This window comes from Primulina eburnea, chromosome 1 (genome assembly GCF_022965805.1).
Source record: "Primulina eburnea isolate SZY01 chromosome 1, ASM2296580v1, whole genome shotgun sequence".
Lineage (NCBI taxonomy): Eukaryota > Viridiplantae > Streptophyta > Magnoliopsida > Lamiales > Gesneriaceae > Primulina > Primulina eburnea.
The window spans coordinates 10,690,775-10,762,863 of NC_133101.1; the positions used below are offsets into that span (position 1 = coordinate 10,690,775).

The 72,089-nt window shown below is 36.1% G+C and overlaps 4 protein-coding genes across 8 annotated transcripts; 2 read left to right on the plus strand and 2 right to left on the minus strand.

Moving 5' to 3' along the window:
• Positions 1–5,057: 5,057 nt before the first annotated feature.
• LOC140827420 (cold-regulated protein 27-like) lies at positions 5,058–8,166 on the plus strand. Of its 2 annotated transcripts, XM_073190090.1 has the most exons (5): positions 5,058–5,258; positions 6,011–6,154; positions 6,260–6,521; positions 7,442–7,551; positions 7,634–8,166. In XM_073190090.1, the coding sequence occupies exons 1-4, from the start codon at positions 5,142–5,144 to the stop codon at positions 7,525–7,527; spliced, it is 609 nt and encodes a 202-aa protein (XP_073046191.1). In that variant the 5' UTR covers positions 5,058–5,141; the 3' UTR covers positions 7,528–7,551; positions 7,634–8,166. The 2 variants fall into 2 exon arrangements, with proteins under 2 accessions (XP_073046191.1, XP_073046194.1); XM_073190093.1 differs by lacking the exon at positions 7,634–8,166 and having other exon boundaries at positions 6,275–6,521.
• Positions 8,167–13,069: 4,903 nt separating this feature from the next.
• Positions 13,070–14,069, plus strand: LOC140811230 (ethylene-responsive transcription factor ERF109-like). Its single transcript, XM_073169099.1, has one exon. The coding sequence runs from the start codon at positions 13,144–13,146 to the stop codon at positions 13,882–13,884; it is 741 nt and encodes a 246-aa protein (XP_073025200.1). The 5' UTR covers positions 13,070–13,143; the 3' UTR covers positions 13,885–14,069.
• A 21,253-nt stretch (positions 14,070–35,322) lies between these two features.
• Positions 35,323–36,662, minus strand: LOC140811235 (uncharacterized). Of its 4 annotated transcripts, none has more exons than XM_073169110.1 (4): positions 36,257–36,662; positions 36,099–36,142; positions 35,789–35,965; positions 35,323–35,662 (listed from the first exon to the last, which is right to left on the minus strand). In XM_073169110.1, exons 1-4 carry the CDS (start codon positions 36,482–36,484, stop codon positions 35,596–35,598), a joined length of 516 nt encoding a protein of 171 aa, XP_073025211.1. In that variant the 5' UTR covers positions 36,485–36,662; the 3' UTR covers positions 35,323–35,595. The 4 variants fall into 4 exon arrangements, with proteins under 4 accessions (XP_073025211.1, XP_073025217.1, XP_073025204.1 ...); XM_073169116.1 differs by having other exon boundaries at positions 35,789–35,962; positions 36,257–36,661; XM_073169103.1 differs by having other exon boundaries at positions 36,099–36,160; positions 36,257–36,661.
• Positions 36,663–53,868: 17,206 nt separating this feature from the next.
• On the minus strand, positions 53,869–70,894 carry LOC140827427 (presequence protease 1, chloroplastic/mitochondrial-like). Its single transcript, XM_073190097.1, is given in 20 exon segments — positions 53,869–54,092; positions 54,301–54,372; positions 54,906–55,086; positions 55,167–55,329; positions 55,415–55,679; positions 55,988–56,085; positions 56,159–56,242; positions 57,371–57,560; positions 59,237–59,364; positions 59,455–59,673; positions 59,751–59,915; positions 60,032–60,552; positions 67,400–67,490; positions 68,379–68,462; positions 69,227–69,297; positions 69,442–69,574; positions 69,661–69,835; positions 70,331–70,367; positions 70,370–70,513; positions 70,601–70,894. Coding segments are annotated over 20 exon segments (3,231 nt in total). The 5' UTR covers positions 70,869–70,894; the 3' UTR covers positions 53,869–53,950.
• Positions 70,895–72,089: the final 1,195 nt, after the last annotated feature.

The following is a 72,089-nucleotide window of genomic DNA, read 5'->3' on the forward strand; positions in this document are numbered from 1 at the left end:
TAGAAGAAGGAAGCGTGGATATGCAGAAGATTCATACGAAAGAAAACATAGCTGATTTTCTGACCAAGCCAGTGAACAGTGATAAGTTTGAGTGGTGTAGATCCTCAAGTGGCCTAGCGGAAACGTAAGCAGCAGGGAATGGCAAGATTTAAAGGATGTGTGGAGATGTGATTGATTCTCAATCAAATCTCCAAGTGGGAGAAATGTTGGCAGAGAAATAATGGTCAAAGAGTGTGCATTTATTGCATGTCGGGCAAATGGCTGAAGAATTTCAAAATGGGTTGGCAGGGACAACGTGTTGAATTAGAATACACGTTTTTAACGCGTATTCACACGGTCAGGGGGCTCTATAAATAGAGCTCCCCCCTTCATTCTGAAATCATCCCTTCTTCGAGTTTTCTCTCATCTTATAAGCATTTAAGTGCTTAGTTCTATAATATTTGTGAGGTGTTTTGTTCTCCTGTATTAAGAGAGTGTGTGTTCTCTTTGGAAACACAGTGAGTGAGTTGTACACCACAAAATATTATAGTGGAAATCTTTTCATCTTGCCCGTGGTTTTTACCCTAATAATTTTTAGGGGTTTTCCACGTAAATCTCGGTGTCCAGTTTATTCTTTATTTTCGGGTTTTATTATCTCAAATTCCGCACGTGGGACCAACATACTCAACTATGCAGCATCTAAGGTTTAATATTTTATCTATTGATTAAGCAACATTCAAATGTCTAATATTATTTTATACACGTTATTATAATGAGATGTCATAGACTCCTTTTATATAATAATATAATATTATATATTAAATATATGTACACTAAAAATAATAAACAGTAAAATAAATATTCTTAATCTTGAATATTGTTACTTTTTTCTTGTGTTTTGGAGTTTGGAAAAATATAGAGATCCTTCGAATATCGTGCTAATAACGTGTTAAAAGTAAAAATCTACGGTAAAAAGTAAAAATTTCAAACTCACAAAATATATTAAACTACACACTTTATAAAACTTTCTCTGTACTCAATTACGATTTTATTCACAAATTGAGAGACCTATTTATAGAATTTCTTTGGAAATAATCCAAAAAAAAATATCATTACATACATCATCACAAACTAATTTTCAATATTTACAACTATTATTTTCAATATTAAATAATTTCAATTTTTTATTTTCAACTATATAAAAGCTTTTTTTAAAAGAAAAAACACACGTGTGAATCAATCGGGGTTGTCTAAGTCCAAAAAAACTTTCAAGAACTTGCTTGAACGTTCAACCCAAGACTCCGGATATTTATCGCTTTCATTGACCAATAGTGCACAATTACAACTTGTTCGAAATTATTAATATATTATCCAAAATATCATATTATATTATATTATCCAAAGTTGGTAAAATATCTAATACTTGGTGGGCTTGATACACACGTAATATGACGGTAGTTGTTAGGGACTCCACATTTAATTGAACTATCTTAGCCAGATTTTTAACTATGAGATTTATTTTATTTTATTTTTTTACATGCCATAACATACTGATGCCCTCAATATTTGACCGTGCTCGAGTCCTATGCCCGGCCGATCATCTCTCGTCTCCTTGAGAACCTTGGCCGAGCCCAGGGTAATGCTCGGCTAGCTGGGTAGTGCTCGGCTGTCTCGGCCGAGCCCCGGGGGCCGAGCCAAACCATTGGTATCATGTCCAGTTAATCCGGAGCGAGCTCTTGTCAAACACAGATGCTTATATTACGAATCTCAAGCCCATGTACTCTGCCTATATCTTAATAACTTTGTCAAAAATAAAAGGCGTAAATGAGCCTTGAATATGCCAGAATCTCGCCGTGTGATTAGAGGCGACAAGGGATCAGGCCGGAATTTCGCCATGTGATTAGAGATGGCGAGAGATCCGGCCCTAACTTGCAGTGATTGGAGAAGAGTTTAATTTTATAAGGAAATTTACCTAAAATAAACTTCGGCTCAATATGGTAAGAAGTCCCCTCAACCACTATTAATATAATGTACATTTTCATGGTGAAGGGCATTCAGGATATAAGACTTTCTTGAGAATTATTTCAGATTTTGCATTCTCCCATTCCTTTTTCCAAAACACAAAAATCCAATCGAAAAATCGGAGTGATCATGCCGGAAAAATTCTCAGCACCTCCCAATACCTACTAGTTTCATACAAGCCGGTAGTGTTCCATCCGCCCCGGTCCAAACAGTGTTGATCTAAAGTTCAAGCTCACCAGACCGAACCCAGGAAAGATTTGGTATCATCACATACATACTTCGCTTATTAGAAAAAAAAGTTAGTCATTTGTGACACGAGTTAACCTGATTCGTACATATTATAAAAAATTTTAATAATTTTTTTCTGAGTTGAGTCGAATTGGATATTTGTCTCACAAATTTACTCGTGAGACCGTCACACAATAATTTTTGTTATTAGAAATATTATATCAGATCGTGTTTAGACTTTAGATCAAGAGATTTAATTTGGGACGAACGACTTAGAGAGTGTTTGACAAATCTCATACGTTTTTAAAAAACAGTTTATAAGCATTTATAATATGTTTTGTAAAAGAAGTTGCAAACTAATAAGGGCTTAAAATAAGGAGTGTTAAAAAAATTGGGATAACTCACCTTTTTTTTAAAAAAAAAAATCTTATTTTAATATTTCATTTCTCCAAAATGGCAAAAACTTGTGTTGTCATATTTTGTGAGATGTATATTTTATTTGAGTCATTCATGAAAAAATATTACTTTTTATGCTAAGAGTATTACTTTTTATTGTGAATATCAGTAGAGTTGACCCGTCTCACATATAAAGATTCTTGAGACCGTCTCACAAGAAACTTGGTCATCCAAAATATCCTTATATATCTTCTTAAACATTTACTTTATCCTCACTTCTTAAATCTCAATTATTTAAATTTTTTTTATCGAATTTAAAATAATATTTTTATTATGATATAAAAAACAAAATTGTTAAATTTGTATTCAGTAATTTAGTAACTAATTTGTTTTAATCAACATTACAATTATAAAATATTGTCACACACACACACACACACACATATATATATATATAATATGCACTTAAAATAACTCATAGTATTATACTTTATTTTGGTAATTATGACTCTTTTTGTATGATGAAAATGTAAATCCGAATTACTTTGATACGGTACTTTTCTAGGAATACACCAAAGAAGAAGAAATACAAGGAAATTAGGGGCATGTGCCAAACTGCCAATAATGAAATTAAAAATTAATCAACTTTTAGGTGGGAACTTTAATGATTACCCTAATTAATAAATTAGTTGCTCTTAAAAATATCTAAAAATTAATATAATACCTCTTTAATGTCATCTTAATGCTCGAATTCAATTGGCGGATTTGACATAAGTTTTAAAATAAAATGGAAAAGAAAATATCATCGAGTCATCATCGCTTATCAAAATATATAATTAATAGTAAGTAAGAGTAGATAGAAATAGAACCAAACCAAATTTAAATATGTCACTATCGATTTTAAGTCATCTAGTCCTATTTTAAAATTAGTTAAAAAATTTAATTTGGATTAAAATTTAGATTAAAGAAGTCCAAAGCAAACCGGTTTTATACCTATATACGATTATATACAAAATAATAGACTTTGTAAGACCAAGTTTTGCAACAATTGATTTTATTTTATTTTTTGAAGTATATTTATTCCTCTTACCATTGGCAAGAAATGCTTGTTGATAAAAAATTACAAAGGATGATCGCGGATGTAAGATTTGAAGTAAATGAGTCGAAGATTAATGTTGTATTTGGTGCAGAAATAACATTATTTTGGTGTAAAATTTACACCAAAACGAATTTTGTGATTGAAGATGGCCTGCGAAATTCATTTTGAGGTTTTATATCTATACTATTATATAATATGATAGATGGTTATATTAACAAAATAATGTTATGACTTTTGGGTGGTTAGTTGTTTTTTCCGATTACACTTTATCTCTTACAAATTATATATTTAATATAATTGTATCATTGTTAAATAAGTAAATTATAATAAAATAATCATATTTGCAAACTCTTTCTTTTTTTTTACGAAAAATGTGTTAGATATATATTATTCGGAAAAATTATATTTTTTGTCCTATAATTTATATTTTATTTCAAGTGAATTTTGCATTTTACTCATGATAAGTTACAGTAAATTTGCACTTTTAGTTATGTAATTTGAAATATGCTTTTTTAGTTATGTAATTTGAAATATGCTTTTTTGATCTTGTAACGTATATGTTTTTTATTTTGTTTCCGTCATTCTTTTACTAGAAGACATTGGACTAAGATAAAAAATGACCAAAAAATAAAAAATTATAAGTCATATAACTACAAATAAAAATTCAATCAAAAATTTAAAAAATTACAAATTTAAAGATAAAAACATAATTTTCCCTATATATTATCTTAACTCTGCTTTGTAAATTAGGGGTGATATATTGTATGATATCTAAAAATAGATATTTGATATCGTACCGAAAATTACTATATTAAAAAATATTTATATCGATACCGTATCAAATATTCTGATGTATCATACCGGTTATATCAAAATATTTCAGTATATATATATACCATTTTGAATCGAAATATTAAATATTTTAATTTATATATAATATTTCGATATATATCAAAAATTTTAAATTTCATATAATTATAATATCAAATATTTTGATATCGATGTCATATCATATCCACAATTTAAGTTTTACGAGAATTTTGATAAATTCACTATATTTTTTATTACGATAACTTCAACATAAACAAAATTCGATATTTTTCCTAGCAAGATATTTTGGTCTGCCCGCACTTTTTAATTTCACAAAGTCAATTATTATGAAATACTCATGAGTCAATAGGGCGAGCGCGTGAGGGAAACGTGCGCGGGGCGGAAAATATCTGGCTGGAGATTAATAAAACCCTCCGCGGCGACCAATCGCTTTACTGACACGTGTAAAGCGCTCCCATGTGGAGCCCACACCACGCAAAACCGCCTCGCTCGCTCTCTTTATACGAAAGGGTTTTCTCCATTTTTAAATCCGATAAATCTAAGATATTTTCCTCCTCTTTCTCGTTGACAATTTCAATCCCCAAAAATGGAGAGGAATCTCCGGTCGGAGGAGTTGGTGCTGTGGAACAACGCCGAGGTTTCGTCTTTGACCGTTCAGAATGGCGGAGATGTTTTGCGTCTCCTCGCCAACGTTGCTGCTTCGGTAATCCGAGTTTTTTTATAAATGTTTTATGATTGATTTGTTGGGATTAGATTTTGTTAGATTGAATCTTTCAGTGTTTTTTCCAGCTGTTTTGACTGTGAGGTTGATGTAGTTAAGTTTGTGTTGAGATTTGAATGTGAAGTTCATGTAGTTAGGTTCACGTTTGCAGCAGTTTTTTTAGGCTTGATTCGTTGGTATTTAGGTTTTTTTGGTGCTTGCCTTCAAACCTGAAGGGGTGGATAGCTGTAGGATTAAGAGGAACAGGCCATTTGTTCCTGTTGCATTACTTGTTTTATTTTTGTCTTAGTGTTGTGTGGTTGAAATGCATTATCATTGTGCAAAGTAATTTGTTGATTGTTTTCTTCCGAGTTGGAAATGAAATCCAAAGAGGGTAAAAGGGGGATCTAAACTTTAGTGGCCACTTTTTGGCTTGTTTTTCTCTTTGAAAAAATTAATATATTCTATAATATGCGCGGGTACTTGCATTACCATGACAATGGGGAAGGGGATAATAAAGAATTGAAGGTTTAATGTCTGGTACTAACCATGTTTCTGAAAGTTTGTAGGTTTTATGATACGTGCTTTTGCTTGTTTTGTCAAATGTTGTCGTTGAACTCCTGTTTTAGATGTACCTTCCAATAGAATGTGCAGGGAGGAGATTCATCAATATGTATTTTCCTCTACAAATATTAACAGAAGGCCTTCCTTGAGTATTTGAATAGCATTTTCACATTCCTTTTTTTTTAATCCAGGACGATTGCTCAGCATGGACGAATGAGAAGCACAACTTATATCTTAATAATTTGGAAGTGTCATTTGTCACACAGCTTCACGAGTCTAGGGATTTGGTAAACAAGAATATGACTCAAAAGAAGCCAATAAATTCTCCCGAGCAGGTTGAAGAACTTTCTTGTTAGAAATTATAGTTTTAGTTTACTTTCCCAGCTGCATATTTCACTGAATGGGGAAACAGAAACATTATTTTTCTAAAGTTCTACCAGTTTACTGCTTCACAGCATGGCTGCTGGCGAAAAATTGATCATAGGAGAGATGAGCTTCTCTCATGTCCTACAGCTGATTCTCACAACTGTATGAAGAATTCATGGATATATTTTCACCATCCTTCCCTATCAGTTGACTTGCAGTCCGACCGTGAAAACCATTCTAGCAGAAAAGGGATTATGTCTCATGGATTGGCTACATGTTCACAACAAGTTTCTGCCATGAACCTGTACTATGCCAATTCTTTTGATTCGATGAAAGGTTACTCTAACTCGACCAGACTGTGTTTCCTTTTTTGCTGGCCATCCTTGTCTGCTTTTGATGTGTGCTTTTTTACTTAAGTATGTTATTCATCGTTCTAATCATGTTGGGTACTCGAAGATATTTTACTGCTTGGTTTAGAAAAAAGTATTCATGGGGCTAGAATATATATTCAACTGTGCTAAAATATATGATTGAGACTTCCAATTTACTAATCTTGCCGAGTCATGCAACGTTCATTTCTTCAATCACATGTGACTTTTTTTGGCATAGCAGCTGAATCAATTGTTGCAAGTTTCTTTTGTTCCTTTCCCTTTGAGTAAGGACGAGGAGTCAACAAATAGCATGATTGACACTTTCTTTCTTTTTTCTTATTATAACCGTTTTCAGAAATTTAAAGTTTATGAATGTCTTATTTCATTAACAATATGGTTTTAGACGAGTGCTAAGGTGTTAGGTGATCAAGGTGGTTGACTAAATGAAAGTTTTATTTTTCTACAGTTGACTTCACCAATGGTGAAGAAGTTGATAATCAAGTTTATTTGGAAATAGTCCATGCTCAAAGTGTATAGGCATTCCATACATCTGAGGCTCATAGTTACTGTCGTATATCAAGACCTTTTTGTCCGTAGTAAGTCAACCAAGTTAAAATTCTTTGGGTACAATGGGATTTTAAAATCGAAGTGCTAAAATTGCTTGTTTTGGAGTAGATTGCTCACGACGCAATCTAATGTTTATTTTGCATGCATCTTGTTTGAGGGTTCATTTTTATTTTTTATTTCTATGATATCTATTAGTCATCCTCCTTTTTTAAAAAAAATAATTTGTGCAACAATTTCATATAATAATTCAAAACGAATCAGATTGCATAATTTTGTTTATCATTGTATGGTAAAATTAGAAAATCTCGTTTCCTGCAGAGGGCACGGGTCAGAATTATGTGAATCATGAAGACAATGACCAACCAAATCTCAGGTCTGGGGTGGAAAAGATGAAATCAGCATAAGCCGATGGTCCAAGCCATGAATAAGTAATGTCTTGAATTATTCAGAACTTCTGTTTACGTTCAAGAACCTACTAGGTTTCTTCTTCACATGCATTTTTTCTTTCAGATGTGTGCCCAGGAAATTATAGTCGACAAAGAATTAAGCAGTTAACTCTTCGTTTCGTGGAGCCAAACCAGAACTTCTTGACTTTACTTTTGAACGATGACAATGGAAAAGATCGAAAGCTTTTAATTTTTGCTCTCGGACCATACATAGTGGAAAGAACAAAAGCAACTCCCATCCAGGTTACTTGGAATGACACCACCTGACTAAATTTCGCTTGCTATAATATTACCTGTCTATGCATATTTTTTTGTTCAGAATAGTAACAGAATTTTCCGTTGCGTATGTTCGACTGTATGATTTATTATTATTTACTAATGAGATATAGATCCAGATGATATACTTTATATATGTAAAGCCGCCCGGTACAAGTGGACGCTCCTCCCTCTCTCGAATTTTTGTTGTTGTGATGCTGCAGTTCAATATTGGATTTTCTGCGAGGCTTTCTGGCCAAATGTACATACTCTGTGTTGACAAACTATCGGCGTCTTCTGTACGTGGCTTTATCGTTAAATTCAATACCAAGTTGCTAAATATTTTCATTTGATGAAGATGGCTATTAAGATCTTGTTTATGTTGGAATTTTTACAAAATATTTTATATTTCAAATAAAGAAATTATTGATTTTAATTTCTAAATTAATGATATTAATTTTTCACGTCAATAACTAGTTATTACAATTGAATTTTGTAACCGTTTTCCATCATGATTCTGGATTATTGTTATTAATGGTGATCATTAAATATTTGTTAGTTTTTGTATATACACCCCCATACACGTTCTTGAAGAGATAGATACAGGGAAGAAGAACATTTTCTTCAAACACAAATAAGTATAATTTTCTCCCCATAATTTTGTTATGCAATCTATAACAATTGTGTTATCTAGTCACTTGAGTGCTTTGAGTTGATATCAATTTCCTTTGCTTCTTCTACCACTGACATAATATGAAGCTTGTTCTGAACCGTGCAACTCGCGAGCAAGACGATATCGTTGTATTCTGATGAGTATTTGGTTATAATCTTGTTGAATCGACGTGTTAACTACAGGGGCGGATTTAGTGTAGGGCGAACGGGGGCCACGGCCCCCCCAAAAAAATTTAAAAAAATTTTTTAGCGACGGTTGTGACGGAAACCGTCGCAAAATGCGTGACGGTTTTATCAACAACCGTCGCTATATGGCGGCCACGGTCCCCTCAAATATTTAAAAAAAATTTTTTAGCGACGGTTATATAGAAACTGTCGCGGTTTAGCGACGGTTTTACAAAAACCGTCGCAAATACCGCGACGGTTTATTGTAACCGTCGCCATATTGCGACGGTTTTAGAGAAAACCGTCGCAAAGGTGGCTCCCCCAATGTCAAAATCCTAGATCCGCCCCTGGTTAACTACGAGGAGATAAAAATGCTTTTTAGTCCAGTGTTTCAGCACGTCTCGATCTAAATATTTTCTCATCAAATTATTTTTCGCCCCAACCCATCTACCTAAATTTCCAATAATCTAAAGAGTATTTCTGTTGAAATTTTTGGTTCACACGACTCAATTAGTGATACGGTATGTCTGATAACTAAATGGAGATGGTCAGGTAAGGTTAAGCCCCTTCTCATTTATTATTATTTATCGGGGAATAAGGTACGATTCTATATGTCCCTTTATTTCTACGTGCTTGGTAATCTTGATAAATCAAATTGGTTCGAAGCTCACATCTATGTACTGTTGGACGTTGGTTAATGTATTTGCTTGAATCACCATGTTTACCCTTATTTTATTTTACTTTATTAGTGAGAACTAAGTATGCTCGAGAACACATTTTATTTTTGAGAGTCGATATTAATCTCGTGCTTATGAAAATTATTACTATATTTTTTTTTTCAAAAAAATAAAAACAAAGAAAGAAACCCGAAGGTATTGGCAAATTTTGAAAAAAATATTTATAGCTATTCATTAGTGTGACCATTTCATGTTATTAAAAATGATAATAAATGAAAGTTTGAGGATATTGAATCGGTGATAGCCAAATTGAACATTCTTTATAGAAGAATGCCCTCAAGTTATAAGTTCGAGAATATTACGACTGAAGTTGAAATTTTAGTTAATCTAAGTTTCATTATTTGATATTTAGAACATATTTGATGATATGCACAATTTGAAAATATGGTTCTATTTTTATTTTACAGATATTTTTATGCGGGCGTATGTTGATATATGGATTAACATGACATTTAATTTGTCTTGAGAGATGTTGCAAAATGTGAGGGGCCATAATTTGCTTGTAAAATTATTTATTTGGTCTTTTAAGTTATGGAATTTAAATTGTGATCTATATGTACAAATATTTATATGAAAATGATGATGAACAAAATGTGATTGATTAGTTGAGATCTCAATATATATTGGAAATAAAGCTATTTGGATAAAAAAAAAAAATTTAAACATATGAACTAATTATTTTTTTGAGTTTTGTGGGATATATTTTTTGAAGAGAATTAATTGTGCATTGAGTATGATTATATTTAAAAACAAGTTATTATATGTTATGCGAAGCCTTTACAAGATTTTTAAATTTTTGCTTGACTGAAATTACTATCTTGTAATTCAATCTTATTATACCTTCATTATTTTTGAAAGAAAAAGATTGAAAAACTAATCTTGTTTCTTACACAAAAAATGTTTTTTTTTTAGTTAATTTAATAATATTATGATATGTCAATTTTGATGAAGTATTTATTATTGAGGTGCAATAATTGTCTCAACTGGATAGAGCACCGAACCATGATGTTTGGGCTGTTATGCTATTTAATATATTTGAATTGCACAATTACCAACGGCTATAGCTTTATTAAAGAGACAATCACTTGATCCTATGATTGGCATCAGAGCCGAGCCAAAGTCATGAGTTCGATTTTCATCGATTGCAATGTATGCAATTATTATGAGGGAGATTATTGATGTGCAATAATTGTCCCTGCTGAGTAAACGACCGACCCATGTTGTTTGGACTGCTATGCGATTTAAAAGATTTGAGTTGCACCATTAACACAAATTATAATTTTTGGTAGAAAAAAACAAGCCATGAGTGCTACATTCGTGTACTGATAGAATTTTTGAGGTGTGAGAGCTGCTATACACATAAAATAATATTGAATTATGAAAATTATTTTGAGATATATTGATATTGTCGTATATGTGATAACAAATTGAGAGATGTGGCTATCAAAATGTGCTATTTTGAATTAAGTGTTTCTTAGTAGTTCATACACTATTGGTAAAGAAAAACATGAAAAATTATATATGGTTTCCAGTAAGTGTAAAGACTACTTACATACTACTTACTGGCCATAATGAGTTTAAAGTTGCTGCAACAACGGAAAACAAAACGACTCCGTGTAGATAAAATACTACGTGTCATGATGTATTGAATTATACAATAAAATAAGAAAATGGTTCTATACAATATACTTGTAACGGTCATGGGTCATGGCATAACATGGGTCTCGGCTCATACACGCACCATTACGCATATGACTTATCCAGCCCGACACTGGAGTTTTTACCTTCTAGGATTAGAACACAAGACCTCCTGGACTTATATATAGATTTTGGCAGCAATCCTGGGACCAATTGCGCTACAATACTGCTGGTCACAAATCGCGATTTTGAGTACTAATTAAGATTGTTGACCTTTATACATACAAATTATATATATTTCGGGAGAATAAATTTATGTTGCAATTATGTGTTACATACATGGTGATGATGGTGATTAAGGTGATTTCATCACCATGGATGATTAAAATATTGGGAGACAACAAATTTATTCATGAATTGATCATGAAACATGCAAATATTGATCATGAAACATGCAAATATATGGGAAACTGGTGTATTAGCGCATGAAAAACATCACTTGTGCATTTCTTTTCTCGATTTGTCACAGTAATTTTTATCATCTTTATCAAAATTTTCTTCGAAATATATGGGGAATTGTTGAAAATTTTACAAAATATTTTATATTTCAAAGAAAGAAATTATTGATTTTAATTTTTGAATTAATTATGTTAATTTTTCACATTAATATCTAATTATTACCATGGAATTTTGTATCCATTTTCCATCAATCATTATTATTAATAGTGATGATAATTAAATCTTTGTTAGTTTTTGTATATATACTATACGCATTCTTAAAGGTATAGTTTGGTACATGTGATAAGAGGTAGATTGATAAATATTTCTAATTATCTCACGTTTGGTATCTTTTTAGAAAGCCCATGATTATATCATGGACTCGTGATAAATAATTTTATATAGGGATAAAATATCTCTTTTATAAGATGTGATAATTTTAATCTAATGATAAAAACACCACAAATGAACCTCAATCTATAAAAATCATAAATTCTATTGTTCTCTCATTTCACTTGTAGGTAGAAATTAAAATCAAATAAATATTTTTATTTATTTTATATATTATATAATATAATAATTATATAAATGAACTCGAGATAATTATATAAATGATTTGTATAAATCTCAATAACATTATTAATATCACTCGATTAACGTTAAAAATTTATATTTGACTTGAATCACAAAATTAATAGCTCAATTGTCATATTATATAATATATAAAATTAGGTAAAACAAAAAATAATAAATCATGCAAGCATTGTGGGCGCATGAACAGATAAGAAATATGAACTCAAGCAACAAATTTGAAATTATAAAATTTATTATGATAATGTTCATTTTGTCATTACAATCTAATATATAAATTCAATCATTCTTATTAAAATCATACCAAACAATAAATATAATAGCCTACATCTTATTTTTCGTGAACTTATCCTTGTATTATATATCATATGTTTATCCTATCATGTGTTCTAAGAGAATAAAAAATCACATCTTCATCAAACACAAAGAAAGACAATTTTTCCCTGAAAGTGTTGTTATGCAATCTAGCATTTGTGTATTCCGACCACTTATGTGCTCTAAGTTGAGCTTAATATCTTTCTTTACTTTTTCTATCATTGTGACATAAAACGAGAGTTGTTTATTGAATTCTTACTGTACAACTCTAATATTATTGGGCCGAAGTTAACCATTTTGTGTTCATCCAGGCCCATTTATATTCCCAACCCAGGCCCATTTCTACCTCTGAATCAGCACCGGCTTTTGTGCTTTTGTAAGAGAATACGTCATAGTATTCGTGACCCGTTCAAATTGCAATGTAATGTGAACACGAAGCTGGATTGCCAGCTGTTTAAAAAAAAAAAAGAAGCTCGATTGCCAGCTCATCAGATATTTCCAAGTGACCTTTGACCCGACCCGATTGCCCAAATAATAATAATCCCCACGTGCCATCGCTAGCAGATATTCAATTCAATTCCATCCCGTGTTAAACTTGTGTGCACGAGTCGTATATATATCGCATCCCATTTACTTCCTTTTCAATCTTCTAATTTCAAGAAAGTCAATCGAACAGGAGAAATTTGTTGAAATCAGCAGTCAAATGAGCTACCACCGCCAAGTTCCGGAGTCGCTTCCACCTCCTCCGCCGCGGCTGACCGGTGAAGAGGAAGCTGCGGTCATGGTGGCAGCCTTGAAGAATGTGATTAACGGGGGTGATAGTTCCGCCGCTAGACCGGTTCAAGATTTCGAGATTCCGCCGTTTTTTCATCGAGATTCTGGATTTGTTGCTGTTTCCGATTATATGGAGACTTGCAGGTTCTGCAGGATAAAGGGTTGCTTGGGATGCCATTTCTTCGACGGAGAGAAGAAGGATGGTTTCAAAAGTGCGGCGGGGAAGAAGAAGAAGGTGGGCGCGAAGAAGAACTACAGGGGTGTCAGGCAGCGGCCTTGGGGGAAGTGGGCGGCGGAGATAAGGGACCCCCGTAAGGCGGCGCGGGTGTGGCTGGGGACGTTCCAGACGGCTGAGGAGGCGGCGCGTGCTTATGATAAGGCAGCGATCGAGTTCAGGGGACCCAGAGCAAAACTAAATTTCCCTTTCGCGGATTACACTTCTGGTTCGGCTTCGACTTCGACTTCGACTTCGACTTCCTCCCCCGCGCCACCGGCTGCGCTGCAAGGAAATATAAACTTCCAAGTGATTGAGAATAGGCCTGATCACAAGGATTTGTGGGAGTTGGGGACAATCGGAGAAGAGGAGATTCAACAATGGATAACGATGATGGATTCTGCTAATGGCGATTCCTCGGTTTCTGCTAATGGCGGGAATATTCAAAGCGTGTGATTATATATTAATTGCTAATTATCTTTTTTTTTTTAATATAGAAATTTGAGATGTCAAAAAATGTCATTGACGAAATTATTTTACACTAAATAGATTTTTGGTAGGGTAATTTTAATTAATGTTTGGTTTTAGTAAATGAATTTGTTTTAGATATTTAGTCTTATTTTTGTTGAAACATTAATTTTGCGTATAATATAATATATGATATATCAAGTTCAAGCGAAAATCGAATTAAATGTGAAAAATATATATATTAATAAAAATATATATATATATACAGAGGCGGCCCTGGGGTGGTCAATATGGGGCCACCGCACAGGGCCCCTAGCTGGATAGGGCCCAATGAAATTGGGGTTAGGGGTATATTAGGTTGAATATTTGGGCTTTGGATTTTATCTTCAAATTTTTTAAAATTTAATAGTGGGTAGTGGGTTTATCAATCGGACACTTCAAATTTTTATGTTGATCCTTACATCTAAAAAGAACCACCAAAATAGAGAATATAATGTTTTTTTATTATAGATATTAGTTTATGTAATCAAATAATGAAATTATCTTTATATCATTGATTTTAGTATTATTTTTATATAAATACAAAGGGCTTTTTTTTTTCTTTTGCACCGGGCCCTTCAAAGTCTAAGACCGGCCCTGTATATATATTAATATAAATTTAATATAAACAAACTTTAATATATTAAAGTTTGTTTAATTCGAAACTCCAAAATAATATATGAAAATTTAACCGACCAATTCAAAATATAGTTAATTACAAATGGGTGATACGAGTAAAGTGGGTAAGTTCGATCCTGGGTGTGGGGGCAGTGCCCACACCCAGGATCAATGGCTGGGATTCAATTTCATGGGGAAATTTTTTTTTAAAAAAAATAAAAATTGGACCAGAAAAAATTCTGGCCCTTGGATGTACCCCTGCAGGCACTGCCTGTAGGGGTAGGAAAGAATAAACCAGTAAAGTGGCGCGTGCTAAAATCCAATACTTAATTAAATGGGTGCATATTTAGCATGTGCCCTTATTCTATAATTTTCTTTTATTACTTATTATATTATAATCTGTGTGCTTTACTTGTAAAGGGATGCAACAGAGACACCACATAATTCCTCATCCTTAATATTTTATTTAGATTTTAATATAACGAACAAATATATATTAAAAAATCAAACTAATGGGAATCCAATATATTTTAAATAAGGCAAAAATTTGTGTGAGACGGTCTCACAGGTCGTATTTTGTGAGACATATATCTTATTTGGGTCATCATGAAAAAATATTATTTTTTATTCTAAGAGTATTGCCTTTTATTGTGAATAACAGTAGGATTGATCCTTCTCACAGATAAATATTCGTGATACCGTCTCACAAGATACGTACTTTTTAATTAAATTGGCTATATTTTTATTTCATCTCAATTCTTTGGTAAATAAGACTAGGGTGTTCATTTAAACCGAATTGAACAAATTCGGTTAATCGGTTCACCCGAAATCATGATCGAAAACTAAAATGGATTGAACGGTCACAGTTCAACTAAAAACAAAAATAGTTTCAGTTTTTTCAGTTGGGATTTCAGTCTAACCGAATTTTCCATTTTTAAGTTTTTTTTATTCATATTTAATATTAATAAAAATAATAACAAAATATGTAAAAAACTAAAAATGATTATAAAAATGTAAAACATAAAATAAAATGGTTTTTGGTACGGGTAATCGAGCGAAAAACTTAAACTGAACCAAAAACTCGAAAACCAAAATCTGAACCGTGTTCACTCTAAACGAGACTATACAGTGGGGTCAAAAACCCACACTTTTAAAAAGACAAACAAACACGATTTAGGCATAGTTTAGTACATGAGATAAGGGATAAATTGATAAAAAATCATCATTATCCTATGTTTGTTACCTTTTTAAAAAGCTCGTGATATTAAATAATAATAATTTAGAAGGATAAAATGTCCTTTCTATTATGTGTGATAATTTTAATTTAATGATAAAATACACTACAAATGACTTAATTGCCCTCAATTTATAAATGATTTTTATAAATATATGCTAGTAGGTAGAAATTAAAATCAAATAAATGTTTTTATTTATTTTTATATATTATATAATATGATAATTATATAAATGAATTCGAGATAATTATATAAATAATTTCTATAAATATCAATAAAATTATTAATATCAATCGATTAATCTTAAAAATTGATATTTGACTTGACTTACAAAATCAAGGGCTCAATTTTCATATTATATAATATATAAAATTAGGTAAAAATAAATAAATCAAGCAAGCACTATCGGCTCATGAACACATAAAAAATATGAACTCAAGCAACAACTTTGAAATTATAAAAGTTGTTATGATAAGGTTAATTTTGTCCTTACAATCTAATATATAAATTTAATCACTCTTATTAAAATCATACTAAATATTAAATATAATATCCCACATCTTATTCATCATTAACTTATCCTTATATTATATATCACATGTTTATCCTATCATGTGTACCAAACTATGCCTTATAATATATGTCCTGGTTAATGAGTTTAAGGTGTTTTAGTTTGAATTATGTGACATTTTGACTTAACAATGTTGAATAAGAGAGTACTTCAGGTATAGATATGTCGGCCGACCGTGTCCCTACTGTGCCATTTGAATCATGCACGGCTTAAAAGATTTTTTCTGTAACATGATTATCTAATGTAACTTCCGATAAGAAAATCAATCTATCAATTATGCATGCTGGTTTTTGTTCATCGAGGATTTTCGAAAATTCTTACATTTTCCTGTCATAGGTCGTACGTCTTGACTTTTTGAATATATATCTGGCTTATTTAATTTTTAAATATTGTCTAATATACAAAATAATGTATTTTTTGCGGATGAAAAAAAATAAAAAAATAATTTTGCATGTTACTTATATATACACATAATTTTTTTCCGTCAAATTAGGCTTTTCCGTTATCCGTTGTTAGTTAGAAATTGATTCAAACTCCTCGATCTAACCGACCGATAAAATAAGAATTATTGAGAGCCGAGATTTAGATGCTAGACGGAAAGCAATATCTTCTCACTGCAATATCCTAGTATTTGGATCCTCTACTAGGTTGAAAACACAACATTTGGTGTTGTACATTTTTTACACGAGATTTAGATGATCACGTGATCATCTTGTGGACATCACACCAGATAAATTTTAAAAGTTGTCAGATCAAAGAAGATGATCATGTGATCATCTCGTGTAAAAAGTGCACACACGTGGTGCTGTGTTTTCAACATAGTAGAAGATCCAAATACTAGGATAGCTCTTCCAGGTTTTTTTGTGTGATTCAAATCGAAATTCGCATAAATCTGTTGCGGCTAATAATAACACATTAGAATAGCTCTCTGTTACTGACTTTATGAATGGTGTTGTCTAAGTTTTACCTGCAGAATGAAGGTTTATACATGATCTATTTTATAAGGCTTACTCAACTGTAATTTTGTCTTGCCAGTGATTTAATGATTTTGAAAGCGAAGCTACATTAATAATTTGCATCATCAAATTGTCACCTACTATACTTTCCATATCAAACAATCATCTAATATTTTATTTTACCACTTGTTCCTTTGATCTTTTCCTCTAGAGATGTTCACACTCTGATTCACAACTTCCAAAGTGCTACAAGTGTAGTTCGTGCTCCTTGGAGATCGCCGCTTGTATCAGATCATGTTCTTTTGAATATCATCTATGCCGGAGTTGATGCTAGTGATGTAAAGTTTTTTCCATGAACCTTGTTTTTTTCAATCATTTGGTCCAAATATTTTAACATGTCTCCCATCAAATTTTGCCATAGATAGAGCTTGTGTAGAGATGAACTGCCATCATCAAAGAGGATTCTGGTGGCCAAGGGGTATTTATTCTATTGATGAATATGTCTCTCTCTCTCTCCAGCTTGAAATGCTTATTAATGAAAACTATCTCTGGACAGGTGAATTTTAGTTCTGGACGGTACTTTGGTGGGGGTGGTACTTGTTGGTCCCACGTGCGGAATTTGAGATAATAAAACCCGAAAATAAAGAATAAACTGGACACCGAGATTTACGTGGAAAACCCCTAAAAATTATTAGGGTAAAAACCACGGGCAAGATGAAAAGAATTCCACTATAATATTTTGTGGTGTACAACTCACTCACTGTGTTTCCAAAGAGAACACACACTCTCTTAATACAGGAGAACAAAACACCTCACAAATATTATAGAACACACTCAAATATGTGTATACTGAGAGAGGAACTCAGAACGGGATGCGATGAAATGTTCGAATGATGCATCTATTTATAGATGCATCATCCAGTGTGAACCAGGAAATTGCGCACAATTTCATTACGCAATTTCCATCCAACTTTGTTGACCCGCGAAATATGCCAACACGTTTTTTTTCTTTCTTTGATTGGCCCCTACCTCATTAACTTCTTTGTCTCTTGGTCGACATTTCTCCCACTTGGAGATTTGATTGAGAATCAAACACATCTCCACACATCCTTTCAATCTTGCCATTCCCTGCTGCTTACGTTTCCGCTAGACCACTTGAGAATCTGCACCACTCAAACTTTTCAATGTTCACTGGCTTGGTCATAAAATCAGCTATGTTGTCCTTCGTATGGATCTTCTGCATATCCACACTTCCTTCCTCTACTACTTCCCGCACAAAGTGAAATTGTACTCCAATGTGTTTCGTCCTGGAATGAAAGGCTGGATTCCTTGCGATGTGCAAGGCACTCTGACTGTCACAAAACAAAGGAACACTCTCTTGTTTGTGCCCGATCTCCTCGAATAACCTTTTAATCCATATTGCCTCCTTACAACCTTGAGTAGCTGCCATGTATTCTGTCTCTGTTGTAGATAACGCCACAACCGTCTGCAGTTTTGAAACCCAGCTTACTACTCCCCTCGCAAGTGTAAACACATAACCAGTAGTAGATTTCCTCTTATCAGGATCACCTGCATAATCTGAATCGACATAGCCCCTGAGTGTAAAATCCGATCCTCCATAACATAATGCAGCATTCGAGGTACCCTTAATGTATCTAAGAATCCTCTTCACAGTGCTCCAATGCTCTCGTCCAGGATTCGCCATATACCGACTAACTGCTCCCACTGCTTGAGCAATGTCCGGTCTTGTACATATCATGGCAAACATCAAACTTCCCACTGCTGATGCATACGGTACTCGAGACATCTTCATCCTCTCTGCTTCACTGCTAGGACACATCTCGGAGGATAACTTGAAGTTAACAGGAAGAGGGGTCAATATTGGCTTACTATCTTGCATGTTGAAGCGTTGCAAGACTTTCTTCAAATAATTTTTCTGGGAAAGCCAAATCTTTCTGTTACTTCTGTCTCGATGAACTTGCATCCCTAGAATCTTGTTTGCTGGTCCCAAGTCCTTCATATCAAATTCCCTAGCCAACTGTGCCTTCAATCCTTGGACCTGATCTTTGTTGGGGCCTGCTACCAACATGTCGTCCACATACAACAGCAAAATGATATAATCATCACCAGACTTCTTGAAATAAGTACAAGGGTCTGCACTCAGTCTGTTGTATCCAAGGCTCATGATATAGGAATCAAATCTCTTGTACCAACACCTCGGCGCCTGTTTGAGACCGTACAGAGATTTCTTCAACCTGCAAACCAAGTTCTCTTTGCCTTTTTCCGCAAAACCTTCTGGCTGGAGCATATAGATTTCTTCTTCAAGATCTCCATGAAGAAACGCCGTTTTTACATCTAGCTGTTCTAGATGTAGGTCAAACACCGCACACAATGCCAACACTACTCTGACTGTTGTAAGCCGAACCACAGGAGAAAATATCTCATTGAAGTCAATACCTTCTTTCTGAGCATACCCTTTTACTACCAATCTAGCACGATACCGTTCCACTTGATTATTGCCATCTCGCTTGATCTTATAGACCCATCTGTTACCGATGGCTTTCCTCCCTCGTGGTAGTGTAACAAGATCCCAAGTTTTATTCCTGTCTAATGCCTCCAATTCTTCTTGCATTGCTATCATCCACAAAGATACATCCGAGCTTTGAGTAGCCTCGTGGAAACTCGATGGCTCACCATCTTCTGATAATAGACAATATGCAATGTTGCTTTCAGTGACATAATCTGAAAGCCAACCTGGTGGTCTTCTGTCTCGAGTTGACTGCCTCACATTGGAAACCTCAGACTCAACTTGTACTTGTTCTTCGTGCTCTGGTACTGCTTCACAAGAAACTTGACCTTCGTCTGTCTTATTTTCTACCTGAAAAATAGTAGTTTCTGAATTCTGTGTGCCTTTGTCTCCCTTTACTTTATCTTCCTCGAAGATAACATCCCTGCTGATGACAAGCTTGTGAACAGTAGGATCCCACAAGCGAAACCCCTTTACTCCATCAGCATAACCCAAGAAGATACATTTTCTGGATTTCGAATCCAACTTCGATCTTTCTTGCTCATTGTACAGAACGTACACCGGACTTCCAAATGTATGCAAATGAGAATAATCTGTCGGCTTCCCAGTCCACATCTCCATCGGAGTCTTCAGATCAATCGCCACTGAAGGAGAACGATTGATAATATAACAAGCGGTTTTGACTGCTTCCGCCCAAAATGACTTTTCTAGACCTGCAGTCCTCAACATAGCTCTTGTTCTGTCCAACAAGGTTCTATTCATCCGCTCTGCCACTCCATTCTGTTGAGGTGTGTAAGCCGTCGTGAACTGTCTCTTGATGCCTTTATGTTGACAAAATTCATCAAACTCGTCACTGGTATATTCTCCTCCATTGTCAGTCCTCAGACACTTGATTTTCTTTTCAGAATCAAGTTCAACTCGCGCTTTGAAATCTTTGAAGATCTGGAAAACATCTGATTTCTTCTTGATCGGATACACCCAACATCTCCTAGAGAAATCATCAATGAACGAGACAAAGTATCTCGCTCCTCCTAGGGATACAACTGGTGCTTGCCAAACATCCGAATAAATCAGCTCTAATATGCTTTTGCTCCTGGCAGTAGAAGTGCCAAACTTTAATCTGTGTTGTTTACTGGTAACACAGTGCTCACAAAAGGGTAGTGACACTTTTGTAAGTCCCGGCAGCAGCTTCCGTTCTGAGAGAATTTTCAACCCTCGTTCTGACATATGCCCGAGCTTTCTATGCCATGACACTGTTAATTCTTCTCCTGAACCAATTGATGCAACAGCTAGTTCTGCCTCTTTGTGTGTTTCTCCCAAAAGTACATACAGATTTGCAGCAACCTTTTCCGCCTTCATAACCACAAGCGCGCCTTTCACAATTTTCATGATCCCGTTCTCGATCCGAGTTTTGCACCCGATGTCATCCAATTGCCCCAAGGACAAAAGATTTTTCGTCAGTCCTTTCACATGTCGTACCTCCTGTATGGTGCGAATGGTGCCATCAAACATTTTAATTTTGATAGTACCGACCCCAGCGATTTCCAAGGCATGATCATTTCCCATGAATACAGATCCTCCTGAGACTGGTTCATAATGATCAAACCATTCTCTCCGAGACGTCATGTGCCACGTCGCTCCTGAATCCATTATCCATGTGTCACAAAATTTGTGCCTGCCTTCCGCAACTGTTGCTGCTTCGCTGAATAATATTTCACCACTGCCTGAAGTACTGGCCACATTTCCTTGAGAACTTTTATCGATACTCGTACACTCTTTCTTGAAGTGCCCTTTACCGCCACATTTAAAGCAGTAAATATTTTTCTTCTTACTTCTCGACTTTGATCTACCTCGTCTTTGGCTCCCACTGGAGTCACGGTCCATGAATCTTCCTCTTATCATCGGCAAAGCCTCTGCCTGCTTCGAAGTTACCAACCTGTCTTCCTTATTCTTGCGCCGGCTTTCTTCTCCGAGAACCGCAGTTAAGACATCGTCGAATCTTAGAAAGCCCATAAGAATATTGTTGGTAATGTTGATGATAAGTTGATCGTATGAATCTGGTAGACTTTGAAGTAGAAGCTCCGCACGTTCATTTTCCCCTATTTTATGCCCCATGGAAGTGAGTTGGGCAAATAGAGTATTTAGTGTGTTGATATGGTCGGTCATCGATGAAGATTCCGCCATCCGAAGAGTATAAAGCCTTCTCTTTAGGAAAATCATATTGTGTAGGGACTTGACCTCGTACATCTTTGTCAGAGTATCCCAGATAACTTTGGCTGTTTTTATCTCAGAGATACTTGACAAAACTTCGTCTGCAATAGCCAAGTGTAAATTGGCAACATCATTATCATTCATCTCATTCCACTTTCCATCATCCGTAATCTCCACCGGTCTATCTCCAATAGCCGCCAAGCAATTCTCCTTTCTTAAAACTGCTTGTATCTTTATTTTCCACAACATAAAATTGCTTCCGTTGAACTTTGCTATCTCGTACCTTCCCGCCATTATGCCTACAACAATTTTAATAGACCGGACAAAATAATCCCGCCTTAAATAAAAAATCTCAAAAAATCTTTTCTGATGTGGAAGATCAGTCTAGGCTGCAACCACAGAGCATACTCAGAATTTTAAGAAATTTTAAACCAAGGCTCTGATACCACTTGTTGGTCCCACGTGCGGAATTTGAGATAATAAAACCCGAAAATAAAGAATAAACTGGACACCGAGATTTACGTGGAAAACCCCTAAAAATTATTAGGGTAAAAACCACGGGCAAGATGAAAAGAATTCCACTATAATATTTTGTGGTGTACAACTCACTCACTGTGTTTCCAAAGAGAACACACACTCTCTTAATACAGGAGAACAAAACACCTCACAAATATTATAGAACACACTCAAATATGTGTATACTGAGAGAGGAACTCAGAACGGGATGCGATGAAATGTTCGAATGATGCATCTATTTATAGATGCATCATCCAGTGTGAACCAGGAAATTGCGCACAATTTCATTACGCAATTTCCATCCAACTTTGTTGACCCGCGAAATATGCCAACACGTTTTTTTTCTTTCTTTGATTGGCCCCTACCTCATTAACTTCTTTGTCTCTTGGTCGACAGTACTGACCTTACTTCTCGCCTTCCCTTCGATGCTGGTGTAAACACTCGCTTCACGTGTTTGCTTGATGCTATCAGCAAAGATTTCAAGTTTAAGGAGACAAACTAAACTTTAGCCAAAACTGTGTATAGTTCTTCATACCACACAACAGTTTTCAACATTTAGTTTTGTGTGTTACTTTCCGTATGATTTGCATAATATTAAGTTCTGCATTTTCCTACTTCCTAGTTAGACTAGCCTGTTTTAGACTATAACAGTGATTTGTTTTCTTTCTCCCTTCGTATCCAACAGTTTCATCAGAAATAAAACACATCTTCATGTAGTAAAATACTCCATCTGGAAATACGTATCTGATTTAAATGCATGGTCAGAGAAGGAAAGTGTGACTTTATGATCCACGGGGTTCGACTATTTTTCTTTCCAAACATCCAGGCATTTCAACTCTGCATGATAAGATTGAAGTGCCAGAATTTTTTTAAATTTTTAGTAAGTCCATGTGTACATGCACATGCGTCCTCTGTATTCTTTTTACTCTTTATGAAAAAAAAATTTACAAATTGCTTTTCCTTGCTTTCTTCCTAGAATCATGAAACTCGAGTTTCTTTATCAGATGCACTTTTTAAGCGGTGAGCGACGTCGATGATGACTAGGAAATGCAAACCTTTGTTGTTTTTGTAACATTCTGGTGTCATATCTCCACAATATTTCAGCAGCGTAGGCAGTGATCATACTTTCTAAATATTAGTTTTAAATTGGTCAGTTTATTAAAAGTACTTGAGAGCCATCATCTGAACTTGTACATCTCGTTTCTGTTGATTATTTGATGGAGATATTGTTTCCATCTATTAAGAAACCTTTCGATCATGTTATGATATTGATGGTGTTGATCTTTGCACTATGAGCATTTCAGTTTATTTATCTCTTGAATCTTGAGTTGGTTCTGGTTTAGAGTTAACTTTGTATATGTTTAGTTTCACATCTTCTTGTTGTTGGATCTCGGTTTCTCGTGCCCAAATCGCAGCGAAAGTTTTAAAAAAAATTTAGATCTTGACATTCAAGATATTGTTTGAGCACTCGTATGGTTTTTAATATTTATAGGAGTTAGAAAATTTTATTTTTAGTGAAATTTTCACTTGGCTCCAACTACTCCGGTATTAGTGGACGTAGATCTTATTGTAAGTCCCTACGAACGTTCTTCGATATCCTAATCCGGTCCACGACTAATATATTTATTCCTCTTCTAACTTGCACTAGAAAGTATAGAAGATATTTTGCGGAGAGATGAAACACGAAGAAAAAATCAACTCAATCTATAAGCCGAATTTTTCTTGCAAGAATTGAGAGTTTTTGAGAGCAGCACACAAATACTCGGGGAGTGCCGAAAATTCCGAAATCTTGTTCTTAAACTTTCGGATGCCTCTTCAATAGGGATGGCAATTTTCCCCACGGGTTTGGGGCCCCGCGGGGAAAACCCGAAACGGGGATGGGGATCCCGATTTTTTCGGTTTTGGTTTCGGGTTCGGGGATTTTTTTAAATCCCCTATATAGTTCGGGGCGGGTATGTGATTATTATCCCCATCCCCGAAATCCCCGAACCCGCCCCGAAAATAATATCAATAATAAAATAATAGTATTATTAGTATTAATAATATAATAATATTGTTTTTTAAAATATTAATAATAATATTATTATTAATATTGATATTGTTATTAATATTAATATTATCTCTAATAATAATAGATAATAATAAATTTTGGTTTGAGAAAATCTTCGAATCCATCATCGTCTTGTCATATTAATATTTTTGAAACGGGGATGGGGACGGGGATGGGATGTTGATCCCCGAAGTTTCGGGTTCGGGGATTCCCCGAACCCGAAAAAGCGGGGATGGGGACGGGGATGGGGTGGGATGGAATTCGGGGATGGGGATGGGAATAGCAAACCCGCCCCCGCTCCGGCCCATTGCCATCCCTACTCTTCAACTTAATAAGAATAAAATCTCATTATTATTTCTAATCTCCAATTTACTTAATTAATCAGATAATTAAGTCAATTAAAGATTCTAAAATAATTTGCATGCCAAATCTCATTAAAAAATTTGCATGCCAAAAAAAATCCATGCATTATAATAAAAATCACTATTATATTTCTAATATGTTCTTTACTTAATTAATCCAATTAATTAAGTTAATAAAAGATTCTAAAATGCATTAATTTTCTTTGTGTGAAAATTTTTTAAATTATGATATCATGAATATTTTCATATTGCATAAATCAATATCATATTTTATAAAAACTTAATGGACTATATTTTAACTCAATTAAAATATAATTTAATTATTAATGCTCATTTGAACTTTAATAAATTTGCATGATGGGCTTATATTATTACAAGCCCATAATACATGCTCCTATTACATGAATATCATCATAATCCTGATTGACGATCCAACATCATCGATGTGACAATTTCAACTTATTTGTTATTATGATGCACGCTTTAATTCGAGATCACCAATGTCTAAATAAGGCAGGTATATTCCTTTGACTGTCTTAACAGTCGTGCTCTCAAAATTTCTATAAGATTTTATAATAAACTTTATTTATAAGCTTATCGATTGATCATATCAAACTTATTTCTTATAAAAATTCAACTCCTTGAATTTATTATCTCAACGGGAACAAATAAATCAGTACTTGTGTGACCTTCAATGGTTCAGAGATACAGCTAGCCGTGAGTTCACAAATATTTGTGATTCATGACATAATCCTTTATTCGGGCTTACCCTAATTTTTCTCATTCTATGTATCAACCATTGATCATGAGAATGTCAGAAACCATTTTTCGATTAAACCAATCGAATCATGGTAAGAGCATCTAGCAGCATCGCCCCATGATTCCCTAGGTATCACTGATAGTGCCTGCAAGAACCAGTCGATTATGATTAACGTACAGTACGGTCCCTTCATCTCATATATCCCGATCGAATCTGCAACCATTGGTTCATCGAGGGTTGCATAATAATTCGATAACTATGTGATACATATAAATAGTGGCATCGCATGTACCATTGGAGAACTCCTTCTCCAATGTACATCTCATACTCTGGCCAGAGATTCCACGCACTATTATTTCATCAGATCACATAGGTATCTACACTCGTAGGTGAGCGGTGAATTCTCGACTACAATGTACTAGCTCCTATACGTTTCGCAACTGTACCCAACCTCGCCACCTGATGACTCTCCTGGAGCCGGTAAACAAGTCAAAGTACAGCCCTAGCATATAGAGCCTCGGTGTTGTCCAGGGTCGTAAGGACTAATGGTGTACAATCATAACCACGGACTTATCCTCTCGATGAATGATAACCACTTGGAAAGTTTGAGGGAGGGGCATTCGGTATAATCATCATATGACTACTCATCTGCATGTTTGGACATCTCTATGCCCTTACCAAGAAACGCGATACAGAACATCACATATGCTAGTCTCGAGCTCAAGCGACCTTTATCCATGTTTTAGGCGCCTGAATCGACTATGAACGAATTTAGATTATACAGTGTTTACAAATGAGTTTCAACATCAAATTACGATTCATTTGTATTAAAGCATAATATTGGACTTTATCTATGCTGATTGCATGAGCATACAGATAAAATAAAACAAGACAATATAAAGTTAAATTATATTAAAATAAAGATTGTTTATTACACTTGTGTCAATAAATTCCCTAGCCAACCGTTAACTTGCAGGACATATACTCTAACAGTTGTGCCTAAACATTTAATAGTAATAATAATAATATTATTATTATTATAACTTTGATTTTTGAGTCGGGCATATCCATTTTAGACAATTACGATATTATATTGCAGGCCGTGGGAGTAGTTGCTGGTATAGGTGATTCAGTTAAGCACTTAAAAGTTGGAAGTGTTGCAGAAATCATGACATTTGGATTAGTTATTATTTATGTTCTTAATAAGCCTATCTCTATGGGTGTCCTATTCTTTAGAATTAGTTGTAACTTGCCATGAAATGTGCTTTTCTGTTTTTGCCTTTGTACATGGCTATAAATGCCTTATGTTCTTTTTCAGAAATAATACTTCTTCATTCTCTTCCATTTCACGTGTTATTTCGCTTTAGCACCAATATTTGGTCTCAGAGCCACGCAAGGGACCTGATTGTGAGTGTGAAGTGTGTGAGTCTACAAACAAAATGTCAGAAAATTTCGTGCAACCAGCTATTCCAAAATTTGACGGTCATTATGATTATTGGTCAACGACGATGGAAAACTTTCTGAGAAGCAAAGAGATGTGGAGTCTTGTAGACAAAGGAATACCAACGTTGGCAATTGGAACAACACCAACGAGTGAAGCACATAGAAAAAGCGTGGAGGAAGCCAAGCTCAAGGATTTGAAGGTTAAGGATTTTTTTTATTCCAGGCAATTGTTAGAGAAATTCTGGAGACAATTCTTGACAAAGGGACATCGAAGGCAATCTGGGTGTCAATGTGGCAGAAATACCAAGGTTCCACAAAGGTGAAGAGGGCACAACTTCAAGCTCTGAGAAACGAGTTTGAGCTGCTTGTTATGTACGAAGGAGAGAAGGTGGACAGCTTTCTTGGAAGAACCCTCAGTGTGGTGAACAATATGAAATCAAATGGTGAAAACATGGAGGAAATTACGGTGGTAAGTAAGATATTAGATCATTGACTTCTAAATTCAATTATATTGTATGTTCGACAGAGGAGTCAAATGATTTAAGCATCTTAACCATTGATGAACTTCATGGAAGTCTTCTTGTTCATGAACAAAGGATGCAGGGACATCAAGTGGAGGAACATGTGTTGAAAGTTGCCCATGATGACAGTTTTGGAAGAGGAAGAGGAGGAAGAGCCATCTCTAGATGAAACGTCTATCGTTTTAAAAGTGCGGAAATATTTTTTTAAAGCTCGCAATTACAAAATAACATATAAAATAATCGTATTATGTGCCAACAAGAATAACGCAGTTTAAAAATAACCAACGTCATCCAAAATAAACGTAAAACGTGTAAAAACGTAATATAATCAACATATAAAAATGTGCAACTCCTATCAAAACACGTGAATCAATATGCGGAAAAATAATGGTCCTCAGGTCGTGTCACCGCACATCACGCCTGCCTACTCAGTCTTCGGCACCTCCGGTCCCCTGAACAAAATGCTCACCTGCATCACACACGCCTAGTGAGTCTAAAGACTCAACACACCTGTACCAGTAATAACAAGTACATATACGTAGTACACATCAATGAAAAATAGCATAATCAACTTACATTTCATGAGCTTAAAACATAAACATAAGCGTGTCGTGTAAAATCGTAACATGTCAAAACATGTCTCATCATATTATTATATCGTATGCGTAACTATGAGCTGTCAAAACATGATAATAGCATGTATCATCGTATCAGCATATACGTGTTAAAATCTTAATTTGAATTTCGTTCATTAGATGTGACTTTCGTATCATCATGGCAGTCGATGGATCCATCTACGTTTAACAACGGTACGGGCGGCGGGGGACATCAGCGACACTCTCACCCGTCAACTGAGCCCGGGCCTATCATAGCAATATATTATGTCAATGGAAATACGATCGTAGGGCTCCCTCTAGGGCCTTCTCCAGTAAACGGGCTCCCTCTGGAGCCTTTTCTCTCACGATATCTCTAATCATATCATCGTGTCATCTTGTCATCGTGTTAGTCACAACAGTCACTTCCTTCAAAACGTGTCATCATTTTCATCACTTAATTAAAAACTTGCATATACGTATTTTTTTCTTTTAAACCAACCATGCAACATGTTTATCATAATTGCGTAAAAATCGTAAACATGATGCATAAACATTTCAAATATCGCTGCCATGACAAAAATATCACCCCGGGTGCAAAATGACTGTTTTGCCCCTGGAAACCCAAATATTATCGTTTCAACCCTTGACTTCTAAAATTGACTCGAAGCTTACCAAACTCCTTAAAATGTCTTAAAACATATTTAAAAGCATACCTAGACGTAAACTCGAGCCCATTTCATAACTTAACTGAATTATTTTAAAATTTGGACCAGGGTCCCGATCCGAATCGACTCGAAAATTAACCGAATTTTTCCTAAATTTTTACCACACCTTAAAAACACTCAAGAGGTCCTAAAACCATCAATACTCAGCCCCTAAACCTTTTTGAAAGGACCTAAAAGTTGTTGTACATTTTCAGCTATTCTCTTATCAAGCCTTCATTGTACCATCCGAACTCTACCCGCCCTAAGCTCACACCAGCTCGGACCTGCCACGAGCCCAGCCACTTAGGACCTAGACCAGACCCTAAGGACCTACCAGACCCACACCTCAAACCCATGCACAAGAGGAACCGCGTCCTACGCTAACACTCCAAGAATGCAAGCTCACGGCCTCTCCTCATAGCCATGGTCGATCTGTCCCAACGGCGGCACCAGCAGCGTCAGGCCTTCCTCAGCCACGATTCAGACCCCACCCGGTCTGGTCCAGGCCGTGGTTCAGTCCTTGTACGCTAAAACCAAAGAATCCGAGCCACCTTCTAAGAAACCCCTCACTCGGACCTCACCTTGCTGCATCCAGCAACAAACCCGAGCCCCAAGCCAGCATCTTGACACCACTAACAGATCCAATACATTCAAGACCGCAGCCCCTTGCACTCAAAATTTCAGAAAACGTGAGCAACAATCTTATGATGCATGAAAACACATGGAAACCGAAAATCTTTCATGTAAAGGCTTAGATCGAAAATTTTCAAACATGAACCCAATCAACAGCATATAAATGTGTATGATGCGAGAAAAGATGGTAAAAAGCGTGTCTGATTATGATACACGCGAGGAGATAGAAGAGAGGAGCGCCGGAAGAATTTATCTACGCAAGAACTGAAATGGCCGAAAGATCTTTGAGCTTTGCTGCTGGGAAAATCGAGAGGATGCTGAATGAGAGAAGGGGTGTCGGCTGGTAATGATGTAGGTTTAGGTTAAAGATTAGTTAGGTGGTAATTAAATAATTAAATAATAGGTAATGGGCCTTAAATTATCAATTAAAGGTTTAAAAAGTTAATTGAGTCCAATAAGTTTAAAAGTAGGCCCATTAAATTCACACGCACTCTCGAAAAATATTTCGTATGGAAAAAGTTTTGAAAATATTAGCCGAAACCTCAAAAAGTCCTCCGATTCGATAAAATTTACGTACTGTTAAAAATAAAGTCATGCGGATAAAAATACCCAATAAAAAAATCTCATTTTTGAAAAATACACTTAAAAAACACCTTAAATTAATTAATAAAAATTAATCATGTAATAAAAATAATTTTCCTGATAATTCTCCGTTCTCCGTTCCTCGTTCGGGCGCGGAATGCAAATTTAATTCTAATGCAGGAAACTTTAAAAATATCATGAAATAATTACTACCATGCATGAATTATACATAAAATACATAAAAATAATTAAACACATAATTAATAAAATAAACATGCATTTAATGCTTTAAAACAATTTAATAAAAATAAAAAAAAAGAAAAATAATAAATTGCATGCATGTGGTACATATGGACCTTCAAATTTTCGGGACGTTACACTAGAGGTGAAAGAGGAAGAGGACGTGGAAGACAGTCCCTGAACAAAGCAATTATTGAATGCTACAAGTGTCATAAGCTTGGACATTTTCAATATGAATGTCCAGAATGAGAGAAAAAGGCAAACTATGCAGAGATAGAAGAAGAGGAATTTTTGTTGATGTCACACATGGATATGCACCAAACTGGACAAGAGGAGGTCTGGTTTTTGGATTCAGGATGTAGCAACCACATGACTGGAAACAAAGGTTGGTTCTCTAATTTAGAAGAAGGTCTTTGCCAAACTATGAAATTAGGGAATGACATGACAATGAATGTGGTCGCAAAAGGAAGTGTAAGAATGCAAGTTAATGGTGTCACTCAAGTAATTTTAGATGTCTACTTTGTTCCTGAGTTTAAGAATAATATGCTTAGCTTAGGACAGCTTCAAGAAAAAGGATTGAAAATTTTGATTCTTAATGGAATATGTAAAATATTTCACTCTAGGAAGGGTTTAATCGTGAAAACTAATATGAGTGGAAATAGAATGTTTTATGTGTTAGCCAAGGCAGCACCAAAGGAGATCACGTGCCTGCAAACGGAGCTATAGAGACAAAAAAAGAAGTTCACCTGTATTGTCGGTTTGGGCATCTTAATCACAAAGGACTCAATACATTGTCACAAAAACATTTGGTAGCTGGCTTACCAAATCTGAAATTCCCAAAGAGGACTTGCATTGTTTGCTTAATTGGAAAACAACACAGAAGATCAATCCCAAAGAAAAACATGTGGACAGCCTCAAAGAAACTACAACTCGTACATGCTGACATATGTGGTCCTCTCAAGCCTCCCTCAAACAGCAACAAGAGGTATATCTTAAGCTTTATAGATGATTTCTCACGTAAAGCTTGGATTTATTTCTTACATGAGAAATCTGAAGCATTTCAAAACTTCAAGAACTACAAAATTAGTGTTGAAAAAGAAGTTGGTGGGAACATTGCTTGCTTAAGAACAGATAGAGGTGGTGAATTCACTTCACATGAGTTTGAAGGATTCTGCAAAACTCGAGGCATTAGAAGGCAATTAACAACGGCTTATACTCTTCAACAAAACGGAGTCGCTGAGAGAAAAAATAGAACGATCATGAATGGTATGAGAGCTATATTGAACGAAAGGCAAGTTCCGAAGGTATTTTGGCCAGAAGTTGTGAAATGGTGTGTGCATGTGCAGAATCGAAGTCCAACTTCAGCAATAGAAAACACAACTCCCGAAGAAGCATGTAGCAATGTGAAGCCTACAGTGGAATATTTCCAAGTATTCGGGTGTGTGGCTCATGTTCATATACCAGATCAAAGAAAAACCAAGCTTGAGGATAAGAGTAAGATGTGTGTTTTCTTAGGTATCAGTGATGAATCAAAAGCATACAAATTATTTGATCCTATTTCCAAGAATGTCATTATAAGTAGAGATGTGGTGTTCGAAGAAGAGAGAAGCTGGGATTGGAGCAGAACCGATGAAGAAAAGAAAGTCGATGTATTAATGTGTGAAGATGAAGAAGACAATCTTACAGAAGAAGAAGCTGAGCAAGAAGAAAATGAAGATGCTGATGGCAGCTCAAGTGGAATCAGATCTCCTGAAAGTGAGGAAAGCATCACAGAAAGTTCTTCAAAAGAGGGCCACAAGAACTAGACGAGGACCAATATGGATGACAAATTATGTGACAAGGGCTGATTTGTCTGAAGAATAAAAAAATGTCATGATACTGATGGGTGAAAGCGAAAATGATACATTCTCGAAGAAGCACACAAAAGCATAAAGTGGCAAGAGGCAATGAAAGATGAGATGAAGGCTATAGAGAAGAACAACACATGGGAGCTAACAGATCTACCGAAAGGAGTCAAGCCAATTGGAGTTAAGTGGGTTTTCAAAACCAAACTCAACGAAAGTAGAGAATTAGAAAAACACAAAGCAAGATTGGTGGCAAAAGGGTATGCACAACGATATGGAATAGACTACACATAAGTTTTTGCACGAGTGGCTAGACTTGATACGATACGTCTAGTTCTTGCACTTGCAGCTCAATATGAATGGGAAATATTTCAACTTGATGTGAAGAGTGCATTTCTTCATTAAGAACTTAAAGAAGAAGTTTTCATTGAACAACCAGAAGGGTTTATCAAAAAGGAAAAAGAAGACAAGGTTTACAGATTGAAGAAGACATTGTATGGCCTTAAACAGGCGTCAAGGGCCTGGTATAGCAATATAGAAGCATATTTTACACGTGAAGGGTTTGAAAAATGTTCCAGCGAGCACACCTTATTTAACAAGAAAGAAGGAGGTAACATACTTATTGTTAATCTGTATGTAGATGATCTCATCTTTACTGGAGACAATAAAAGTATGTGTGATAAATTCAAAAGTTCAATGATGAAAGAATTTGATATGTCTGATTTGGGAAAGATGAAATACTTTATGGGAATTGAAGTTATACAAAATGAACCTGGAATATTTATCTGCCAAAGAAGATATGCTCGAGAAGTCCTTGAAAGATTCAGCATGGGGAGCAGCAACTCCGTGAAGAATCCTATTATTCCCGGAACATGATTGTCAAAAGATGAAACAGGAGATGAAGTAGATGTCACTAAGTTTAAACAAGTAGTTGGAAGTCTCATGTACCTCACAGCCACTCGACCAGATCTGATGTATGGAGTATGCTTGATTAGTAGGTTCATGGCAAATCCAAAATCATCTCATTGGCTTGCAGCAAAAAAGATTTAAAGTATCTAAAAGGAAGCACTGATTTTGGCATACTCTACAAAAGAGGCAGTAGAAATGCATGTCTCTTATCTTATATGGATAGCAACTATGTTGGAGATTTGGATGATCGGAAGAGCACTTCAGGTTTTGCTTTCATTATGGGATCTGGAGCAATTTCACGGGCTTCGAAAAAGCAGCAAGTAGTGAGTCTATCAACTACAGAAACTGAATACATTGCTGCTGCACTTTGTGCTTGTCAATGTATTTGGCTTAGGAGAATCTTGAAGCAACTTGGAGCTGAAGAAAGAGGAAGCACACAAATTCACTGTGACAACAACTCTACAATTCAGTTGTCCAAAAATTCTGTTTTCCATGGACGAAGCAAGCACATTGAAGTGAGATTTCATTTTTTCTCAGGGACTTGGTAAATGATGGAGCTTTGAAACTGAGTTTTTGTAGCTCTGAAGAGCAGATTGCTGACATAATGACAAAGCCTCTCAGTTTGGAGAAATTTGTGAAGCTTCGTGGGATGCTTGGAGTAATTAATATAATGCAGCTGAAGTTTAAGCTCAATGCAGATGCCTTAGCTTAAGAGAGGTAATGATGATCAAAATTAGTTATTATTCATGTTCTTAATAAGTCTATTCCTATGGGTGTCCTATTCTTTAGAATTAGTTGCTAGTTGCAACTTGCCATGAAATGTGGCTTTTCTGTTTTGCATCTGTACATAGCTATAAATACCTTATGTTCTTTTTCAGAAATAATACATCTTCATTCTCCTCCATTTCACGTGTTATTTCGCTTTAGCATCAATACTTCTATCATAATTTATAAACGATCAAAAAGCTTATTTTGACATTCAGAATAAGAAGCCTTTCACGGGGCAAAATGGAGAAAAAAGGTTTTTAAAAAAAGAAGAAGCTTATTTTGACATTCAATATTCGACAATTTTTTTAAACAAAAAAAAAACACTCTGATATAATATATTAATGGAACAACACTTGTTTAACAATCGACACATGATATTATATATTTTGTCATATATATATATATATATGTATGTATGTATATCAGTATATGTATTGTTTTATATATATATACCCACGTTGAACAGTTATAAGAAGATATTGAAAATATTCCCAAACGCTCTTTTAAACCATAAAAACCTTACCCCAACAAATATCATCAATTCCAACTCTCTGACAATACCCTTGTATTCACTTGTATTCATTTTCGATTTACCAAAGAGTTGAAAAAACGTGTATTATTTCAGGCGTATGCCCAACATTATATGGAAAAAGTTATGTATTTGTTCCTCTCAAATATTGAAGATAAACGATTTTTACATTTAAGACGTACCATGTACAATTATGATGGGTTGTAGCTAGTTTTTTTTTTTTAATGCGCCAAAATATTGTGAACCAAAAAATAAAAATTTTCCAGTAGAAGCGAGCCAAGGAGTAAAACATACCGTTATGTTATGTCTTGTAATATCTTTTGGGCAAATTCCATTATTTCGACATTGAAAGTTAACTTTTTTTTTTATCATTGTTGTTTTGACAATAAAATATTTAAAAATCGAAATTGATTCCAGCTGCGTTTACCTTTTTTTTTTCCTTAAGTCTACTTTTATTAGTAAATCATGCACTTTTTATTTTTGAAAATATTTTCCTAATTTCATTTTTTTAAATATTTTGGTCTCATGAATGTAAATTCGTACTTTGTTTTTTTTTAAAAAAAAAACTCATAAGTAAGTCGCATGTTAGACGACTCTATCTTCAAGAGACACGTCGGTTTGATCCATACCTACAGTGAAAAATATTATTTTTGGGAAAATAAATAAAAGTTTCATGAGTCCAGTCGAGTTGGATCCGATATATATCTCATAAAATTAACCCGTGAAACGATATTTTTTAATATTAATATTACTTTTACATCAAATCAGGTCGTAGATCATAAATTATCAAGTTGTGGTTAAGGAAAGTCGTGTCTCTAATGAGCTCATACGAGTTTTGGATCAATCAACACCTCTAGCAATATACACACACCAATATTATGTTTTCCAAACTACAAATTCCTATAATTTCTCTAACAACATTGTGGAAAAGAACAACATAATAGAAGATATATATGCTTCTATACACAAGACAGCAGCTAGAAGACTAACAAAGAAAATAAAATATGAAGGGAATTTTTTTTGAAAAGAGAGGAATCCATTCTTTTTTTAGTAACCAAATTTGATTTCATTTGATTTCAAGGGTACTACCATAAAGGAACCCACTCGTACTTGCCTTCCAATGGGACGTCCTTCGCTATATCATAGTTATACCTGAAAACGATACACAATCATTCAATCAAGTCATTGCTCATCTATAATGAGCCGGGGTGATAGGTCTTAACATGCGCACTGTAGTGATTGATGATTGTGCGTCTGTGGGAGAGGGGTTTGGCTTACTTTTCGGCGAAACGTTTCTGCTCGTACTTCTCCGCCGCCGCGAAGAACTCTTCTATCTCCGCCGTCGACGAGGCGCTGGTACGGTGAGGACACGCTGCATGCGGCGTTGATTCCAGCGACGATTGCTCGGAATCTCCACGAGTCTCGCTCGTTGGAGTCGACTCATGATCAATTCTACTGATCAGAATCAAAATGACAGAAAAGAAATAAGAAAACAGCGGAACTGAAGTGAATGAATAACTGAGGAATTCATTTGGAACGGACTTTGTTTGAACTTTGAACTAAGCAAAATTTCGTTAACAAACCAAACCTGCAATTGATCTCCATGGAAATTTCTCCATCCGAGCTTTCGCACAGAAAATCAACTATATCCTAGAAGCTCAGCTCAAAAAATCAGCTACCATACACATAATCTCAACTCGATAGGCGAAAAGAACCTCAAAATCCTCGGAATTCCAGGTTTCTCACCTCTAGATCCGGCGACACGACGACGCTCCCCGTCACTCCACCGCTCGAATCATCATCGTCATCCGCGCAGCAGCCGCAGGCTACAGAAGCCGCAGAAGACACGGAATTCTCAAGCAATTCACGCTCGGAGCACAGCTTCCTCTTCTTGATGAAATTCAGCAGCATATCTTCCTCCTCCGCCGTTTCGGTGCTCTCCTCGCTTCTCTTCTGCAGGTAGTGTTCCGCCATCTCTCCCTAGCTACCTATACATACACGTATCTGTACATATATGTGCGTGTGAGGATATATACATGTGTGTGTGTGCGCGTGTGATCTTAAAAGGTTAAAAGCTGGCTTTCTTTTTTGCTCTAGTTTTCAGTACCAGAAATGAAGGGGGGAGGGAGGGAGGTAGGGGTAAGATGGGAGATTCGGGAAAGATGCTGATTCGATCCAGATTAAATGGACGGTTTAACGTAGCATGTGGTCCCGAACCCGTTAACGGTGACAGGCACATGTCCTCACCGTTACCAGACAGATTCGACCCCATACACACACAAAATAAATGTGCAATTTTTACGGGAAATTGGTCTTTAGTCTCCGGTCGTTGATTTTTTTGTGTTCAATTCATGAGTATTTTTTTAGTACCATATTTCGACATGATGTGTACCACATTTTATATGACATAGTACCACAATTTTGTAGATAGGAAGTGAACCCAAAGAAATGTTTTGATTGGAGATTTTTCATCAACTTCCCCTAATTTTTACTCAAAATAATTGCATAATTTAGATGTTAATTGTTATGTTTTATTATATACGAACGACTTTATACACACAACTAACTATAAAATTTTATAAGTCGTCGTTGATATATGAAACCCTAGATCAAGAGACGTGGAGAAAGTTCACATAAATTCTTTAAATTTTTTTATATATTAAATTTTGTACCATTACGAAAATAAGCATACTATTATGAAAATGTATTTTGAAAAAAAAAATTGGTGTATTTATCGACAAAACTAATTAGTACATGAGTCTCTTATTTAATGATATGTAGTTAAATCATATAGGTGATGTGCATATGTGTACAATATGTATATTTATAATTTGATTTAACATTCTACATTGTTTAAGTGCATGTGTCAATTCATGATTTGGATATTTCATATTTACATATACAAGTTCTATGTGTATAACCGTTATACACATATGTTACATGTACTTTATATATACTAGTAAAATATGTACACGTATTATATGTGGTATTATTATTTTTCATTTGATCAAATAGTACTAAACAATTAACATGAAATTATTTTCAATTTAAAAGATTTGTTTGATTTTAAAAAGAAGTTTGGTTTAGATTTTTTCTATCTAAATATGGACTGACTTGAGGATATTTTAGTGGGGTAAGAAAGGTAATTATGAAATTAAATATTTTAGTGTACCCTAAAGTAGTTAATATGATGACCACATTTCTAATATAATAGAAAATATATATATATATATATATATATATATATATATATATATATATATATATATATATATATAATGGAAAAACTTTAAAAAATTCTTTACGTGAAAAGTTAATATTGAAATTCAACTTTTATTTACATGAAATTTTGAAAACAAAATGATATGCAAAAAAATGAAAACTTATATATATATATATATATATATATATATATATATAGGAGAAAAGACATGAAGATATTGTTGGAGTATCATTTTCTTGCATTCAATGCACAGTGGGACGTTCAAAACAATATTTGAGCGTTGTATGATTTAAAACATTCATAGGGTGTTTAGATCTGTTTAGCTTTGTGTATTTAATAAAAATTCTCATGTTATATATATCATGCAAACTCAACTATATATATCAATACATCTATATATACATATACACATGTCCATGTATATAAATATATGTAAAATTAAATAATTATTATTTAATTTTTTAATTAATTGTTTATTAATCAATTAATCAGTCAATTCTAAACTCCTTTGAATATTTCATGTGAATCATATACATATAGTAGTCATCACTACTAATTTTATTATTTAATTACTATATTCCAAATTCACTAAATAAATAATTGTGAACTAATTAAAATCCAGATCGACGACCAGATGGCGCAGATGTGCCGAGGGTACAAATCTTGTTTATATAATGAAAATTGAAAATTTCGACGATCGAAATTTCCACTGATCTACTTTTGGCAGCTGCCATTTTGTGAAGTCCTTCACCAAAACAGACAGTTCTACTCTCCTCACATAATTACCTGTTAAGCTAACTTTCACATCTTTCATCATATAGAAGTACCTTATAAACTCTTTTATAGGCAACATGTACGCAAAATTTAACTATTTGAATTTGATTATCTCAACGGAAACATAGAATTCAATACTTGTGTGACATCTAGCTGTGTGTTCACAACCTTATATGAATAAGAATAACAGTTATTCTTATTCGGGCTTACCCTAATTAACATCATTCTTTTCATCAACCTCTTGATCAAGAATGTCATAAATCAAGTTTTATTGCATCCATCGGATCATGGTAAGAGCTTCTAGTGACACCATCTCATAATCTCTTATGTATCACTGATAGTATCTGCAAGAACCTTAAGTTATGGTTAGCGTACAGTACGGTCCCTTCACCTAATATATCTCGATTGAATATTCAATCATTGGTAAATCGATAGTTTTCAAATGAATTCGACAATGATGTTATATATTTTTGAGTAATAATAGTGAAATGGTATCTGCAGCAGAGAAAACATTTTTTCAAAATACACATGTCTTAATCTGACCAACTGATGACCTCCAATGGAGTCGGTAAATTGATCTAAGTGCATGCTAAGATTTTACTGTATTTCATGCTAGTGATTTTGTGCGACATAATTTGACATATCACCACAGATTTTTTTAGTTTTCACAAATTATTGAATTCAATAAATAATAATAATAAATGAATGATTTTTCATCCATAATAATACATTTCTAGGATCATGCATGTAATAGTTAGAGAAAGGATCACGTTTTGAGCTAATCCTTATCTATTATATTGTTTAGTTGTTTTCAATAAATTTTGGCGCCTTAATTAAATAAATGCACCCTCTCAATTAATTAATCAACTCATATAAGAAATGTTAAGTTTTTTTACAGTTTTTTGGACCGTAGCATAAGGACAATATTCTTATGTAAGATCTAAATACCTCAATTCATTTGGGTCAACATATTCAGACATAAACCTCCAAATACATTGGAGTTATGTTAGATGGGAATTTTCTGTTTTTTACATAACCTATAATCAATTTACAGAAGAGAAGATAAATGAGCATTACATTTAGGAAAACATGGGGAAATACTTTTCCTTTATTTATCAAGTGTTGCCAAATTAAATGGCTTGAATGCCAATTTATGGGCCTTATTTAATTTGGCAAGGCACACATTTTATAATGTGCTAGGAATGCCATTAAATTAGTCATTAATGAAATTGGAGTCCTATGATATTGGAGTTTTAAAATATGTTCATTAGAGTGAGTCAAGGTTAATTTTAAAGTCCCACTCGACATAAAATTAGGCAAATATAATAAGCTCATTAATAATATAATCGAATATTATTATCTATTTTTTTCCAAAAAAATAGAGATGTTACCCCGTTTATAGTTGAAATCGGGTCATGCACCATGCTTTTTTTTTTAAAATCAGAAATTAAATATTTTACTAATACTATTATGGTTCCGATTTTTTTTTGTTTTTGTTTTTAGAAGCCTTAATCAAGTGATTCAAGTCCTAAAGCAAGGTACCAATGTTTTAAATTATTTTGTTTCAAGTCATGAGGAAAGGTACCAATTTCATTCACGGTTCCATGGTTAGTTCTATTTGAAACGAACACATTTTTATATTACATGGCACTAACAACTATATGAAACAACATAAACATAACCTCCCCAACCAATACTAGAACTTATCGATAAAAAAATAAGTGATCTTAATTCTGATGCTATTGGAATGTTTGAGTTTAATGAATATAAAATAAGCAAAATAAATAAATAAATAAACTCGACCGAATAAAAACGTTCAAACGTACGTCTTAGAAATTGTGAGAAAGTTTTCCAAGTAGTAAAGGAGACGCTGATCCGCCTAAACGGGAGACCTCAATACCATTTGTGCCCTGGAAATATTCAGGACAGCAGGTGAGGGGCTAGGCACCTCTTAGAGGTGCCTAAGCGCCTCTCTTGTGCCCTAGAATTTTCATGGCAGCACAAGAGAGGCGCAAGTTAAGCGGCGCCTAGGTGCTCGTACTTGTCGACGCTGTTTATCAAGACTTGTGATTTTTCATTTATTTTTTTCTCTTCAAAAGGTTTCTATTAGTCATATTTTCGAGATTTGTGACTTAAATATCAATATATCTGAACATATTAAAAATAACGAAAGACAATATAACATCAACTTTGACATGATCAAACAAAAGAAGAGCATTTGCATTCTTTTTGAACTTCTACTTCTTTATTCTCGAAAAAGAATTTGTTTCATTTTATGGTTATGAAACTTGTGATTTGTAGTGCTACTATCACAAATTGAAAGTCATTGTATCTTAGGAGACAATTTATATATCGTGAGCACCATGTCGGGGCAAATTTTTCTTAAGGACAAAGAGTTTTCTCTTGTATCGACTTTAAATTTGCTAACATATCTTCATGAGTTCAGTTATCTTCATATTACAGTTCAAATGAAGGTGTTAAGGAGAATCTCCATAAATAATCTTAAGACACATTTTTTTCTATTCTTTGGATTCTTTTTTTTTTTTTTTTTGGTTTGCAACTTTAAAGATGTGTGATAATGAATATGGATGTGGGGACCCGGACGCTAATTCATTTCTTAATCGTCTTTAGGAATTATTTAATCATTTATAACAAACAGGGTCTAAATTTTTTTAAAAAAAATACAAAGCGGAAACGTAATGTAATTAACATCAAATCACATATTAGACATAAACATACAACTACGATGTTATCTAAAATAATTCAACTATGTTCAACTACATATCAGTACTGAATCTTAAGTTGCTTCTGAAGCCCGGATCTCCACGCTATCTAGTCCAGCCTCGTTCTCTTCCTGACCCTTATCCTGTCCCACCTGTTGTCATGCACACATACAAACAAGACAACAGCCGGATAACTCCGGTGAGATATAAATATCCCAGTATAAATCATGTATACATGCCATCATATAAACAATATAAAAGCATAAGACAACAAATCATATCCTATATCAAAGTCATGACATGAATCAATAACAAGAATAAGTCATATTCTAAACATGTACCCTAATCCGGAACATAATTCAATATCAAGAATAAATCCTATTCTAAGCATGTACCAATATCAGGAACATAATTCAACATCCATCAATACCAATCGATATAACTGTCACTCAAACTCGTGACTCTACGTTTTAGACTAGATTCAATCCTAGCCTAGGGATCCCGGTTTCCAGATGTGGTGATCCTATACCGAATTCCGTAATAGAAGGAACTCTGATCCTATTACTCGATATAACCAAATAAGGTGTTCCTATATCGATTTACGATATAACCAAGTATGGTGTTCCTATATCGAATTACGATATAACCAAATATGGTGTTCCTATATCGAATTCCGTAATAGAAGAAATTCCAATTCTATTTACTCGATATAACCAAACATCCGGTGTCCTGACCTAACCGTCATGGAGTGTAGCTCCATCGCTAACCTCCTATCTTGAGACATCGTGCAATGTGCCCGTGGCGATACCACCACTATCAGGCACTTCTGTCACAAGATTACTCGTCTAACACCCGTCATCTATAATTCAAGAGAACAAGTATATCAATCAACTCAATGCAAATATCAATGCAATAAGTAAAGTATGTGATTTAGGGAAACTCGAGTCAAACCTCACTCGAGTTGTGCAATCCCAACTCAACATTAATTTATACGTTTATCTTCTCGCTCAGAAGAAGTCCCGACTCTATCTCGGTTCATTCTCAATCTGATAATGACAATTGAATAGGTATAATATCAATACACAACTCAATTCAATACCTGTTCTGATTAATATTCAAATCGAAATATACTCTGATCAATATCGAATCAAGATGCAATCTAAATCAATACCGAATCTGATCGATATCAATCAACTGATGTTTCGACGGCATAACAATACAGTCTCGATAACCCCGTTAATTCAAACATCACAGATATAATACCAGAATTCGTAATCAGTATCAGTACGAATCATAGTCTCAATGATGACATAAATCTGATATCAATTCTCAATCAAATCGACTCCGAAAATCATAACAATTACATAATCAATCTGTTTCTCAATCTGACTTCGATTCTATGATGTCTAACATGACAAGAATATCATATATGAATCCTATTCAATTCTGACAATAGTCTATTTCAAAACATGTCAAAACGTAGCAAAACTTACGTCAAGTTGTAGCCTACGTCGATAGGAACACAGTACTGAAGTCGGATTCAAAATCAGACGGGCGGATTGAAGTAAAAAGGCGTAAGGATTTCCCGAAGTTTCCTCGGCTCTCTCTTCAACTCTGAGAATGAATTGCAATTCAGATATACATATATATCTGGTGCATGCTCAAGGGGCAAGTGGCATATTCTCGTTTTGCATGGCTGGCGCATATGCGCGCTCCAAGTTCACGCATATGCGCCGGAAGCTGTACCCGGCTATTGGACTACTCGCGCATATGCGCTAATCGTCGCGCATATGCGCGAGACCTACTGCCTCGTGCCATCGATCACTCGCGCATATGCGCGTTCATCTCGGCGCATATGCGCCCAAGGTTCTGGACCTCCCGCGCATGTGCGCGCTTACACTCGCGCATGTGCGCGAACTTCTCTGGACTCGCTGTTGGGCATTCGTATGGCTCGCTCATATGCGCGCACACTTTCCGCGCATATGCGCGAGACCTTCGGGTCACGCACACCCAGCCCTTCCATTTCGATTTTCTTTCGTCTTTCCCGGTCCGGTCCGATCCGATCCGTCTATAATTACCTTGATTAAGCAATAAATCATTTCAGATAAATCTCAGATTACAGTAATTATACTCAAATCATTTCAGATTACGGTAATCACTTTCTCGGGCCTTACAATGGATGAGTTCAAATTAAACAATCTCACGAAAATACGACAACTTGTGGATCGTTGAATTTCAAATATCACGTTTTGGAATTTCAGTTTCTTCTTTTTATAATAGTTCTTAAATTTGATGTTCTTTCGAATCATTTGATTGAAGAACTATGAATCTGTTTATTTTCCTGTGCAAAATAAAAGGATTGTAAATTGTGAATGATGAAGATTATGATAAACGCTGAAATAAGTAAGTTCATTCAAGTAGTTTATTGGCTCAAGAAATCAATACTTTTGTATTTATTTTAAGGAAATTCTTGAATCTAAAGAAACAAAAAATGGGAATGAGATTTTAAGTTTAGACTATGGGTTGAAAAAAATAATCAATCATATGTTTAAAATTTTACATCATAAAAAAGCGATTTGCATTGAATAATAAATTGTCTCAATCCATTTATTGAAAAGTTAAATGGATCATTTGATTGGAGAAAATAATATTTCATCATATCCATTAATGACAGTACATGATATGTGTTATATATCTTATGAAATGAACGATGAAACTTTCGTGATTTATGGTGGACATAAGAATGATGTATCATATATATATATATATATATATATATATATATATATATATATATATATATATATATATATATATATATATATATATAACATGTTGTATATGTGGTATTAATTTTGTTTGATTTTGTTAAATTTTTAAATTGTGTACGCTTCAAACTTTGGATTTGTAAAATATTAAATCTTGAATTAAGTTTTATAAGCTTTTATGCTTAAAATTCAAATTGTGGTTGGAAGTCGAGATTACTATTTTTTTGAAGGTAAATACTCGTAAATATATTGATTAAAAATCATTCATTACAAGTCGAACCAACCAAGAAAGAAATTCATCATTCACCCAAACAAAAGGTGAATGAGAAGAAAAAAAAAAACGAGCAAGATTATGAGCAACTTTATTCGCCGAGCTACGAACATGTATGATCTCTGATATCACAGGGGTCTTCAATCACTCTCTAATATCTGCTGCACAAATTCCATTATATCCAAGATCATCCTGATTAGTAGTGACTGCCAGCACTGCCAATTGGGAATCGGTAGCTACTTGAACATCCGAAAATCCTCTGTCATATAAGAGAATAATGCCTTCCCGGATCGCCAGAAGTTCACCATGTACTACTGATATGGGCTGATTAATCTGTTTACCAAACGCTAGCAACAAACGGCCTTGGTTATCTCGAACTGCTCCACCAATGCCAAATTGATGTCTATCCTCGTTCACAGCCGCATCCACATTAAGTTTTAAAGTACATGATACCGGTGGTTTCCATACCGTTTCTGATTTATTCCTCGGTGTAGCTTCCTCTATCTTCTCCTTGGCCCGAGCTTTTTGGAAGTTAGGAAGTATCACTGAACTCCAGGAGACATTCTCTGCTAACGGTTTCTTCATATCGCTATGAAGGTAATTTTGCTTTTCTCTCCAAACTGCCCACGTGTGTATTGCAAATCCCTCAAATTCTATCGTAGATAGTTGTGTTTTCAGCCATAAACAAAACTCCAATGTGCACGATTGTGATGCTCCCCGTAGAACGAAAGAGAACGGTGTATTCTTCCATAAATGTTTTATTGCCGCACAAGAGAATAATGCATGGTAAGTTGAATCCATGGGGAAGTTGCACAGGCTGCAAGATTCAGTAACCGGAACATGATGCCGAAATAGGTTCTGGTTAGTTGGAATACAATCATGGATAATATGCCACCAGAATAGGCGTATCTTTGGGGGAACAGAAAGACTCCAAATAAAGGACCACCATTCTTCATTAGGATGTTCCGATTGGTGTTCCGATGGTGAGAAAAGCCCTCTTTGAAGTCGACATCCATCTCTCACAGTATACTTTCCTTTGGTATCATATTTCCAGAATAAAGAATCACACACATTAGCTGCAGGAATTGGGATCTTAATGATTTCACCAGCAACATATGGGTTAAAACTATTAAATTGTAAACAAACATGCTTAAATCTAAATCTGCAAGATATTTAAATTCTTGAATTTAGATTTCTAAGTTATAATACTTAAAATTTGAAAACTTAAAAGTTTCAATACCAATCCAACGATTAAAAAAAATAATAGACTTAGACTACAATGTTATCAAATTTGATAATAACATATAAGGTTAGATTTCTTTAAGTAAAGAATGACTAAGTCCAAATTTAGCAAGATATAAAATCTTAAATTTGGATTTATAAGTTCACTGCTTAGAATTTGATAAAGTTATGCTTACCCAAATTTGTGGGGGAAGTCTTCGGCAACTGTAATCGAACTACATCATTCTCCTTTCTATTTTATTTTGAATTTAATTTTGCATAATTTTTTAAGATTTTGCGCTTAAAAATCCAAAATTTACAAGATATATAAACTCTTAAGTTTGGATTTTCTAAGTTGTGCGCTTAAATTTCGAACATTAGAATTATATTAGAGAGTTGTTTCGAATTCTTTAAGTAATTGTACTAAAATCCAGACTTGCAAGAAATAAACTCTTGAGTTTGGATTTATAAGTTTTAAAGCTTAGAATTTAGATTAATAGCAAATTAAACATTTCAAATTTTGTGAGACTTCAAATATCACAAAGTCCTGTAAGTAACTTGAAGTGTGGGGATGCCTCATTTAAGGTAGAATTACCATGTTAAAATATGACACAAAATTAAGTGAATGATGGTATGTCTGGACGTATACGTAAAATACAGAATATCGTGCTAAGCCTAATCTCTAATATTGTAATCAATTTTGATTGAGTGGAATCATAAGATAACTTGATAGGTTCGTTGTAAAAAGCCTCGAATGGAAATCAAATATATATTGTCAAGAGAAATGAGCTTAAAATCTAAAAAATAAAGTTTCACAGTAGTAACGCGACCTTGTTGATTGGAGATCCCAAGATCATGGTTCAATGGGACAGTAATATTATGAGAAACTGACCAACACTCGGGAATTATTCTCTTCTCATTCCTAGGACGATGAGAGTTGTAATCTACTAATGTAGTGAGGTTAAGTATTGTAATTTTAATTATTCTTTTACCTATAAAAGGTGAAGTATGATAGGATGTTCTTAAAGAGAAGTCACTTATGTGAGTGTGAGAACGGGGCCGTCTCAAATAAATACTTATGAAACCAAGATGTGTTACATAGTCAAAACGAACCCAACATAAAAACAAAAAAAAATTATAAGGAAGTTATCGTGTAATTGTTGTTGTTTGATTTTACACAAACTGCCAAAAAGTTCAAGATATCATGTTCACTTTGTGACATAGTAAATGATGTGTTGTCGTTGTGCCACCAAACTTACATTCATACCCTTTATATAAAACTAGTGTAATGGTGAGCAGGGTCGAATCCACATGGAACGGGAGATAATTCTTTTCGAGTAGAATGCAAATAAAGGGGGGATTTTGGAATATGAATTAATAAAATACTAAACTAAATTTATCCAAGAAAATAAAATATAAATAAAATGATAATTAATCAACTAGAATAAAATGAAGAATTTAATATGAGAAAAATCTGATTCAAGGGAGTTCTACTATTTAATTATATCACTGTTCATCGGCAAATAAACAATTTATTCAAGTTGTTCCAAGCAATTAACCTTAGAATTATAGGGATAGCCGCTAAAATTCTTGTGTTTTCCTAAATTAATTGACCGAACCCAGCATCCTGTCAAAACTTATCAATAACCAACTGAGCACGATAGAGCTCCATATTAATTAAAAATAGCATTTTCGTTTTGTGAAAACAGTTAATCCTAAAATATAACAACCGAGATAGCTGCAATTGATAGATCGAGTTTCGTTGATTTATTTAGAATAAATATATTGTGATAGCACAATACATCTAATCTATGCTAATCGTGTACCAATCATTCATGACAATTACGAATCATTGAATTTATGGTGAGCAGTAGAAAATCATATATCAAATTAAATTGTCAGATTAATCGATATTCGATATTCATATAATTAAATCATAAATCGACAAATACTTGGAATAACAAGAATATTAAATCTAAGAACGAATACCTCACAGTAATAAATTAAACAGTAAAAACAACCCTTAAATCAGAATAAAACTTAGCCTAAAGTGTGGCGAGAATCGGAGGGAAATCCTTGAGCCCTTTTTTCCTTGTTCTTCACGTGAGTTGTGGTGATTGGTTGGAGAGAGAATTCTTGCTGCGTCTCCTTGATTCTTGTACGTGAATAGTAGCCTTTTTCTTTTTCTTTTTGTTCCCTATTTTTGAGAAAAGCCCATTAAACTAAAAAATAAAAACCTAATACCTAAAAATTAAAAGATACTAGAAATTATCCTCCAATATATAGAGTTTTTTTTATGGAAAAAACTCTATCTTGTATTTATTCCTTGATATAAAAATCCCTTATCCCACTAGGCAGCCAAGGAATCGTCAAAAGGCATGATCACGCCTTATGCAAAAACATCTTCTGAATTTTTCTGCTCCACGTCTTCCACTAAGATCATATCGGCAAGTTTAATTGTGATATAAAATCACCCTTTTTAGTCCAATTTTATCGCAAGAACGAAAACTTCATCCTACAATAAAATAACACAAAAATGTGTCAATTAAGCACGTTGAAAGTGGTAACAATGAGAGATATGACAACAAAAAATACCAACTATTATGATCCTATCAGTAAATCTTATATTATTCTACTAAGGAAGGTTCAAAGCAAAAAGTCACATCTCCTGATGCTATGATTTTCTGAGTAAACTCTCTTTTTGGCATCACGTGAATGCATGCATTAAATTCATTCATGTGGGAGATTGTTGGAATGTTTGAGCTTGATGAATATAAATAAAGCAAAATAAAATACAAAAAAAATCGATCATACAAGAACATTCAAATGTGCGCCTTAGAAGCTACAATAAAGTTTCTCAAGCAGCAAGGGAGTCACCTAGGTGTCTCCTCTCTGCCTTAGTACCTCCCTTGCTGCCATGGAACCGCTCCAGGGCAATGAGAGAGACACCTAGACGTCTGGTAGCGCTGTTTACCAAGAGTCATGAGTTTTCATGTCCCTTTGTCACCAAAAGGTGTCTGTTGGTCGCATTTTCGATATTTGTGACTTAAATATCGATCCATATGAATGAATTAATAATAAAGAGAGACATCATAACATCAACTTTGACATGATTAAACAAAGAAAGATAATTTACATTCATTTTGAGCTTCTTCTTCTTTCTTCTCAAAAAGAAGTTTGCTTCATTTTATGATTATGAAACTTGTGATTTATAGTATTATTATCACAAGTTAGAAGTCGTTGTATCTTGAGAAACGATTGTCATATAACGTGAGCACCATATGCGGGGAAAATTCATCTTAAAGGCAAATATTTTTCTCTCGCATCGACTTCATATTTTGTAACATGTCTTGATGAGTTTAGTTATTTCCAGGTTGCAACTCAAATGAAGGTATTAAGAATAATCCCCACCAACAGATACCAATTATAATTAAGGGAAAAATAAATAAATTATGTATTTTTTTTTGTAATTTTGGTCGTCTATGGTATCAAATTTCAGTTTGAGTTTCGCATCTTTTCATTTTTGACAATTTGAGTCATTTTTAATAAGACATGCTAATATGACACTACATATATCAGCGCTACATAAACACTATATTTGTGTTACATTTGTGACATGTTTGAAAAAATATTAAAATTGAAAAAAAAGTAATAGAATAAATCATAAAATTTAACAACATATATAATCAAAATCGTACGTGATTTTCCATGGTAACATAAACATAATTTAAATATTCCAAAAAAAATGAGTGAACAATTTTACCGAGAAAGTACAAGTTGCAAACAGGGTACAAGCATTGCATTCCATTGAAGGTAGGGTGGGTCCCCAAGAAATTTTCAAAATTTGTTCCTATATAACCCCCGAGATATAAGGTCTCCCTTTGCTGGAGCTAGACGCAAAATTTTAGTCCTTATTGTGACACGTCCTTGTAGTTTGGTCATATGTCCAAAAATATAAGCACATCATGCATGAGATTTGATGTGATCCTAGTGAAATGGGTGAGCTGAGTCGGATGCTCCACCGGATCGAATCAATAATTTATAATGTTGTTCAGGAAAATGAGCAAAGTAGATGAACTTGTGAGCTATAACTTCCACTATGACCTGCAGACAAGGAGAGGAACTCGTGAATGGGCGCCGCAGGGGTGTCCGGCGTGACCACTCCGATGCTTAAGTCAGCAGAGTACTCAAAAAATAAAACCAATGTAGCCAAGTGATGGCTGTGATATTGGTGTGAATGAATGAATGAATGTAAATGTAAAGAGAGAACCTGATATTTATAGTAGAAAAAGTAATGATGACCTCGTTCTCCGTGCTACCTACTAATTATAGTAGGGCGGCTGACTGTACCCTATATCCTGATACGTCAATTCATATACTAGTCACATCTCATCTATCTGATTTTGTCAACCCATCGGCCTGGTGTCAGAGATAGGGCAGTCACCCACACCCTATTCTGCTAGTATACTCGAGTGTGGTGCTCATATCGAGGTGGCCCGGGTAGAAAGTTCCCGGGAGATTACAAGAGCCCGGGCCTATGACTGTCCGGAGAGTAGAGCATGGGCCTTCACCTGCCCGGCTCCAGAAGAATCCATCTGCAGACTCACTCGGATTTGAGAATCCATTTGATATTCCGGGTCATCCATGACCCGGGCTCTTACAGGGGTATCATCACACATCCCTTAAATAGTCGGGTTAGAGTCATACTCGTTGTCCCGATCAGTCATGCTTGGATTCCCAAAGAGATAATCAATCTTGTTCTATAAAAGCATCGGGGGCTTCATGTCTCCTAGAAATGAGATGAAATGCCGGTCTCGTATCTCATGGACTTGAGATAAGATGCCAGAGTCTCGTGTCTCATGGACTTTAAAATAGATTGTCGGAGCCTCATATCTCCCGGACTTAGGAATGGTCGAGGTGCGGAGCCCCGAGACAGGTTTGAGAACCCTGGGCTTCTAAATAACCAAGATGCGGAGCCTTGGGCCGAGGAGCCTGTCCCAGGACTTGAGAGTGGTCGAGGTGCGGAGCCCCGAGCCAGGTTTGAGAACCCTGGGCTTATAAATAACCAAGGTGCGGAGCCTTGGCCTTCATAAATGGTCGAGGTACGGAGCCCCGAGCCAGGGTACGGATCCCTGGGCTTATAAATAACCAAGATGCGGAGCTTTGGGCCGGGGAGCATGTCCCGGGACTTGTGAATGATCGAGGTGCAGAGCCCCGAGCCAGGGTACGGATCCCTGGACTTAATAGATAACCAGGGTGCGGAGCCCTGGCCTTCATAAATGGTCGAGGTACGGAGCCCCGAGCCAGGGTACGGATCCCTGGACTTAATAGATAACAAGGGTGCGGAGCCCTGGCCTTCATAAATGGTCGAGGTACGGAGCCCCGAGCCAGGTTTGAGAATCCTGGGCTTATAAATAACCAAGGTGCGGAGCCTTGGCCTTCATAAATGGTCGAGGTACGGAGCCCCGAGCCAGGGTACGGATCCCTGGGCTTATAAATAACCAAGATGCGGAGCCTTGGGCCGGGGAGCATGTCCCAGGACTTGTGAATGATCGAGGTGCAGAGCCCCGAGCCAGGGTACGGATCCCTGAACTTAATAGATAACCAGGGTGCGGAGCCCTGGCCTTCATAAATGGTCGAGGTACGGAGCCCCGAGCCAGGGTACGGATCCCTGGACTTAATAGATAACCAGGGTGCGGAGCCCTGGCCTTCATAAATGGTCGAGGTACGGAGCCCCGAGCCAGGGTACGGATCCCTGGGCTTATAAATAACCAAGATGCGGAGCTTTGGGCCGGGGAGCATGTCCCGGGACTTGTGAATGATCGAGGTGCAGAGCCACGAGCCAGGGTACGGATCCCTGGACTTAATAGATAACCAGGGTGCGGAGCCCTGGCCTTCATAAATGGTCGAGGTACGGAGCCCTGAGCCAGGGTACGGATCCCTGGACTTAATAGATAACTAGGGTGCGGAGCCCTGGCCTTCATAAATGGTCGAGGTACGGAGCCCCGAGCCAGGGTACGGATCCCTGGACTTAATAGATAACCAGGGTGCGGAGCCCTGGCCTTCATAAATGGTCGAGGTACGGAGCCTCGAGCCAGGGTACGGATCCCTGGACTTAATAGATAACCAGGGTGCGGAGCCCTGGCCTTCATAAATGGTCGAGGTACGGAGCCCCGAGCCAGGGTACGGATCCCTGGACTTAATAGATAACCAGGGTGCGGAGCCCTGGCCTTCATAAATGGTCGAGGTACGAAGCCAGGGTGCGGAGCCCTGGCCTTCATAAATGGTCGAGGTACGGAGCCCCGAGCCAGGGTATGGATCCCTGGACTTAAAATAGGATGTCGGGGCCTCATACCTCCCGGACTTAAGATATAGTGTCGGGGCCTCGTGTCTCCCGGATTTTCAAGATTTTGCTTCTTCTGCTATATTAGTTTAAAAACCAAATTACTAACCTGGAAATATTGAATCCAAATTCATTTTCGGTAGAGTGGAACTTCTCTGGTTGAGCTAAATTAGGTGACTAATATAGCTGTATGCTAATGAGTGTATAGAAAATGTTCTTCCATGCCAATCCGGGATAGCTGCTGAGCTTTGAGCCCATATAAAACCCATATAAAATCTGAGTGCCGAGCTGGTCGGACTTGTATGTTTGCCAAGCAGAGTTGGGCTTACTGAGTGCCGAGCGTGAGGTTGGACTTAAGTTCTGAATGGAAACCATATCTACGTCTTGAACTCACTTTCCCACAGACGGGGCCAATGATGCGATCCTAGTGAAATGGGTGAGCTGGGTCGGGTGCTCCACCGGATCGAATCAATAATTTATAATGTTGTTCAGGAAAATGAGCAAAGTAGATGAACTTGTGAGCTATAGCTTCCATTATGACCTGCAGACAAGGAGAGGAACTCGTGAATGGGCGCCGGAGGGGTGTCCGGTGTGACCACTCCGATGCTTAAGTCAGCAGAGTACTCAAGCAATAAAACCAATGTAGCCAAGTGATGGCTGTGATATTGGTGTGAATGAATGAATGAATGTAAATGTAAAGAGAGAACCTGATATTTATAGTAGAAAAAGTAATGATGACCTCGTTCTCCGTGCTACCTACTAATTATAGTAGGTCGGCTGACTGTACCCTATATCCTGATACGTCAATTCATATACTAGTCACATCTCGTCTATCTGATTTTGTCAACCCATCGGCCTGGTGTCAGAGATAGGGCCGTCACCCACACCCTATTCTGCTAGTATACTCGAGTGTGGTGCTCATATCGAGGTGGCCCGGGTAGAAAGTTCCCGGGAGATTACAAGAGGCCGGGCCTATGACTGCCCGGAGAGTAGAGCATGGGCCTTCACCTGCCCGGCTCCAGAAGAATCCATCTGCAGACTCACTCGGATTTGGGAATCCATTTGATATTCCGGGTCATCCATGACCCGGGCTCTTACAGGGGTATCATCAAGATTCAATCTGCCATTCTTCAGAAATTGCAAGTGTGATGGAAAACTAAATTAATAAAAAACCAAATCTTGCCCACGCCAATTCAACACTTCTTATTTTTTAAAAATTTGAATAAAAATTCAATCAAATCTGCAAAATTGAAAGCCAAAACAAAGTAAACCAAACTAAAATATCCTGAAAAACGAGTTTGCAAATCATCGAATGTTGACGTCATAAAATATGTGAGGCTATAATGATTGGAGCCGTATATGTTAGAAGCACGGTAAGGCACATGAATATCGCGGAGTCGCGAGAGCATGGCACAAGACAAGACGAAGATCACACTCTTGATTAAAGTGACATGTCCTAAGACATGATATGATGGAATTAAAATTTTGGAAAAAAAAGTCACCATTTATAGCCAAAAATAAACTTCACAAGCTATCGAACACGACAACAAACCTTATATGAACATCTTCGATTTACAAACCATACATTTAAAGTTCGTTTAAGAGGAGCCTAAAACACATCGAAGTTGAGGCTCAACGGTTGAGGGTAAAGAGACGAACCTTGGCTCAGGTCAAGCCACAACAGCAGAGGCTAGAACCTATGCACACGCCCCGCGTGCTTTTAATAATTATGATTAAATTATACTTACAATAGATTGTTTAATCCAAGTGTATATCGGATCCCTATTAGTTAGCATCATCAGATTGTGGTTTTAGCCCATGGGGGCAGCTCCTGTGACCTAGAACCAGCTTTAAAGACAAACAATACCAGCAAGTTGATGTAACCAGCCATCTTAATAATTATAACTGGATACAACTGTATAATATCCATTACAATAACTAAAATCATATAACCTAGAATACATATTAATTTGTATAGCTAGTGCCCCCCCAAACCCGAAAAAACCTGTTGCAATATGTGAATTCCCTTAATCTGTTAAGTGAGATTTGTTCCTCAATGGTACAATTGGTTGAAACAATTGGATTAAATAGATATCCAAACATTTGAATCAATAACCTTAAAGCGCCTTCTTCACTTCAAAGAAGTTGGGACGCAACTTGTTTGCAGCATCAACGTCGCCTGGAGATGCAACAGCAACCACAACACCTTTGTCCTTGACCATCTCTATGAAGTCAGCAAAGTCCTTGAAATCATTCAACCTAAGGAAAAGAAAATGAAGTGGGTCAAAAAAGCTTGTCTGTGCATCTAGTAGATTGAGGAAATGAAAGAATAGAGAAACTATTAAGTTTTCTACTGGCTAAGAGCAATAGAATGATGAATCACAATGGAAGGATTTTACACGTTTGAGTTATTGCTACAAAATATTATCTGCTATGATGGCATTTGCTTACTGTAGAAGATAAGTACCTGGTTGACAAAATTTCTTCTCGTCTCATTTGCCTCTCCTCCTCAGTGACTCCTAATAAGTATCTCATTAAACTGAAGAGCAAAGTGAATTTTTTTTTATCAAAGTTCATGGTCCAGACAGCATATCAAATACTAAGCACGAGAACACTGAATAAAACTTACTTCATATCATTCATGATAATACTAGAATCAAAACACCAAGGCAACATGGAAGGAAAAGACTAATAGGGGCCTACAAGCTTGACCGAAGGTAAGGGTGAAGATGTGGAAGGAACTATTTGCCAAGATTTCAAGTTCTTATTTGAATGCAATGCAGCCCCAATTGCTTGGGATGGCTTTTTCAAAATTTAATTGGTTGATTGGTCTTTGGAACTATGAAGGATAATGGTGAAAATATTATAAACAATTTGGACTTCTTCAACAAACAAAACTAAATACGTCCTGAAATTATGATAATGTTGAAGGCCCCCAAGTCTTTTAGTATCAGATTTTCACAAGGGAAATGTATGTGTGCGTGTTATTGAAGTATGGTAAAGTCCTCTCTTGAACACCTCTAACATACGGAGAGTAATGGATCCGAAGGCAATGGACTGCGATTCACTTACCTGCTGTATCCCTTCGCATCAGGTAGCTGATAGGAATCAACATCTCCAATGGTCCCGATAATAGCCTTAGTGAGAGCATCATCATCCATTTCAAGTTCTTTCAGAAAATTGCTCGTTCCATCATAAACATCAAGAGTCTCCAACAAGTTGGGGTCTCTGTAGGACAAGTATGAAAACACACCTAAACAGAAAACTAAACGGTGAGGTAGCAGGATATTAGCAATGGTGTAAACTTACGAACAAAGGAACTTAAAATTTCACCTGAGTGAGTGTCAAAATCACAAAATCCTCCATAAGCTCCACCACTAACTCGAACACGGTCCCACAACCATGTGTTGTTTAAGTACTTGGAGATAACATATGCACTGCCTTTAAGTTTATAGCCAGTATCAAAAAGGTTAGCTGCTTTTCCAACATAATTGACCTGCACATACAAACATCTTGGCTTAATTAAGTAATCTAAGTACACACAAAGAAAAAAAATCAATCAAAATATAATATCTACTAACCTGAGTGGGTACCACAATTGCTTCATTTGTGGGGGAGAGTCTAGAGCTCAAAGGAATCGAACCAACTGGGGAAGTGTTTGGAAGCATATCAAGAAAATTACTAATATGCTTCTCCGAGTTCTTAAGGTTTTTTCCATCAGCAGTCAAATTTATTAGGCATCCGTTTTTCGAAATCAAGGTTTTGCGTATCTCCTCAAGCGAAGCAGATATTTCTGGCCAGTCTTCAGCAACTTTTTTTTCAAGAGCTTGTAAAAATTCCAAATAACTGCAAGATGCCAAGGCAACAGTAATTAGGGGCTTCTGAAACTTCCAGAATATGAACCACGGGTATAACGTCGAAAAGTGCAGGAGTTCATGTTATGGTTTCAAATGCAATAGTGACCGGCGAAATGAACTGTCATGAGCACAACTCACTATTTTTAAAAAGCAACATAAAAATATTGATAGAATAGGATAGCCAGCACAAATTTATTGGTGCACAGCCGGTCACAAATGCATCTCGTGTATTTCATGATATGGCATGCTTGCCAAATTTCAGACACTGGGAAATTCAAGCACTACAGATTGTCCGACCTGAGGCCGCCCATTTGTTCAGATATCCAACCAGCAACATTGAGCTTTGCATCCATTCTTGCAGCCGCAATGCCATGCCCACTGCCTCTTAGACGATTCTGAAAATTGAGTAATCGAAACCACTTAGCCAAACAACGCAATTAGTGAAATTGGGCAGAGTTCAAAGAATACCTCCATTCTTGCTTTGCTTTGAGAAACAAACTGCTTAAAGCGCTTTTGATCTGTAAGTTGAACATCTTGAAGAACACAGTTGACCTAAACTTGACAATTAGAATGTAGTCACAAATCATTCTCCCACAGTTGTTCAGAGAGTGGAACAAGAAAGAACAAATGGTGATGTTTTCATCCCAAGTTCCAATGTAATTTGAATTTGAGTATAATGAAAGGGGGATAGAATTAAAATTGAGAACCAAGAGTAGAAGACAAAACAATAAAATCATGTGTATGAAGGGACAACAGTCGTATATATTTAAAATAAACTCAAACATGATACACATTAGGTAGCTTGATCAAGTATACAATTTTCCTCGCTTACTGTTGAAATTAAACATCATTAGAATGACTTGTACGGTGTAAATTATGGCATGTACATAATATTGAGATGAGTATATGATGAGGCAGAACTATGAGATAGTATCGTACTTCATAATCAGTTATCTCTAATAGCTAAATGACATGGCGTCTCAACAGGTTGAAAGCTCCAGGCAAGAAACAAGGGTTTGCATGCTTCATTTGTAGAAGAATTAGATACACAGCCAAACTAAAAAGGCAAGAGCCAAATGCACTCTCTAAAGAGGATGATGCGAGTAATTTCTGAACACCTTAAAATAAAAAAATATAAAATACTAGGAAATAATAAATGCAAAGAGAAAACAAAGATACAAGAATCCAAAATATTTTTCACAAAAACTACAACACCCAAACCAAAGAGATGCAAAAAAATTATATAACAGGGAAGACAGGTTTGATGTCCACAAATTGAGCTTGAAGATGTTTATTCAACAGAAGAAAGAAACAAACTATAAACTAATAATTCGAAATACTCTTTCATGATTTTGCTTTTGAAAGGGATACATGTAATCAGAGACCAGGTTAAAACAAGGTGCGATAATTGAAAGGAACTGAAACTTCTTTTCTACTTATTACAGGAAATTGTTTGCAGGAGAAGATAAGAACGAAAAAAGGGCAGATAAGGAGAGATGTTATACAATGCAGACTAAATACAAACAAATAATAATGACAAAAAAGCAAACAGATTCTGCAGATGAATTGATTATCGCGAGATTTTGTTACAAACTCTCCAACAATAGGACAAATGATGTCTTCGAGGATGTTCAAATATCTAAATATCATACAAATGCTGTAAAGAAATCACCGACTTACAAGGTTAAACAAATCTTCGGAACGTTCAGACATAGCTTTGCCTCGAACAATTATATGGCTGCAAGGATCCTTCTTATCCCGCACAGATGATGTGAATGGATACACCGAAATGCCACCAGTTTTTCTTCCAATTAATTGATTCAGTTGTACAAACTCCATGTCTTTAGTCCCCATCTCCAGCAGTGACTGGCTGTTGACATATTTTGACATTTCATGAAACTAGCAGCAGCCTAATTCCCTTGATTTAAAAAATATGGCGAAAGTCATCGTGATCCACTATGAATGCATATAAAAAACAAGTGCTTGTGATACTCCAACCAACACTCCAACAGATTGTCCATGGCCGCAAGCATGGGCGGAGGTAGCTCAAGCCCAGTGTGGGCAGACACACACACACACACACACAGATATATATATATATATATATAATTTTTAGACTCAAAATTTTAAATTTTTATATGCTGATATTACATGTCTAGTTCTCCACACTAAACCTAAAAAACAAAAAATTTGTTACCTTAATAATTTTTAGACCCAAATTTTAGACTTAAATTTTTAAATTTTTACTTACTATCACTGCCCAGATAGACATTATATAACATTATGTACTGTGAATTTTCATATGAGTCACGAGCTTCATACATTTTGATTAACAATCATTCTAATTCACATTCCTTACACTTTCATCTCTCATTTTCTCTACAAAATCCAGAATCTCACCAAATTTTATGTTCACCTTTTTCCTTTAATGTTCTTCGATCATTCAATTGTTTCAAAAATTTGTGTTTCTTTTGCAATCAGGAATAAATTCATGTATATTTTTCGACTTTAGAGTTTATATTTTCTATCAAATTTTGTTTTGATTGTGGGTTCTGTACGTGTTATTCTCCGTCATTTTTCCGGGGTTTCCCATCATGCAACAGGTGATTTTGGCTGTGTATAGCTTATGTTCGAATCTTAGGACACATCTTTGACAACCCATGCCCTTTTTTTGCTTTATTAATTATAGTATATTATTGCTTACATTGAACCAAGATCTGGCTCCGCCCCTGACTACAAGCGATGGTTACAAAAATAACAGTTGACAAGGCATAAACACAACTTGAAGCATGCAAAGTTGAAATCTAGCAATAATATACGAATAGAAGAATACACTTCCAAGATCAAAAGAATGCAGAACTAACAAAAAATGGAAAACAAACTAACCATTCATACAGTAATGCCACAAAAGATTCTGTATCCTCAAGACTTATGAGCTTTAAGATGCAGTGAAGACTCAAGTCAAGCCACAAAGAAAAGCATATGTAGCATCAGATGGGAGGGGAAAAAAGATACTGGGCTTAGAGTCTTGGCTATGAGAATTCTTACCGCGGAAATAGAATATAAATTTCGGCCAGCTGTATGTAACATGGAATGAGGGTCCAGGGACGTCAATGAATTTATAGAATTGAAAAAGATCTTGAAGACGAGAAAGCTATGTAATATTCCTAACAATTTCCAAATGCTTTTGAACAGGTCCTTAATGATCAGATGGTATACATGAACCTGGAATGATAATAGGTGATTTTGGAGATATTAAGACAAAAGATACTGCAAGCTTAGTTAACAGTTTAGCTCATGGTCCGGCTGTGTGCATGCCTACTGGTATGCCAATGTGCATGCGAGTGTCTAACAAGAGGAGGCACAGAGGTAAGTGGGAGTACTGGTCTATGTCAATAAATTTTAATTTCCAGTTTCGAGGGTATCCATGGATGGTTATCATAACGCCAGTACAACAGGGACAAGAAGCGATGATACTGAAGATTTTAGAAATATATTATAATACATTTGGTAGTTGAACAGTTCCAGAAGTAATTGCTATCTCACCAGAATAATGGTACCAAAGGAAGAAGCTCTTGCTTCAAAGAGCTCATATTGAAAACAACTTCAGCGTATAGAACATCATTTGTGAAGAGGTCATGCTGCAACACTTTTATCCCATTAATATCACCAACCTACAATAACAACAAATTACTGTATCTCAGAATTTAAAAATAAGAACTTTATCTGAAGAAAAAAATTTAGTATTGTCATAATCTCATCACCTCGGTAGGAATGTGAATAGGTTTTTTAGGAATGTCTTGCAACGAAAGGCTAGGTACACATTTCAGTGCTTCTGGTGGGTCAGGAGTCTCCTGTTTCAACTTAAGTTCATGTGTTGCACGTGCCAATTCAGCAAGATCCTCTGGTGTCATGCTAGCTTTCACCTTTTCAAGGTTTTCTTTCTCAATTGCTTCATCGTAGGAAGCCTTCTCTGGGTCAGGCTGTTTATTACATGAATTAACATACAAACAGCCATATTGCATTGTATTCAACAAACATTGGTAGGTGAAAAAAGTACCTGCATTTCAATAGTTGCAAGATGCGGGTTATTTAAAATGAATTTTTCTATCAAAGGAGCAAAGACTGCTTTGGGGCCTTCCTTGGCTATTCTAGCTTTCAATGCCTTCAAAGGTTCTTGATATTTCAGTGGCTCAAATGGATCCATATCGTAAATCCATTTCCCCTATCATATAAGAAGTCCCGAAAAGAACACTTAGACTCGATGGATACAAAGAAAAAGAAAGGGACATCAGAGGATCCATGTCGGTGAAATTTCAATAACAAAATAGCATTTCTTACAACAGAACGAAGCATCAGAGCTAAGCCACGAGGAAATGATCCGGTATTGTTTTCTCTGAGAGAAAACTCAATTGTATTCATTGATGCCTCCACTGCATCAGAATCAAAGCCTTCATCTGCGAGTTTTTTTAGTGTACTCATGATTAATTCTTCTACTTTTTGAATGTCATCTTCTGATACACCTTTTAATCCTATACTAAACTGAGGTTGAAGAAGCTCATCTTGAACCCCACCGCCAACAATAGCTTCTCCTAGACCACTCTCTAGTAAAATTTTTCTCAAAGGAGAAGCAGGAGTTCCCATCATTAAATGATCAAGAAAACCCACGGCCAATTCAGTTTCCAAGTCTAAAGGCGTCTCAGAGAGTAGCCAATTAAGGCACACCATATGCTTTTTTTTTGCGTCAACAGCTTCACTAGCAGGATATTTCTCAATAACCCTAATGGGTTCTGAGAACAGTTTCTGAGAATCAATTTTTGATTCCTCTGGAGCTGAATTTGCTTCAAACATATCTAGGTATTCTGCATGTAAAACATGAAAGAAGTGCACAAAGCATAAAAAAATTATAAGTTAAGCAGCAAATCAATAAAAGTTTAAAATATGGCACAACTTAGATAACTCCCCAAATAGCTTAGAAAATACATCTATTAACTAACCAATTAAATGATTGAATGGACTTTACCCCCAAGATTTTCAAGCAAAGACTTTGAACCAGGATTTCCATAAAGATCCGAAGGATATAAAACATTCTATTTTATCGGAGTATACAACCTTCTGAAAGAAAAGGTCACATTTTTTTTTGATAGAAAACTATTATATTAGAATAATATCTCTGAGTTACAATAAAATGAGGATAAGTAATCCTCTTTGAGCTAACTGCTTTACTAACTTAACCTAATAGAAATGAACTTGACACTAATGGTGTTGCAATACAAACTTCCAATCTCGAACCAAATCACTTATACATAGATGACTAAATTCTCTCAATCTTGTCGTCCATATTGCCATCCTGAATTTTACTTTGTCCCATACTTGCTCAGCCGCTTCATGGTGGTCTTCAAAAATTCTCCTATTCCTCTCGAGCCATAATGACCAAAATACGCAGTGAACAATCATAACCCAAAAATCATTAAGTGAAGATGGTAATGGGCAATCAAAATCATCATGTAACAGCTCTCTAGCAAAGTTAGGAAATGCCCATTGAATTCCCATTTCCCTCTGAACTTTTATCCAAATGCAGCGTGTAAATGGGCAATGCAGCAGTATATGGTCCTGGTTTTCTTCATCTTGCCTACATAAACAGCACCATTGAGGCATTAGAACGCAACTCCCCCATCTTTTCTGCACGTTGTCACAAGTAGACAACTTCCCCAGAGCAACGATCCACGAGAAAATCTTGATCTTTTGTGGGACATTTACTTTCCAAATGTTTTTGAAGCAATCAAATGTTTGAAAAGCAGAATCTGGGAAGAAAGAGTTATAGAAAGATTTGACAGAGAACAACCCCGAGGAATCCCCCAACCAGACTCTACGATCCCCCAAACCCAACCGCAACGTGACTCCATCTAAGACACCTAACAAAATTGTGAACTCTTGTAACTCTTCATCAGACAGATCTCTCCTAAACCTTACATCCCAAGTATAAGAAGACACAACCCCATTGTTTGCGATTTGAATATAATGGCTGATAGGCTTATTAATTAAGATACAAATACGAAACAGTGATGGAAATTTGGTTTTGAATGACTCCCCTCCCTCCCAAACATCCTCCCAAAATCTAATGATGTTTCCCTGATTTGGCAATACTCTAGTAAGTTGATGAAAAGCCCGGTAAGACCTAGAAATGAATTTCCAAGGACTTTTGAACGTTGATCTCTCCGCCAATCCCAAGTCCCACCCATTATCCTGTAATCCGTATTTGCTTTTGATAACATTTTTCCACAACGCCTCCTTCTCTAACGAACCTCTCCACCACCATTTTCCAAGAAGAGCCTTATTTCTAAGACCGATATTCCCCAATCCCAAACCTCCCTTTTCTTTTGGTTTGCACACCTGCTTCCAACCTATCACATGACAATGTCTATCTCCTTCATCACCATCCCACAGGAAGTTCCTCATCAACCTTTCCATTTTTGCCGCCACTTGTTTCGGAACTTTGAAGAGGGACATGAAATAAGATGGCATGGCGCAAAGAACCGAATGTATCAAAATAAGGCGGCCACCTCTGGATAGAAAGGCTTTTTTCCAGCTTACTAATTTCTTAGCCATCTTTGAAGTCACGGGCTCCCAAAACTCCAACTTGTTCGGATTTCCCCCCAACGGCAGACCTAAATACTTAATGGGCCATGATCCTTGAACCCCTCCGAATGATGCAGCCATTTCCGCCACCTCTTCATCCACAAAATTCAGACCAAGCACGACACTCTTACCCATGTTTATTTTCAGCCCTGATTTCATTGAAAAAGTTTTGAGTATGTTTATTATCTTCGTCACATCATTATCCGAATCCATAAAGAACAGAGCATCGTCTGCGAACTGTAAGTGTGAAATTTCCAGCTTGTCTTTTCCAATTTGGAAACCTTTAACCTCTTTATCTTCCCTAGCCTTATCCACCATTCTTCCCAACACATCGGCCACAATATTGAATAGAAAAGGTGATAATGGGTCGCCTTGTCTAAGCCCTTTTTCCCCTCTGATTTTCCCACACGTTCTCCCATTCACAAATATAGAGAAAGATACATTAGAAATACATCATCTAATCCACCTCCTCCACCTCTCGCCAAATCCCTTGTGTAGTAGAGCATAGTCCAAGAATTGCCAATCCACATTATCATACGCTTTTTCTAAATCAACTTTTAGCACCCAACCCCTCTTTTTCTTTTTACGGTATTCATCCATCATTTCGTTCGCAATGAGACAACAGTCGAGTATCTGCCTTCCTTTGATAAAAGCACACTGGTTATCCGCAATGGTGTTAGCCACAACCTTTTTCAATCTGTGAACCAAAACCTTTGCCAAAATTTTGTACAAACTTGTAACCAAGCTTATTGGTCGGAAGTCCTTAATCTTTGTAGCATCATTTTTCTTAGGAATGAGACATATATAAGTCTCATTTGTGATTCCATTCACAACCCCTGTTTCAAAGAACTCCGCAAACACTTTTAACACATCCAATCGCACCGTGTCCCAATTTTTCTGAAAAAATTCCAAAGTGAATCCATCTGGCCCTGGCGCTTTTGATCCATCGCAACTGAACAATGCCTCTCTAATTTCTTTCTCCTCAAAAGTATTTTCCAACTCATCAGCTTCGACTCTCGTAATCGGTTTCCAATCCAGACCCTCAATACCCAACCCCAAGTCACTTGATAACCCCCCTTCCCCTTCTGCCTTCGTGAACAATTTCTTATAAAAGCTTACAATTTCATTCTCAATCTGTTTTTCATCTGTAAGAATGCTTCCATCTTCCACTTCCACTCTCTCAATCAGTGCCCTACTCCTTCTGTTATTCAACACTGCATGGAAGAACTTCGTATTTTGGTCCCCTTGTTGTAACCATTTAACTCTTGCTTTTTGGCTATGAATCTGAAAACTTGTAATTGACGCCTTTTCCAGCTCACATTTAACCAGCCTCCTCTCATCATTCAACTCCTCTGACCAATTTCCAGCTGCCTCAAGCCCATCTAGTTGATTAATTTTGTAGGTCAACTCTTGGATTTTTACCCGGGAATCTCCAAACACTGTCTTGTTCCATTCGGAGACTTCTTTTTTCATCAATTTCAGCTTTTGCATGAATTTATAGCCTTCCCACCCCTGAACACCCTCTTTGTTCCACCACAGCTTTACTAATTGTGTGAATTGTCGATGAGACAGCCATGCATTTTCGAATCTGAATGGTGCTGGACCCCATCGACGTTTAGTTGTGTCTAGCAAGATAGGGCAGTGATCCGAGGTGAGTCGAGGGAGCACCGTGTGTCTGAAGTTAGGAAATATCTGCCTCCATCCTTTGGAAAATAGAAATCTGTCCAACCTACTACAAATTGGTGTAGATCTGAAGTTGGACCAGGTGAATTTGGCATTGAGCAGCGGTGGGTCAACAAGCTCCAACTCCTCTAACAAAGCATCGAAACATGACATACTTGTGGTTACAGAATTGCTATTCAGTTTTTCTCCCAAATTCCGCACCACATTGAAGTCGCCTCCGAGACACCACTGATCACCGCATATTACTTTCAACCTCGCTAATTCATCCCAAAACAATTCTCGGAACCTCGGCTTTACAGGCCCATAAATGGCCGAAAACCACCAACTTATTTCATCAGTCTTTGAAATCTCAATTGAAACCGAGAATTCCCCAATCAGATTGTTGTGGACCTTCACTATTCTAGGATCCCACATAACAAGAATTCCTCCCGACCTACCAGCCGAAGGCAAGCAAACCCAGTCAACAAATCTCGATCTCCAAACACTGCCCACGAATTTATTGTCTATTTTTTCACGTTTTGTCTCCACAAGAATCACAATATCCGGCCTTTCCTTTTGAATTACTGATCGAACAAGTTGTCTTCTCCTCATTGCCCCCCCTCCTCTAATATTCCAAGCGAAAATCTTCATCTAAAACCTTTTGGACCCCTCGAAGTGTTTCCTCTTTCATAACTTATTCCGCATTGAAGTCTGATCAACTCCCTCTTCAATCGACTTTTCTGTGGTTTTTCTTTGTCTCCACCTTTATCAATTAAACCCACCCCCGCATCTTGTTCTGCTGACACTTCATTGTCCTCCCCCACTTTCGGCGCTGATAATTCTCTGATGTTACAGGGCTTTTCATCAACTTTTCCTACCCCACTCCCTACAAGACCCTTATCCTCACCCAAGACACTGAAAGGGGATGACAAAATGGAATTTAACGATACATAATGATATAGAAGAGGTGAATGCTTACCATGCAGTACCTGTCCCACTAAAGGTCTTTCAATTTCTCGTAAAACATCGTCTGAGTTGGTATTTGAACCATTTGGATTTCTGTGCAACGCGTCCAAATCTGCAACGTAATCTTCCACCTGTACTTCATTTGGGATGAACCTCGTAGACTTTGGAGTTGAGAACAAGTCATCCAATTCTGCCGCAGCGTCTTCGAAAGAGTCATTTTTGTTAGAACTGGTATACCCAACACTTTCTGACTCACTGGAGTCATGCTCCTCTTCTAACAAGTCGTCTTGAGAATCTTCAAATTACATGTCCTCAAAATCATCCCTGTACGCACCTTCGTCTTTGCTGCACAAATCCTTGCTATGAATTTTCTGAGTCAGGCTGTCCGGAACAACCTGTGATACAATACCCTCAAATTCATTTGAATTTCTTTTTCGGCGGTATGTCTTCCAGAACTGATCCGGTGTGGTGTTAAGCAATCCAACTTCGGGCCGTTTATCAACATCCACAGAATGTTGGTTGTTTGTGGATCCGATAGAGGATGTTGTAAACTTTGTTACATCTTTAGGATCAATATTCCTTAATATTTTCTGCACCTTTCCTTCGCACTTCTGTTCAGTTGAATCGGATTTTGTTACTGACTTACTACCTGAGCCTTTCGAAGACCTTTGCCCCTGAGTTTCATGTAAGCTGCCTCTCCCACTTTTTTGACCGAAAGTTTGACTTGATTCCACACCATACAAGACTTGCATCTGGGGTTCCCTCGTAGTTGATTTTCCTTTGTTTTGATTCTTTTCTCCATCTTCAGTCCTTGCAAGAGTGTTGTAAATGTTATTATTTCCCCAACCCGCCAAAATCTTTTTTCCATTTACCACTACTTGAGCATATGACTGCTTTTCATACTCTTCATAACCCTTTGAGTCAAAAGTTTCGACCCTAATTCTGATCTCTGTAGGTCCACCTACCAATGGAATGATCATCTTAGTCGGAATGAATCCACCTTCAGTGCCCTTCACCTTGATCCTCGCTGCTCCGATCATTCGGAAATGTAATGTATCAGGGCTAATGGCCAACAGTCCCCCACAACGATCCCCAATAATTTTAAACGTATATGGCGACCATAGATCCCAAGGTAAACCTCTTATCCAAATCCAGCTATTGCAGCAACTCTCCACCGAGTCCAATGTGTTGATATCTTTGGACCACTGTTGAAATTCCAACTGCACTCTTGATTCGAAGTATCCTTTCTTCAAATTGATATAGTACGTGTACTCTTCCGCATTATATGGCCACCATAACGCTTTATTGGCTTGAAAAGGATATAGCTTAATGTTTCTGGTCGTAGCCTTCCGGAGAACCTCTTCAACAAGACTCCACTTAGATGTTGCTTTGTCTCTGGTAATGATGATGGCTTCGTTCCAATTCTTGTGACCTAGCTGCACTCTACTTTCGTCCACATCTGCCCTAAGTTCTTCCTTGCAATTCCTCTCCCCCAAACCCATCTTTTGATAATTAGTGCAGGTATTGATTTGATTTTTTTCTTGAACGGGTATTTGCCGAGTAGCCTCCCTCTGAAATTCTCCCAGTAGTAGCTTATCCATTGCCTTCGTCACTCTAATCCACCCACTTGCATTAACGCCACTTGGTACAATAGTAGTGAGCTTTTTCCCTTGCTTGTTGAACTTAGACAGTTCAATGAATCTCCCGCGCTTGTTTTCAAAACTCTGGATTATGAAAACCGCATTCCTGCCTCTGAGGCGGCGAAAAGACGAGCCTGCTTGCTTTGAGTAAATATATTCTCCGAAAACAGAGTTAATCCACCGTGCCTCTTCGCGATGAAAATCCAGCATATAGCAAGCATTCCTTGTTTTTTCTGACCACCAAATGGATCTACCGTCCGAGCTCAATCTCAAGGTAAATAATTTAAAATCGATCCTAATCGTCTCGTCCCCGATATGTGACCGTGATGTGATAAGTCCATCCCTGAAATTCCTGCTGATGTTAACCGTCATCGCGGCCCAAGGTTAATGGGTCGTTTTTTAAACTGAAAACGCGTATCTGACGATAGATCGGCGAACGGCCGGAGAAGACTACCGGAAATTATGGCAATACGTCGGATAAAGAAGGGCGACGAGTGGAGATCGGTGAAGGACCTGGAACGAGATTGCAACAGCTAAAGGGGGAAGAGAGCATTTTCAAATTTTTCTCTCTCTAACCTGTCCCTTATACTCCTGAAAAAAAAGGTCACATAGACTAATGCATAACAGCACATGCATATAGATATCACTAAAACCCAGCTAGATATGAGAAAGATCTTAGAGCAAAATATCAACACGAAACCCTAGAAAGTTTTCCTGGTCTTTTAGAAGTTGGTGATATATTCTCTTGGAAATTTCAAATTGTATAAAATATTGAAAAATAAAATAAAATAAAACTGCACACCGCTTAAAATTTGTAGACGTTCGGTGGGATCATCGTCACCATAAAACCATATCCTGGCATTGCTGGGATGGTAATATTTACGATGGAACTCCTGCAGATAAAACAAATCAGAACCTTCACCGTGATGACACAGGATAATGTGCAAAACTTCAGATAATTGAATATGGGATATAGATATGGTATATAATAAAGAAAGCAAGTAACTTCACTCAATATTCCATAATGCATTGGAAGGGGTGAAATTATGATTCTTAAATAATAAAAAAATTGAGAATTAGCACAAGTTTGACGAAAAGGCATCTAAATCCTATGCACAGTTGGGTATGATTTATTTATTTTTAGTAGAGAAAAATACATCTTAAAAAATTCAGTAACAAAGGATAATACCAATGCATGTTAACCTACATTACATATCAAGTGAACTACTTCATAAAGTTAATGTAGGACAAAAGAAAACGATAACACATTTTAATACAGAACTACTTAGTAAACTTGTATGCATTTATCTTCACATGGGTACAACTGTCGTGACGTCTGCACACAATATATGAACACGCGGCCACATTTCTACAGACTATCTTGCTTGAATAAAACTACGAGTCACGCTACAACAATGCTACAGGGTATTGATACTTTTTTTATATCAAGATACCGTGATACTTTTTTGCTTATCAAGACACCGTCCGAGGAATTTCCAATGCAGAAATAGACTTTGGTCCTGGTTCAGGTATATCTTGCGATAGAAAAAGTTCTTACAATCCATAAAAACAATTTTGTGGTGGAAATAAAAACTTGGGTATGCTTGATGCTGTGGAGGTGAAGATTCTAATTCTTTATATATTCCATTTTATAGAGCTTTTAACAAACAAATTAATTCAGTCAATATGAATGACAAGGAAACACAGCCAAAGAAGCATCACTTGAACAAGCCATAAAAATAAAAGTTGTACAAAAAAAAATGAGCGCACAACCAACCAACCTTGAATTCCTCAAAAGTAAGTTTAGGAATGACTTGTGGATCGCCACCACTATCGACGCCATATGCATTGTCAGGAAAAAGTGCCTACAAAGATTTACTAAAGCAATTAACACCATCACCACTTGTTTGGTGTACACTTTAAAAAAACGTAAAGGAAAATAGAAGCAAAACTCGGGCTAGGCGACCGCCTAGGCGCTAGGTGCAGCCCGATCGCGCTAAAAGGTGCTAGGCAGCAAGGGCGCCTAGACGGTCCTAAGTGTTCAGAGTTTTTTTGGGAATTTTTGTTTAGCTTTTAATTTTTGAAAGCCCAATTAAAACAGAACATGACATAAAAGAAAGATTTATAAGTTTCTGCTTTTAATTATTTGGAATTGAAAGCCAATTAAAACCACGATTTGCTGGCTTGCGTTTACCCTAGTACACCACTCTTATGTTCTTTATCTTCTTACTTCTGCACATATAAAAAAATCGAACCAAACCCTAAAGGTAATTTTTTTCTTTATTTTGATTTCTCTTGCATGCTTATTATTTTGACCCGCCTTAAGTAGAAAAGGCAGGAGGAATGAACCAGGTGTTAATTTGATGTTAACAAAGTTTGGACTGAAATTTATTCTAAAAACAATTTACAAGTCTCTTGATACGGTGGAATCCGCCTAGCAGCGTCTAGTCCCAGGCGATCTAGGCTCTAGGTGATGGTTTGGCATACGACTAGAGCTTAGAGAAATTTAGAATTTTGCAGAAGCACATCAACTATTTTTTTAAATATTGAAACCACACATAAACATAAGTTAAAATAATATGGTACACACAATTCTACGCAAATCAATCCCATATGAAATTAAGCTTGCCTGTTGGGAAGCACGGCCCAGTATACTGTCTGGCTGAGAATAGACACCTTTCATCTCATTGAAAACAACTCCTGGAATAAAACAAATATCAGCAACGTAAATATAGCAAGCCTACATATATATAGACAAATCATCTAGACACAGATCGGGAATGGGACACACTGGATACTGGCACTTAATCCAAGATGATAAATTGTTTTGTTTTAACGACCAACCTTTATAAGTTATGTCCTCCGAGGGGTCATTCAGTTCATAATGCCAACCTTCCTGCTGAAATGTCTTTATGTCATTTACACATTTAGGGAAAAAGACCGCATCTAAGTATACGTCGACCAAGTTATAGAAGTCCTGTGTTAAAACAGCAGCCGTATGTTAGTTTAAGCAAAAATTTAGAGAAAATTTTCCGACTTTTCAATAGAATCTAATTAAAAGACCTTTGTGTTTGTTGAAGCGACAGGATAGCAGGTCCTATCTGGATAGGTAAAAGCATTCAAAAATGTGTGCAAGCTCCCTTTCAACAACTCGACAAAGGGTTCTTTCAACGGATACTTTCTTGAACCACACAACACACTGTGTTCCAAAATGTGAGGGATTCCTGTCGAATCTTTTCTGGAATAACAAATTGGCAGTAACCTCATTAGAAACTCAAAACAACCTTAGAAAAGAAATCTGGACAGGTGATAACTATAACACAAACAAGGTAAACTAACTGTTACAATTGCTATAGCTTAAAAAAACGACATCTGATACCGATATTGCAAGCAGGTAAGATTTAAATATAAATACTACAATGAACCAATCTCCATCCAAGTTTAAATGCTCGCAATCGAATTTAGAGTGAATTTCACGTATAAGCAGATAAAATATGATTCATAATGCAACAACAAACCCCCTAGATAAAGTTCGAATATTTTCACTTGAACTACTTCCCAAAAAGTAACTTTCAAATATCTTTCCGACTCGATTCAGCACGTGATTACAAAAAACAACTTAAACTCATACTCTCCAAGAAGGGAAAACTCCAGTTCAATATAAAATATCAGCAGACAAGTTATCAAAAGAACCGAGATTAAATTGTTATCAGTGATAGGTGTAAACACTTACGGAGGAGTCCGGAAAACGATGCCAAAAACTTTATTTCATCCTCGTTGGATACAGACATAATCTCAGCCACAGTCTTCTTGTGCTTGTACAACACTGCTCTTGATTTACACTCCTCAATAAACTCCTCCGACACCTTCTCAAAACCAAGCTTCTCCGCCACGGAATCATCAGCTCCCAAAGCCTCTGAAGACTCACACACGGATAAAACAAGTCAAAACAACAATCAAACTCAACTAAAATCTTCAAACAACAAACACACCAACTTACAACCTGGAGCTGACTGAGGATTCGACGTTGCAACTGCTTGAACGGAGAAATTAGAGAAGTGTTTCTTCAAATGAAGAGATGGGCGAGAGGCGGCGGAGACGAGTCCGATATGGCGGCGGAAGAGCGAGCTATGGCCAATGTTGGGGATCAAACGGTGCCTTTTCGGAAGACGGAAGAGGCGGTGAGTGGAGCGGGAGAAGAATCTAGCAGATACGAGCACAGATGAAGAAGATGAACAGGAAATTGTGCGTAGCAGCGTCGCTCTCTCCATTGCTGCTTGAGGAGAAATCAAATGAGCGACATCAATATCTTCCATATATATAGACACACACACCCAAAAATACGATGCTCTATTGGAATTTAATTAAACAGTTAATTGCCTTTAGATCCCTAAGCAAACGTTTAACTTTGTTTTCGGTCTCTAGATCAGAAATATTTTGTTCTCACTTACTTTTGTCCAAAATATCGTTTCGCCCTCATTTTTTATTTAAACTTATTAATATCCTTTTTTATTTTTTATTTATAATCCTTGCATTTAATTCTCTTGAATTGACGAAGACAAAATGTATTATGCAATTCCGACTATGAGTGGGGAAAAATACCGAATTTTTGGTATACAGAAGTTATCGTACCGAAAAATACCGAATTTATCGAAATTTTGGTATACCGAAATTTTCGGTACGGTATGGTGACGATGCCTAAATATTCGGTACAATAACGGTATGAAATTTGAAATTTTCGGTATATACCGAAATAATATACATAAATTAAAAATATATATAATATTTAAATAATAAAGTTTAATTTTTAAAAAATATAATATATTTTTTGGTATAAAACGATATATATCGATACCATACCAAAATAAAGAATTTAACTTCTGTTTGAACTCATCATGTTGAAATAGTCCAAATCAAAGTTCAATGAAGCAACTCGACTAATAATTGAGAATTTAAACTATTGAGAAGTCTTATCTTTGTCGTCTAACCTTACATCTAGCTAGATGACTGGATGTTGAGCCTCGACTTGTTAAAAAGCTGACAGGTTTCAGAAATCACAGGACCTCAGACATTGTTGCAAAGATAGCTGATGAAGAAGTCGCACATGTTGTGGTTGAAGTTTATTAGTGTTTATTGATGTCTTGAATCTCTAGACACATATTGTGGTTGGTGTTCCGTGAAGGAGAAACCACGAAAAGAATATCAAAGAAGAAAGTTTATAGAGACAAAACTAAAAAAAAATCCAATAACGATACGAAGGGAACAACATTTTTCGGTTTTGTTACTTTTGTACTCATATTTATTATTTAGCATGAGTTTTTTGTTCCAAGTTGAGATTGGATGAGTTTTAGATTCCCTCATTAATGTGAAATTTTTTTCAAATTTTTAGGGTTCGTTCTTGTTACTTTTTGTCGATTTTTCAGTTTCATTTGAATAACTTATTTGAAATGTTTTTCGAAATTTGAAATAATGTTATAATTATTGATTCTCAG

What these genes read in the sequence shown, in the direction of transcription:
- LOC140827420 (XM_073190090.1), top strand. Translation starts at nt 5,142, where the DNA reads ATGGAGAGGAATCTCCGGTCGGAGGAGTTGGTGCTGTGGAACAACGCC. An exon ending in CAATAAATTCTCCCGAGCAG is followed by an intron (nt 6,155 to 6,259) that starts GTTGAAGAACTT and finishes AAGTTCTACCAG; the next exon opens with TTTACTGCTTCACAGCATGG. An exon ending in TTCTTTTGATTCGATGAAAG is followed by an intron (nt 6,522 to 7,441) that starts GTTACTCTAACT and finishes CGTTTCCTGCAG; the next exon opens with AGGGCACGGGTCAGAATTAT.
- LOC140811230 (XM_073169099.1), top strand. Translation starts at nt 13,144, where the DNA reads ATGAGCTACCACCGCCAAGTTCCGGAGTCGCTTCCACCTCCTCCGCCG.
- LOC140811235 (XM_073169103.1), bottom strand. Translation starts at nt 36,484, where the DNA reads ATGGCGGAACACTACCTGCAGAAGAGAAGCGAGGAGAGCACCGAAACG. An exon ending in TCGTGTCGCCGGATCTAGAG is followed by an intron (nt 36,161 to 36,256) that starts GTGAGAAACCTG and finishes CTGAGCTTCTAG; the next exon opens with GATATAGTTGATTTTCTGTG. An exon ending in TCCATGGAGATCAATTGCAG is followed by an intron (nt 35,966 to 36,098) that starts GTTTGGTTTGTT and finishes GATTCTGATCAG; the next exon opens with TAGAATTGATCATGAGTCGA.